The sequence below is a fragment of the Haematobia irritans genome, chromosome 2, assembly GCF_050003625.1.
Source record: "Haematobia irritans isolate KBUSLIRL chromosome 2, ASM5000362v1, whole genome shotgun sequence".
In the NCBI taxonomy this organism is placed as follows: Eukaryota; Metazoa; Arthropoda; class Insecta; order Diptera; family Muscidae; genus Haematobia; species Haematobia irritans.
The window spans coordinates 87,213,779-87,285,867 of record NC_134398.1 but is presented as its reverse complement, the minus strand read 5'-3'; positions in this window follow the sequence as shown (position 1 = coordinate 87,285,867).

Genomic DNA, 72,089 nt, shown 5'->3' with positions numbered 1-72,089 from the left:
TATTATGTTTGGGGCATCAATGTTTCATAAAAATCATATGTGTGAATACAAACATATATAAATTTACAAATTTCGACTAAACATACATATGTTGTGATATTTTATTCAAAGCGACAGAGAGAATATAGAGAGAAATAGAGATGGAAACCGGGAGAGTTGACGAAAGATATCAATATAACACAGCAAAAGAGTCAAAAGAGAACAATTTCTGTGAAACCGCTTGTATGTTGTTTCGGAAAACTGTTTTATGATAAGGCCAAAAATTTTATATGTTTAAGTCTAAATATTATTTAATTTGAATAAAGAGAATATACATTCTGAACCAAGAGAATAGACATTTGAAAAACAAACAGCTTATGTTTTCGCCTTGAGAGCAGCATTTTATGTATGTGTGGACATGTGTTTTGTTTATCATTTTGGCATTATGGGCACAATTTTTTTCTTGGTTCGTTAAAAGAAATCAGGGGTCTTCATAAAAATAACCAAAGGGCACTATACTCTTTTTAGAGTTGGGACAGTAAAATGAAATAAGGAGGAAATAGTGAAAAATTACACAGTAAAATGTAAAAAAACAAACTTTAGTTCCTCTTTATTAAAAAGTAGTCCACGAGGAGTTGACGGACACCATCAAATATAAAAGCGGGCATTAAGTTCGAGTTTTACAGCTAAAACAATTTAAAAAGTTTATTTTCTTTAAAATGAATTATTAAAGAAAAATAAAAGGAATTTTAGAGCGATGGTGTTAAATGCTAGTAAAAAACTGTTCACTCTTAAATAAATTTATGTTTATATTATAAAATTATGTATGTATGTTTATACTCGACTCCACGTTCTTCTTTTGTTAGTTTTTGAATTCCTTCCAAATTTTAAAGTTTTGTACAAAAACAGTTTTTTATTACAAGATTGTTATTTTTGCAATAAAAAATAATATGTTATCCAAAAATCAGTCAATTTCGTTTATATCAAGCACTGTTACTGACTATAAATCTTTAATAACACACATTTCGAAGTTTCATTTAAAAAAAATTAATATAGTATAAATATAAATGTGTAAATAAAAAAAAAACAAAAAAAAAATGTTCGGTCGGAGCAGGGATTGAACCCACGACCCTTTGCATGCAAGGCAGACATGCTAACCACTGCTCCACGTGGCAAACAAATGTATGTTTCTGTTAAATAATGTTATGTTTGCATGGGCTCGTGGGCGCTGCAAACTATGCTATATAAATGTAACTTAAAACGATAATTATCTACTGGTGACTATAACAGCTACGTAGCCCAGTGGATAGTGTGTTGGCTTACAAACTGTATGGTCCTCGGTTCGATTCTCCGTGCAGGCGAAAGGTAAAATTTAAAAAATTTATAAAAGTGAATAATTTCTTCAACATTATTTGTATTACAGAGAAAGGTTCCAATAACTAAAAAATTTCGTGGAAGTGAAAATTACGAGTATGTTAGGGAATGAGCACAATCGTGTTTGGGAAAAATTCTTCCAAGCATATAATATTTTTGGCTCAAAATGCTTCCAAACATATAATATGTTCACATAAAACAAACATATTAATGTTTCGGCAGTATGCAATAATATATGTGCTTCCTGCAAAATATGTTTGGAACATATGTTAAAGAAGCGATTTTTTTTTGAGGGTGTGGGAAAGCGGGTATTTTTTTCTAATTTCTGGGATCCCGGTCAAAGGGAAACCACCTTTGATGTGGTAAACATTTGAATAAATTAGAAATCGCCTAAAGCTACGGTTATATGGCGCTGTTTGGACAACTAACAATGTATATAATGTTAATTTCTTAAATCATCCATAAGTCATACGAAATATTTTGTAACACAAACATATTTTACAAGACTTAAGACAGTCTCTTCGGGTATAGATTTCGCAAGAATACTTTTAATATATTGGATTTTTTTTTTGTAACAGTAAAAAACTGGTTGGAAATGAAAGAAACTTATTTCGATTTCACCATCGTAAAATGGGGTCACTATATGCACATGTTCGGTCAATATTCCCAAAATTGAAACAATATCATCTAATACCCCATTCACATTAAACTTCCAAAATCCACTTCAAGAAGATTTCAACTGTAATTTGCCTTATAAATAAGGGATTTCAAATCCACTTTGAATGGATTTCGAGCCTAATGTGTATTATAACAATTAATTAATTTTAATTATAAAATAAAATCAAAAATGAATTCAACAGATATTTTTTTTTAATTTCACAAGTGTTAACAAACGTATGAAATATTATTGGTTGTGATTGCCAAATGGACTGTACAGTCGAGTTGTTCCAAAAAACATTTCGTTGCTTCAATAAATTTTGTCGGTTATATTCTGATATTGGTTGACATAACAAATTTGTTTTCTGAGTGTAAATACTATAAATTTTGAATGCAATCAAAATGGTGTATAAATGCAAGAAAGAAAAACAGTTTAGGCTCGACTTGCGATATAGAATTTATAATTTCAGTAAGAACCCATTCTTCTTTGGGAGAAAATCATATAGTATTTTGTGGATCAATGTGCTTCCAAACATATTATATGTTCACATAAAACAAACATCATAATATTTCGGCAACACCCAGAGAAGGAATATGATCATCTCAAACATGTTTCAAGAGCACTATGTTACTTTTTCACCGCGACCATGTAGCATTTTTGTCGCAAAAATATTCTCTTCTCGTCAAACATGACATGCTTTCCGAAATCAGATACATAATCTCCGAGAAAAGAACATGGTTTCGACAAACATGCTACATGTTTTCCGTGAAAAAGTAACATTTTGCTCTTGGAACATGGTTGGGGTGATCATATTCCTTCTCTGGGTGAATGTCCAAAAATATATATGCTTTCTACAAAATATGTTTGAGACATATGTTAGGGAAGATATTTTTTTTTTTGTTTTGAGGGTGGAAAGATATGCAATTTTAGTTTCTTTCTTAGAAAATACTAGAGTGTGGCAATTGCTCTAAAAAGCTATGTTAGTAAGGACTTTCCATATATTTCGTTGTTCAGATATTATCCATTTTCTAGACACTATTCCTCGCCTTTGAATCTATGGTTGGACTAGGAGGAATTGAGTGTGGTGAGAGTTGTTGATGGGTGCTCCACAAAAGTTATGACAAAGCGTTTTGGCTGAAAAGTTGCGATGCGTGACAAGTATTTGCAAATATCTCAATTTATTATTCCCGAATTTTTAGACTTGTTGATAGACAACTGGCTTGAACTTGGGTATAGGACAACCATCACCCCTCAACTATCCCATCCAGAGGTGTAATAGCATATACATAACCATCGGAGCATTGCAAAGGTGAAAGCAAAAATACCGCATGTTCATTGTCTGGATATTAACTAATAAAGTATTCACCAAAAATGTCTCCATATTGGCATGCACATACACACATATGCCATACAATTTATGAAACATGGAACAATCCCATTTTGAAACAAAGTTCCGCACGAGTACCTTTAACTCGTTCAAATAATACTGATGAATAACCTATCTTAAATGGAAACTTATTTTTTCAACAAAATGGCAAATCATTATAAAGTCTTCATGGAGGGGAAAAGGCGTTAATTATACGAAGAGAAGATAGCTGTTGAACAAGAAATCTTTATGGGTTTTTTTTTATGAAAACTTGTTCTTGAATGAGATACATATTTTTGCATTATATTGAAAAGCAGCTTCACAAAGCAATGTATGTGGCTATGTTTCAAAAGCAAACATGAAATCCATCAAATGCCAAAACTGCTCATTGAATTTCACTATTGCTGTCAATGATGCGGTAACGAATGGTGGAATTTTTGTGGTTAGAGCAACACAATTTGCACAGAAAAATGTCCATGGTAAGGTAAAAAATTATGATATTATTTTCTGTGTATGCTTATTGCAACAAAGTTATTTTGTATTCGTTTTTTAATTTTTTTAAATGCAATGAATTGGCATTAATAATTTTGTTGTTTATTATATCCTTCACAACTACTGTGGTACAGGATATAATAAGTTTGTGTATTTGTATGTAACGCCAAGAAGGAAAAGTCTGATCGTTTAGTATACCGATCGTCTTAGAATTGAATTTTTCGCTATGCCCGTCTGTCTGTCTGTATATGTAATTTTGTGCGCAAAGTACAGCTCGCAGTTTAAGTCCGATCGTTCTCAAATTTGGCACAGAGTTTTACTTTGGCTCAAAGACAATCGCTATTGATTGTGAAAAAAATCGGTTCAGATTTAGATATAGCTGCCATATATATTTATCACCGATCTGACCATAATTGGCGTATTTATCAACGTATTTTCTTAAAATTTCGAACAGCCAAATGTTTTGGAGCTGTCGTAAAATATGAAAAATATCAGCCCAATCCGTGGAGATTTAGATATAGCTCTGATATATATATATATATATATATATATATATATATATATATATATATATATATATATATATATATATATATATATATATATATATATATATATATATATATATATATATATATATATATATATATATATATATATATATATATATATATATATATATATATATATATATATATATATATATATATATATATATATATATATATATATATATACATATTTTGTCCGATTTGCACTTATATAGCCACAAAAGCGAGAGTTTTGCCTGATTTGCTTCAAATTTTGCACAAGGAGTACGGTTATGGTTAAAATAGGTTTAGATTTAGATAAAGCGTAAATCGGACGAAAGATATATACTTCGTCCAGATTTTTGCTCCGATTTGCTTAAAATTTTGCACAAGCTGTATGTTTGATAGTATCGTAATTGTGCTTAATTTGGTTGAAATCGGTTCAGATTTAGATATAGCTCCTATATATATCTTTCTATCGATTTACACTCTCTTTAGGTGAAATTTTTCAGAGATAGCAGAATTATTATTCTAACTATGCACGACAAATTTGGTCAAAATCGGTTCAGATTTAGATATAGCTCCCATAGATAGATATATACGCCAGAGTTGTGGGAAATATGGTAGAATGTTTCATATTTTAGACTAGAGGTCTGCACGTGAGTACTATTTTACTCACGCACACTCACGACGGAAAAATCTTACTCACGCACACTCACGCACGATATTGTTTGATAGCTCTCACGCTTACGCACACTCACGAAAAGAAAATTTGTATTCACGCACACTCACGCACGAAAATGTCTTTACTCACGAAAAATACACGACTCACGCGTGAGTCACGAACATTTTCGTGAGTCACGACAATTTCGTGTCACGTGCACACCTCTATTTTAGAAACATTTTCAATGGGATTTTCCTCCAATTGACTCGATAATTTCCACAGAGAATTTATTTAATATGCTATTTAAGTGTGTCACGTTTGATCAAATTTGTTTCAGCTTGAGATAAGGCTTCCATATATTTATTCTTCCGGTTTATAAAAATATGGCAAAAATGCCCACATTTTACACAGAATTCTTTGATGATTTACCCATATCGTAGTCATATCCTACACACTGTAATGCCAGACATTCCACAGAACGGTTGAGTTTTAAATAAGGCTCCGATTTAATATCGCCCGACTTGGTGAAATAATAATCACAATCCACAATTGACCACATATCTTGGCGAGATCCAACCAATATCCTTGTAAAATCGCCACTGTTAAGTAGCAAAAATTGTAAATATTACTCAAATTGTCCTTTTGTCTCGAATACATATGCATCGTCCAATAAATCATAAATGTTCTTTTGTACAATTGCTTTAAAATTGCTCTAGCTTTATATTTCCCATACTTTTTATTAACATTTCATCCCAGGGCGTAAGCCGATTTAAATTTTAATTCTAGAGACTTTGTAGAAGTACAAAAATTGTCTCTAAATCGGATAAGATATAAATTGAAGGAGTTGAGATGGTAACACAAATGTTTGTCTACAAAGTGGTGAAGGGTATAATATAGTCGGCACCGCCCGACTTTAGACTTTACTTACTTGTTTTTAGTTAATTTTTTCCATAAAATAATTTAGTTTTTTTTTCGGTGTAACATGTTTTTGTTTATGTCTCCTTTACTATTTATACAATGTAACTGCAATAGCCACCGTGGTGCAATGGTTAGCATACCTTGCTACACAAGGTCGTGGGTTCGATTCCTGTTTCGACCGAACAACAAAAAAAGTTTTTCAGCAGTGGATTATCCCACCTCAGTAATGCTAGTGACATTTCTGAGGGTATCAAAGCTTTTCTAAGTGGTTTCAGTCCAATGTGGAACGCCGTTCGGACTCGGTTATAAAAAGGAGGTCCCTTGTCATTGAGCTTAACATGGAATCGGGCAGCACTCAGTGATAAGAGAGAAGTTCACCAATGTGATATCACAATGGGCTGAATAGTCTAAGTGAGCTTGATACATCGGGCTGCCACCTAACCTAACCTAACCTAATTGCGATAGTGAATTTAAAATTGGAAGAAAAGAAAACAGTATATGCATTTTTTGTAGAGTTCCGAGCAGCGTTTAATAAAGTAACATATGCACAAGATAATTTATATACAAACTCTACATAAACAGAGTTTCATCCAAATTGGTTAATTTAATTGAAGGAACATACCAAAACACCAAATGCACAATCTGGAATGGAGAAGACCTCTCAGAAGACTTTGAATCCCACTCTGGAACAGAGAATGAAGCCGCCGAGTCGCGCCGCCGTCCATTTTTGCCGGTCGATGCCGCAACCCAATATGTTGACTCATCCCGACTCAAATGTAGCCGCCAATTAATTAAAAATATCGGTTTAAAACGGAAAATTTTCGTATTTTTTTCCAAAATATTGATGGCCTGTTCCTGTATATCGAACGAAAGGTTTCTTTCGTATTCCAAACGAAAGAAAATTGATGTTTGTTCTTCTATTTCGAAAGGCAAGTCACTTCATATTTTGTTGTCGATTAATAAACGAACATATACAATAAGTGTCAAGAAAAAAGTAAAAACATTGTTAACATTTGACTGAATTCTCAGGGCAAAAACTTGAAAATACTCATTTTGGATAATCAATGTATTCTCCTACAAACGAAACGAACTTTCAAAAATAGAAAAACCCAAATTCATACTGCCTTTCTTTCGAATGAGGCCATGAACCTTTCACCCACAATCAATATAAAGCTGCCATAATAATTTTGCAAAATGTTAGCTCCGAATAATTTGATGAAATGTTAATTTCATTGTAAGATAGTTGTACTTATCTCATTAGCGTTCGAGTACCTTCAAATTGATTTAATAATGATAATCCGCCGCCGAATAGACATATTTATATCGGCTTAGCCGTCAATCCGCCGCCGTTGGAGGCAAAAATGTAGTGTCAGCTGCCGACAAAAATGGGTCGGATTCATTCTTGCTCCGAAGGAAAAACTTGGAGTTCAAAATTGCAAGAATGTCTTTAGTGACATACGAAGTTCATGATGGGCGCATTTTTGGTAAAATTTACAAATTTAAAGAAATTCTGAACTATTTTGTGGAAGACACGAATTTAGTTAATCTTTATGCTTCATTTGAGTATATTTTTTTCCTCGGTTTTAGTTAATTTAACTAACGTAAACAAAAAAATTATTAGAGTAACTTTCTCCAAACATACTAATTCCATGAACTAAAGTGAAGTTAAATTAGCTTTAGTGAAATAGAGAGTTCACTTTTATTTAGTGCATATGTTACTTTATTAAACGCTGCTCGGAACTCTACAAAAAATGCATATACTGTTTTCTTTTCTTCAAATTTTAAATTCACTATCGCAGTTAGGTTAGGTTAGATTAGGTGGCAGCCCGATGTATCAGGCTCACTTAACATAAAATAGAATTAAATCGGCTTTAATTAAATATAGGGTTCATTTGTTGTTGAGTATATAAACCGACCGCCAGATTTGGCTTGCGGAGCCTCTTAGACCGGTAAAATTCATTCGATCCGGTTGCAATTTGGTACATGGTGTTAGTATATCCAGCAAAATCTTTCATTACCCGGTAATCTTGTTGGCAAGCCTAATTAAAAAATAATATTGACTTATTAATTGGCATCGCTCCGGATTCCATTTACATATGCCTGTCTTAGGAGGAAAGTATTTCTCCCCAGGCATACCTTCAGCTATGAAATAAGTAGTGCTTTTAAAGCATATAATCAGCTAATATATAATCACTTATTCGTAGATATACCAAAGCTTGCAAAATAGCCACTTATTGTCTCAGGCAACCAAATCTCGAAAATATTGACTTCTGTCGCCGATTACAATGGATCAAAATATGACGAGTAATGCTGTTATATAAACATTACTTGAACAGAAACGAACATTGTACAAATAAACAAAAATGTAACAAATAAAAGTATAAATAAATTATAAATAATTTGCGTATAATCTACATACAGAGTTGAATTCATAAATTACGTTATAGTACACCTAATAGCCCATTCACATTAGGTTCGAAATCTACTAAATGTGGATTTCAAATCCCTTTTCTGCATTAACAGTCAATAGCATACAAATTTGAGAATAACAATTTGAAAATAACCGAGAAGTATTTATTATTGTCACCAGTTAGCCATTATAACTCACCCCAATGTAATGCAACGTGTGGTAATGGCAATTGTAATGAGATATGGTTACCTAATTTTTGCTGGGTATGGTCTCTAATATTCAATTAGTCCATATCGGTCCATAATTATATATAGCACCCCTATAAACGATTCCCAGATTTGACCTCCGTAGCCTCTTGAAAGAGCAAATTTCATGCAATTAGGTTAAAATTTGGTACGTTATGTTAGTAAATGTCCGCTAACAACCATGCAAGAACCATGTGGTTCACTGAAAAAACAGTGAACCCTTTTCCATTGCAAAATGAACTAAACTGTAGTAATATTGACCATGATTTAGCCCTTAAGATTTTTTTCAACTTGTCTAGTTTATAATTTTCTTAAATTTTAGTTCATCTATAACATTGTAGTTTAGTTCATTTTTACTACACCATAAGATTTATATAATCCTACCAAGTTAAAAAGTCAGTATTATTTTGGTTTACTTGCTTATTTTGTGGGAAACCCGATAATAAAAATTGGTTAACAGTCTCTTTAAAATGTCGACGACTAAACTATTTTTAAATCAATCATTCGACAGTACAGAGAAATTAAATAATTAAAGGAACAACAAACCGTTTTACTATTATGAAAATGTTAATACAATAAAATTAAACTTTCTTTAAGCAAAAATACTTTATGCATTGTTGTTGTTTTTTATTTCAGCTTAAAACCATACATTGACTAAACTACAAGAGTAGCTTAACCAACAGAGGAAAAGAATGTTTGTCAAATTTATTTGGGCAAAGCCCTATAGACTGCAAGATGGTTGGATGGACGCACGTTTCGGAATTACCACATTCCTCATCAGCATCCTCTACTTGCAGCAAAACTATCAACCAATTATCAGAATAAATTCAGGCAGTTTATTAAACCCAACAAAAACCACACTTGAACCCTCCGAAAAAAGGTTTTACATTGATAGCCGGCTTATGCCGAAATAAATTCGAAACAAACATATCTCTTTTCCTTTGCCACTGTCAAATCATCGATTTGAATTCACATGGCTGGGTTTATTTTGAGCGTGCCTCCTCTTCTTGTAGTTTAGTCAATGTATGGTTTTAAGCTGAAATAAAAAACAACAACAATGCTTAAAGAACAAAACCAACAATAACAAAACAAAACAAATGGAAAAAGAAGAGGAGGCACGCTCAAAATAAACCCAGCCATGTGAATTCAAATCGATGATTTGACAGTGGCAAAGGAAAAGAGATATGTTTGTTTCGAATTTATTTCGGCATAAGCCGGCTATCAATGTAAAACCTTTTTTCGGAGGGTTCAAGTGTGGTTTTTGTTGGGTTTAATAAACTGCCTGAATTTATTCTGATAATTGGTTGATAGTTTTGCTGCAAGTAGAGGATGCTGATGAGGAATGTGGTAATTCCGAAACGTGCGTCCATCCAACCATCTTGCAGTCTATAGGGCTTTGCCCAAATAAATTTGACAAACATTCTTTTCCTCTGTTGGTTAAGCTACTCTTGTAGTTTAGTCAATGTATGGTTTTAAGCTGAAATAAAAAACAACAACAATGCTTAAAGAACAAAACCAACAATAACAAAACAAAACAAATGGAAAAAGTACTTTATTATAAAAACATATGATGAAAGTTCTTAATACAATGTTTTTGTGAATACAAATTATGACCACGTGGAACAGAAAGTAGTTCATTTGAACCCGCTGTTTGGACATTTTGACTTATCCTTGTTTTATTCATCGTAGGTAGTTTTTTCACATATCTTGCTGGAAAAAATGGAAACAAAAATGAAAATTGTTAAAAATTAACACCATGTAATGAAATATAATTTTTAATTCTTCATTTTAGCTTGTAACTTACCATATTTGGGGCATTTTATCAAATGGTGTAAAGAATTCAACCTTTCTTTGGAAAACGTATCTCATAAAATTTGTACCTGAAACAATTAGAGAAATAATGAAGTATTCTAAATAAACTCATAAAACTGTGTTTTTATCGATGTGAAGGATATAATATAATAAATATTCTAGTTGAAAGAAAGCCACACCCAGAAAAAAGTGCCTTCGAAACTAAAGGAAAAAATTTTCATCAATATAGTTTATCCATTTTATTTCCATTAAGGTAAATTTTTGTGAAAAATAATAAAATTTACTCGTTTCTGTAAAAAAATCCTAAACTGTAAGCAGTTAGGAATAGTTCATTAACTAGAATAAGGCATGGAATTTTACTCATACTATTTTCTTCGCTGGGTATAAGAATTTACTACTGAAAAAGACAATTTTATTCACCGATAAGAAAGCATTCGTAAAAATAAACAAAAACCGAACTAAAACCAAGTTTCCTCAAAATTAGTAAAATTTCTTATAAAATGATAATTGCGACTTCCTTTATAATAGAAAGTTTTTCATACATACGAACAACACTTGGCATAGAAAAATATTTTAGTTCATTCGTACTAAGAAGTATGAAATCCTTTCAAAACTTAAGGAAACACACTTGTTAGAATATAGGAAATTTTCCTAAATTTCTATTGTCTACCTGTAATCGATACCTGTCATCGTAATCGATGTGTTTGCGCGTGGGTGTAATCGATATATTTGCGCGTCGGTTGTTTTTTTAGTTGGAATCGCGTTGTTTCGGAGAGATTGTTAAAAAATAATATGGTAAAATAATATAATAAATAACAAATAAAATATATAAAATATTTGTTATTTTAAATTAGTGAGAAAAATTTTCGTTTTTTTAAATAAATCTATCAATGTTCGTGATAGTGTATAAAGAAAGAAAACACCAGCAGAGTAACAACCCTTTCATTTGTCTTCATTTTGGAATCTTCAATTATCAGGTAATATTCAGTGACGCTAACCTTTTGCAACAAAAATGTTTTATGATTTTTTATATTTGTAGGTATTGAAATTGTAAAAGGAGGACAAAATCATTAGGCAGCAACTTATTAGAAGTGAAAAGTACAAGAAGAAGAAAAAGTGCGTTTTACAGTTGATAATATCACACGGAAATTGGAAATAGTGGAATAATAAACTAGTATTTCAAAGAGATTCGATGCTGTTGATTCTTAATAAATATATTCAATATATTAATAAAACATGTCTTTTATTGAAGATAAAATTGCTTATAGAAATAAATAAAATTGTATTTAAAAACGAAGGTAAGCAGTTCTAATTATGAAGTAAAAGTTTTACCACAAATGTGTAAGATTTGTCGAAATGAATGAAAAAATTTCAATAAAATCATTCCATATATGAATTCAAATTAGTTAATTTTTTTCATTCTGTAGTATAGTGGTATATAAATATAGGAAAATGTTAACTAATATATGGAATGCATTATTCCTAATTTCTACGAAAATCACATCGTTCAAACAAATAAAAATGTCTTTGGCGCTATACGAAGTTCAACTTTCTTCACAATGAGTTCATTTTAACTTAAAGAAGGGGTCACTTTTTTCTGGGTGCAAAGTTTTAATATAAAACTTACCAATTCTCTATTAAATTGTACGCTGAGGGGAAATATAAAAAGTTGTCCAAATTTATTTGGGTTACTCTGAAATTAAATATTAAATAAAATTATTAAATAAGTTTTCAAAAAATAATAATATGCATTAAAAACCAAATATTCTTGATAACCCTAGACGGTCATCATTCGTCAAAATCACGACACGTAATTTCATTTTCGATTTAAAATGCATTTTAGTCTATTGGGAAATGTTGAATTTAAGTTATACTAATTCGACCGTTTTATGAATTTTTGTTTTATACTACTTAAAACCAAATTGAATAAGAAAATAAACTCAAGTTTGGTTCACTTTTTCGCTCACGATGAAAATTTTAACGTCTTGAAATGAGCCGTAGTCACAATGACGAAGGCTGACGTTAATGTACAAAAAATAAGGATGACTGTCCAGGGCTAAAAGAAAGTTAAAGAATCCTTACCAATTCACTATTAAATTACAGGCAAAGGAGTACTAAAAATTTGTCCAAATGTTTAAGGGGTTATTCTGAAATTAAATATTTGTTTTTACATTAAAAATATTACATTGGTTTCCAAAAAATTTGATTAAAGAAATACTAAAATAAGGCATTAAAAACCTGTAATTTTGATGATAAAAAGGTCACAAAAACGTAAATATTCTAGTTAAAATAAAGCCAATTTTTAAAAGAAAACTTACCAATTCTCTATTTTTTTAGTTGTTCGAATCCATCTGGAGTTGCTCTGAAATTAAATATTGTTTTCTAAATTCATCTGGAATTGAATATTAATTTTTTACATAGAATAATAAAAATTTCAATACACTTTCAACATATTTTCCTAAATATTCGTAATAACTTTTTTCTAAACTACCGATAAAATATTAATAACTTTCATTTAAAAGGTTTAATAAACAAACACCAATATATGTCTCAAAAATCCAAAATATTCCATGCCTTTATACTCCCTTGTTGCATAGCTACTTAAAAGATGCAACAGCCCACGCCAACGCCAACTATACAACTGAAACATGCCAAACAAAACCAAGCAAAGCCAAAACATTCCTACAACAACAAAAACACATGTGCCTTTATTGAAAACAACACCTCATCCAGCCAAATAAACCATCCGCGAATAACAAACACACACACACACAAACCACTAAATGGACAAAAATAAAAACAACCCCACGCTCATGTATACACAACAAAACTCAAGAAACATCATCTTTACATTAATCACATTCCACTATGCCGATAAAGATCTCTGTACTATGCATTAGTTCATCGCATCTGCTGACAATTTACTCTAAGAATAATATTCGTAAAGGCACACCAGTTTACGAACAATGAAACGTTTAACTTAAAATTTGCAAAATTTTCAAGAAATGTTATCTACCATTTTTGACGAAAATGTCTATAAATTTAATTACATGTGAACTAAAAATATTTCATTGGGTAATTTTTTACCAACAATTATTAACTATAGGAATTGTCAGTAAGAAATTGCTATCCACTTTCAAGTTCATTTTTCGTAAAAAAAATATTTTCTCATACAAAAAAATCTTATAGTAAATTGCACTTATTATTTACAAAATACTTTACATTTCACAAGTAGTTTTATAGCATGACAAACGAATTTTGAACTACCAGTTAAGAAATTTTTTAAGGAAATTTCCATCGTATTTTGTAGGCCATGAACTAAACGATTGCTACTTAGAATTTGTAAAATTTCCTTCCGTGTAGTTAATTTTCGTTTAAGATGCGAAAAATGAACTAAAATTCTGGAAAATTCTTGTAATAAATTATTGTAAAAATTTTCTTAAATTTACGAGACACTTTTTTTTTCTGTGTAGACAGTCATCATTCGTCAAAATGACGACACGTAATTTTATTTTCGATTTAAAATGCATTTTAGTTTATAGGGAAATGGTAAATTTAAGTTATACTAATTCGACCGTTTTATGAATTTTTGTTTTATACTAATTAAAACCAAATTGAATAAGAAAATAAATTCAAGTTTGGTTCACTTTTTCGCTCACGATAAAAATTATAGCGCCTTGAAATGAGCCGTAGTCAAAATGACGAAGGATGACGTTAATGTACAAAAAATAAGGATGACTGTCGAGGGTTAGAAGAAAGTTAAAGAATCCTTACCAATTCACTATTAAATTACAGGCAAAGGAGTACTAAAAATTTGTCCAAATTTTTAAAGGGTTATTCTGAAATTAAATATTTGTTTTTACATTAAAAATATTACATTGGTTTCCAAAAAATTTGATTAAAAAAATACTAAAATAAGGTATTAAAAACCTGTAATTTTGATAATAAAAAGGTCACAAAAACGTAAATATTCTAGTTGAAATAAAGCCAATTTTTAAAAGAAAACTTACAAATTCTCAATTTTTTAAATTTGTTTGAATCCATCTGGTGTTGCTCTGAAATTAAATATTGTTTTTACAACAAAGAAAACATTAAACTGATTTCCAAAAAAAATTAACAAATAATAATATACATAAAAAATATTATTTTTAAAAGAAAGTCATATTAAAAAAATACTTACCAATTTATGAATAAACTATACGCTGAGATATAACAAAAATTTTCCAAATTCATCTGGAAATGAATATTTATTTTTTTACATAGAATAATAAAAATTTCAATACACTTTCAATTTCAACATATTTTCCTAAATATTCTTAATAACTTTTTTCTAAACTACCGATTAAATATTAATAACTTTCATTTAAAAGGTTTAATAAACAAACACCAATATATGTCTCAAAAATCCAAAATATTTCCTTGTTGCATACCTACTTAAAAGATGCAACAGCCCACGCCAACGCCAACTATACAACTGAAGCATGCCAAACAAAACCAAGCAAAGCCAAAACATTCCTACAACAACAAAAACACATGTGCCTTTATTGAAAACAACACCTCATCCAGCCAAAAACCATCAACGAATAACAAACACACGCACACACAAACCACTAAATGAACAAAAATAAAAACAACCCCACGCTCATGTATACACAACAAAACTCAAGTAACTTTACATTAATCACATTCCACTATTCCGATAAAGATCTCTGTACTATACATTAGTTCATCGCATCTGCTGATAATTTACTCTAAGAATAATATTCGTAAAGGCACACCAGTTTATGAACGATGAAACGTTTAACTTAAAATTTGCAAAATTTTCATGAAATGTTATCTACCATTTTTGACGAAAATGTCTATAAATTTAATTACATGTGAACTAAAAATATTTCATTGTGTAATTTTTTACCAACAATTATTAACTATAGGAATTGTCAGTAAGAAATTGCTATCCACTTTCAAGTTCATTTTTCGTAAAAAAATATTTTCTCATACAAAAAAATCATATAGTAAATTGCACTTATTATTTAGAAAATACTTTACATTTCACAAGTAGTTTTATAGCATGACAAACGAATTTTGAACTACCAGTTAAGAAATTTTTTAAGGAAATTTCCATCGTATTTTGTAGGCCATGAACTAATCGATTGCTACTTAGAATTTGTAAAATTTCCTTTCGAGTAGTTAATTTTCGTTGAAGATACGAAAAATGAACTAAAATTCTGGAAAATTCTTGTAATAAATTATTGTAAAAATCTTCTTAAATTTACGAGACACTTTTTTTTCTGTCAATATTTATATATAGCCCCCATATTTTACTTCTGGCTCTCTAATTACCACGCAAAAACTGGTTCATGTCGGTTCGGAATTATTTATAGACTCCCCTGAACTGAATTTAATCTACCTTTCTTGTCTAATATATACCACGTATGGGCTATCTTACAATTTAGAAGACGATGTTAAGATGTTTTAAGATACCTTGCCATAGGTAGTATTACCAAGAAATTCGATTGTCGATAGAAGTTTCGACGCAATCCATGGAATGAACTACTGTATGTTTTCTATACTTTTTTTCTATACTTTTAGATCATTTTTTTCTTTTATAGGTGAGTATTAAGTTCGAGTTTAGCCGCTAAAGTGAAAACTAAATCAGTAAAATAGGCATACAATTATACATATTTGTTACAAATTTTATTATAACTTGATGGGGAATAGCCCAAAGTTTGTATTCCTTAAAATGGATTATTAAAGAAAAGTAATCGTGAAAAAGGACGATTTTAGCGGCTAAACTCGAACTTAATACCCACCTTATGATTGGATGTAATGTACACAGAAAAAAATTTCCGTAGTTAAACTAACACTATATTTAACTTATTTTTATTGTAAAAAAATTATTTGTTAGTTGTTGTTGTTGTAACAGTTTATTGTGATCTCATCCATTTCATGTTATACGCTTGGTACATCAGCTTGTTGCACAGAAAAAAAAGTGTCTTGTAAATTTAAGGACCATTTTAACTTTCACATAGTTCAACAAATTTACTGTAATATAGTTCATTTTTCGTAACCACAACGAAAATTAATTTAGCTAAAGGAAAACTTATAAAAATTCAGTAAATGTTTTTTAGTTCACTAACTACGAAATGGGAAGGATTTTTCCTTAAATAAATTTCCAACACAGTAGTTAATGCATCGTTGATTCTATTATAAAAATACATGGGCAATATAAAAATCTTACTACGAAATGTGGACAATTTACTAAGAAAAAATTTTGTATGGAAAAAAATTTTTGTAGTAAAATTTAACTTAACGACATTACCGATTCGTACGATGGCTACCTACAGATTATTTCCCTTTTTATTATATGTTGGAGTGTTTTTCCTCACATTGAAAATTTTAGATTAAGTAGAATAAAAAGTAGTTAATATAATCCTTGACGGGTGTATATAATTTTTTAGAGATTCCTCATAGATTTGGTATATATTTTACCTTAACTTATAGATAGAATTCCAACTAATCAATAAACGTGCTACTGGAAAATGTGAGTGCATCATGTGAGGGAGTTTTTAGAGACATTTTGTTATATCTCGTTTGATTGTTTGTGTTTGTTATTGCGTCATTTATGCTGTTGTTGGTTCTTTTGATTCTAGAGACAATGGAATGTTCCTTGTGTGTTGTTGGTATTTTTTGTGGTGAGATTTGTTTTCTTGCAATAGCGAGATCAGAAAGGGATCGTGTGTGTGTGGAGTTGTTTTTCTTTACGGCAGGTATGTATCCTATATGACTATTTGTGTCTTTGAGTTTTATTGTTGCATTCAGTTATGTTGATGCATTTATGAAGTGCACACGTGGATTTAATTTTGCACAATTGTACGTGCGGTATTGGTGTTTATTAATGAAAATACATTTATTCGGAACATTTTAGAAACTGAGAAGTGAATGATGTGATGTTAGAGTATTCAAAAACGCTATTTTTGATAAAAAAAAAACAAACAACAGATTAAGGAACTGTATATTTCTGTTAATAGTTTAAAATTAGTGCGGATTTTTAATTGATTTACATAAAAAATATACAACATGAGTGGTAATAGGATGATCTATATTTGTTATACATCTGGATCACAGGTTGGAGATGCAACCATTTTTTTTAATATATATTTTTTATGTTACAGCAATTCCTACAGGTGAGTACTAAATTACTAAGAAAAGTATAAAATTCTACGTCTTCGATACAAATTTAAATATAACTTGATGGAAAATAGCCCAAACCAAGTTTTTTATAAAGATTATTTTTTTATAATGGATTATTAAAGAAAACTTATCATGAAAATTGCGATTTTAGCCTCTAAACTCGAACTTAATATACACATTAAATACTAAATGCTATACTGACAAGTGGAAATTATGTCTAATTTTATAATGTTTTTTATTTCAAATATATTGTGAGAATAATTTCAAAAACGTCCATTAGTCCACGGATATGATTCCAATAATGTACCTACTGGATGGATTTTTCAATGTGGTAAGTTTTTCTATAAACGGTATTTTGTCCGTTTTTAATAAAACCAAAATTTCAATTTATTAAAAATAATTATTTTCACTTGCAGGTAGACAGGTCTTGTAATCGTAATTTTGGAATATTCTTACTGTTTAATGCTAACTAAGCTGATATCCTTATTGGCTCTAGGAAATACTCTTGAAAACCGTAAGTTAAAAATCAATATGAACGATAGAATTTGATAATATTTTTCTTATATTTTGTATAACTTTGCAATTTCAGATGCTTATAAGACAAATCCGCCCAACAAAAGATAGCCAAAATCGATGAAATTGGACAATTCAATTGAATATGGCAACTTATGCCACATATATCTTTCACATGGATATAAAACATGGAAATTTAAATTAATTAGTTTAGTCCTAATAACATAGAATATTACTCTTTTGAAGAAGCAATTACTAACTACCGACAAGTAACTGCATCCAACGTTCTAATCAAAATATTTCCTTTATTGTATATCATAACCCATAGTTTTGTGTAATTTAATAATAATTTTTTGATATAAAATACTGGTGGTAATAGAAAATTTACTTGTTTTGTACGAAAAATTTCTTAGTTTCTTTCTTAGTTATACCGACAAACAGTTTATTTCAAACCAATTTCTTTATACATGTTTCCCAAAAAATTGTTAATTTTTCCGAATAGCAGGAATATTTTGAATTTGTTTAACTATATTCTTCTCACAGCATAGTAATAATGAACTAAAATACGATGCAATACATGAACTAATTTATACGAAAATCATGAACTTATCTAGATGAAAAAAATCTTTGGCGCCAAATCATGGTCATTCTTACTATGGGTTAGTTCATTTTTCATAAAAAATAGTAAACTTTTTTTTCGGTGTGGCAGATCAAGGAACTCTGCGACTAAGATGGGGTGTGTCCAGAGTGATCTGGTGGTAAGTCGGGTTGGTTTGGCTGGGCAAGAGAAAAGATGACGCGTGTCGTGTGGCCCTTGGTTGCAAATTGGACAAACGTCAGCTACGCTGCTATCAATCACCGATAAGTAGGAATTGAGGCGGCTGCACTTGCCTGATCTTAATTGGGCCAAAACTACCCTAGTCTGCCGTGGGAGGTCTCTTTCCTCCGGTGCTATGGGCGGTGGTCGGACTCCAAGAACAGGATTAACCTTGTAGCTTCTCACCGCTTCAGCTACAGTATCCTCATGAATCCTGTTCAAACCTGCCTGGTACGCTGCTTGATCTAGAGGCTCTCTTTTATAGCGCTGGATCTCGCGCTCTAGATTATGTATATCAACCCTTACGTTCCTGGGTGGTGGTTGTGTATCCATAAGACGGTGGTTTGGATGATTACTGCGATAACAACCCAGGAGATACTGCTTTGACAACATGTAGTTGTGTCTTCGCACAGGGATGATCTTTGTCTCCACATAAAGGTGATCCAGGGGTGTGCTGCGGAGACACCCAGTCGCAGTTCTAAGGGCAGCGTTCTGACAGGTTTGTATGTTATTCCACTGCGTATCACTAGTCTGCGGTGTCCACACTGGCGCTGCATAGTTTACCACTGACCGGCCAATTGCCTTATAGGTAGCTAACAAGGTTTCTTTGTCCGCACCCCAAGTACTGCCGGCAAGTGACTTGAGGACCTTGTTTCTACCACGGAGCTTATTACAAATTGCAGTGGCATGGGCAGACGACCTGAAAAGGCTGTCGAATGTGACCCCAAGAATCTTGGGGTAATTTGTGGTCGGAATTATTTCGCCATCGACACTAATATTCAACTGCCTGCGCACTTCTGCCGTCCATGTAGTAAATAGTGTGGCTGAGGATTTGGTGGGGGATATCCTCAAGTTTCTCGCAGTGAAATAACTGGTAAGATTAGCTATGTAGACGTTCAACCGATCGCAAATGTCATCAACATTGGGCCCAGATGCCAAGATTGTACAGTCATCCGCATATGATACAATCTCGACGCCGTCAGGAGGGGGTGGAATCGAGGACATGTAGAGGTTAAACAGTGCCGGAGATATCACCCCACCTTGGGGAACTCCCTGTTTAACTCTACGCGGTCTTGACTTTCTGTCCCTGAATTCCACGTACGACTGGCGTCCACACATATAATTCAGCACCCAACGCTTCGCTCCTGCCGGTAGGGACGTATTCTCGATGTCCTCAAATAATGTGGCATGGTTGACAGTATCGAATGCTTTCGATAGGTCAAGCGCCACGAGGACCGTCCTGTGACACGGCCTGGGCTGGTTAAGTCCCTTATTAATATGTGTCGAAATGGCATGTAAGGCTGTTGTCGTACTATGTACCTTACGGAATCCATGTTGATGGTGGGCAGCTGGAAAATTCTCCACAAGGCTGGGGAGGAGTAATGCCTCAAGTGTCTTGGCTACTGGCGAAAGAAGGGATATCGGTCTGTACGATTCACCTTTGCTCGAATCTTTGCCCGGTTTCAGTAGTGGAATCACCCTTCCCATTTTCCAGACATCGGGTATAATGTGTGATTCCAAAGACAAATTGAGGAGTCTGGTCAGGTACTCAACTCCCAGTATTCCCAGATGCTTCAGCATTATCATTGAAATTCCGTCAGGGCCCAGCGCCTTAGATGGTTTCGCGCTGTTGATGACATTGGTAACTTCGGCTGCAGTAAATTGTGGTGTGTCATCGGCTCGGAGACCACGTACACGACGGGTGGCTCTCCTTTTCGCTCTATCACTCTCGGGATGCTCGACAAACTGTCGGTTGAAGTATTTGGCGCACCTCTTCGGATCAGTCACAGTCACGTCGCCAAATGTGACTGAAATCCCATCATCCCTTGTGGAGGGGTTCGAGAGGGCTCTAACTGTTGACCACAATTTACCAGTTCCTGTTCCTAAGTTACATTGCTTCAGGTGCTCTAACCAAGTGTTCCGCTTGTGCTCGTCGACTATCTTACTAATCTCTAGATTTAGTTCTCTGATTCTAGGATCAGCAGGGTTAGCACGACGGCGTTCATCACGCTCGTCTGCGAGTCCCGCCGCTTCGGCTGGGAAGTTGGGCCTCACCTGGGCAATTCGACCAGCGGGTATGAAGCGAGCGGCTGCTGCGTTGATGATGTCCCGGAACTCCCTCTGGGCAACATGAACATGTGAGGGGGACGGGAGCTCACTGAAGCGGCGATCGGTGTATTCTCTGAAGCCTTCCCAGTTGGCTTTCTTTTGATTAATAAACGTCCGGCGTTCAGAGGTTATGAAATCGGAGGGTCGGTTGATGGTGAGAATTATGGGGAGGTGGTCCGAACCCAATGAAATGACGGGTTGCCAGGAGACGTCATTTATCAGACCAGGCGATGCTAACGATAAATCTGGCGAACTGCTGCAGTCACCCATAATTCTCGTGGGGGCCTCTTCGTTCACCGTGCAAAATGTGGAGTCGTCTATCTGCTCTGCCAAAGCTATGCCCCTCTGGTCATTACCCAGGAGAGAATGCCAAAGTTCATGGTGGGCATTAAAATCTCCTAGAACCAATCGGTTATGCCCGCTCAACAACCACTCAATGTTTGGGCTATAACCAGGAGCACAGCTACCAACCGGCGGTATGTACACATTGTATAGCTCTATCTCGGCAGCCCCACACTTAACTGCTACCCCCATACATTCCATGTACGGGTCATTAGTGTCTAGCACAAGCGTGATAGGTCTATACTGCACGGAACGGTGTAATATGAAAGCCAGGCCACCACCTCCATTTCTTGTGCGATCCTTCCGTAGGACATTGTACCCATCACAATGTCGTAGGCTGCAGGTGGGATTCAGCTTTGTTTCCTGGATCGCCGCGACCCTTATCCTTTTCCGATTCATAAAGTCTACGATCTCACTAACCTTACCACGGAGCCCGTTGCAATTAAATTGCAAAAATGATGCACTCTCCGGAACTGGTACAACAATATTCGGTGTAAGATGCTGCGGCGGAGAATATTGTTGTGCGGGAGAAGTCGGTGGGGTCACATAATCAGATGACCCACTGCTGCTGTCATTGGCACAGCATCCTGCCACGAAGTCAGTTTGACTATACTCCCGCAGCGATGTTAGGCCGGAGCAGTTCCGGAAGTGCACCCATTCCATGCACCGGTTACACCTCACCGAAACCGAGCGATGGTGAATTCGATTTCGGCAGACGGCACAGTACCATGGTCCGGGGTTTTCCTCTATCCGGGCTCGGACCAAAAGCAGGCGGAGAAGGCTCCCCGGGATGCACCTTCTCCAACACGAAAAAACGGACGAGACAACACGTACACTGAGGTGGCAGCCGCTGGCCGATGGCTGGTATCCATCGGGTCAATCCGGTGCGTAGAACCCGCCGCCGTGGGATTTGTTAGTAGTTAAATTTTATTACTTTTTGCGGAATTTTCCACAGCCCAATGAAATTTTCGTTTTTTAAGTATGTCTCAAATATTTTATGAACTAAACGTGAGCATAAAGTTCGATGACCGTACACATAAGTTCAATATGAACTAAAGCAAATGAAACTTTTCGTACGATTCCCAAAAATAGTTAGAATGAACTACTGTATGGTTAAAATGGTCATGATTTGGCGCCAATGATTTTCTTCTTAACTTTTAGTTAATATTTTCTTCTATAAGAGGGTGTAATTTCGTGAACTGTAGTTAAAAAGTACAACAGGGCATTAAATTTTCCTGGTTTTAACAACGCTTTGGGAAATCTCAAAATGTGTACCAAAATTTAGTTCAATTTTCGTACGATTTAGTTTATTTTTCCTATAAAACACTTTACTTTTTTCGGTGTAATAGCGAAATAAATATCGAAAATCGACTTTTTGTCCAAAATAGTGGAAAATTCGACTTATTGTAATTTGCAAATTCGACTTAGAGAATTTAGAAGCACTTCCAAATATATCCTCTCAAGGATGTTCTTTATTCTAAGATATTTTGTCAAATAGGTTAAAAACAGAATAAGAACTAATAAAATGGTACAAATTATTTAAATTTAGTCGAAAAAATTCCAAGTCTATTCTAAAAGAATTGCGAATTTTTGAAAATATTTGAGTTCAAACGTCTTCAAAAAGTCTTAAAAATAGAAAATGTTTTTATTACCTTATTTTAAAGACGTTTGTTGTTTGAAACTTGGCCTAATTTTTATTTGTAGTCGAGTCTTAATTTGGAAGTTTTAGTTGTCATTAACACATTTTTAATAGACTCTGATAGCAGATGAAGAAAAAAACTGAAACATTTAGTTAAATAAAATTTGTTTCCTAGAATCAACTACATAAAACTCAAATTTAAAAGAGAATTTTGTCTTAAGTGTGTCCTTATTTCAATTCTCCGCTTCTTTGTAATCAGAACCAAAATCATTAGTGTAAAGGCAAAATCTTTGGAACGGGCCGTGTTTTTTTTTTCAGTGTGACTAAAGAAAAAATAGAAATCAAAATAATTTGAAATTTACGCAAAATGTTTTAAAGAGCCAAGGACTTATTGATTTGGAGTGTTCTTTATTTGGGCAAAGAATCCATAGCAAACAAGAATATCTCTGCTCTTTTTGGTTAAGTATACAGAAATGTCCCCATTTTGCAAAGCGATGAGTTTAAGGCTCATTTCAATGTGTATTCCTTAAATCAATCACATTGTCTCCACAATGTCAATGGAAATCTCTGCCAAGCCCATGCCCAAGGCCTAATTCAATTCAAATGGGAATTGGATGCGAGAGACGAGCATCCATACTCGTACATCATCTAATTAGAAATTCATATTCATCTTCAATGTGTTTACAGAGTTTGTTAGTTTTTATTGTTCTACGACGAAACTACTTAAGATATATCGCTTTTCATTGAGGGATTGTGGTTGGAATCCACAACTGTTTGTCTGACAAAAGATTAGTTGATATCAGTTGCCTCCAGGCAACCAGGCACTCACTCAACAACCTAATAACCTCACATTCGACATCATACTCGTAGCATGTAGACAGAGCCAGCACATGCACTCTCGGGCACATATTTGGAAACAATAAATTGTACATAAAGTACAATCATCAAATAATCCGGATTTCAAAGGAACAAGAACTACAACACACCCACACATTCACTCATCGAAAGTCATATGCAAAATTTCCATACTCCAAAAACAAAACAACAAAAAATAAGAGAGAATCCTCTGTGCCAAATTGTTATGTGTAAATTTCATTGATGGATATACACTCTCTCTCTCTCTCACTTTCGCATACCCCTTCATATCCACTTGTGGCAGCAGATATCTCATGTAGACCTCTATAACCTTCCAATAAACTTGGAATTGGCAGTAGGAGTGGAGGGATAGGGAGTGAAATGGCGGCAGTTTTAGCTGGCTGGCCCACGCCTGTGTTGTGTAGTTATGAAAGATAGATTGCTCATAGCTTTTCAGTCCTTTATTTGTCGAGGTTTATTGTGTTCGAAGATTATAATTATTTCGGATGAAGAATAGAAATTCACACACAGTCTGTGGTATAAGATTAATTCCATTCGCTCACTCAAAACCACAAAGCGAGCTGCACACACACACACACAGCACACATTAACATTGCATGGATTGTAAAGTTTAACTAAGATTTATCTTTTATTGAGACGGCTTCAATGAGTCTATCGTGTTTGTTTTTGTACAGAGAATAAATTAGCAAAGTTAAAAGATCTCCTATCATATAGTTTCCGAACAATAATTATGCAACAATCATCTTACATCCTTCGAAATTTTCTTCAAAGCATTGCTAAATTTCTAATGTTTCAGTGTAGTAGATGTTCCTCTTTTTTCAATGAGGCAAGCTTACTTTCGTTTAAATGACACAACCTAATGGCTTTCATGGTTTCACTTTTTATAGGGTTGCCAGATGATGGCAACTCCTTCATATTGAAACAGGTGTTCACGTCCAGGTGTTCAAAGACGCATCCGCAATTTTTTTACAATGGAAAAATTAGAAATGCGTGCTGTCATTAAATATTTACATAAAAAAGGTTTATCGGGACAAGAAATTCATAATGATATGGTGAATGTGTTAGGTGAAAGTGCTCCTTCATATGCAACAGTACAAAAATTGGGTTGCTGAATTTAAACGTGGTCGTACAAGCATTGAAGATGAACCACGTAGTGGACGTCCAAAAACAGCAACAACAACAGAAATTGTAGCCAAAGTGCATGATATGGCATTAAATGATCGACGAATAAATGTGCGTGAAATTGCTAATATCATGGGCATCTCAAATGATCGAGTCCATTTAATTTTGCATGAAGGACTACAGGTGAAACAGCTTTCTGCAAGATGGGTGCCGCATTTGTTAACAGTCGATCAAAAACGCATAAGAATGAACATTTCTCAAGCTTGTTTGGATCGTTTTAAGCAAAATAAAATGGATTTTAAGCGTCGTTTCATAACTGTTGATGAGACATGGATCCACAAAAGAACAATCCAAACAATGCACCGAAGCTGGAGGAAGTGCCCCAAAGAAGGCAAAAACAATTCAATCGGCTGGTAAGATTATGGCAACGGTTTTTTGGGACTTCAAAGGTATTTTATTGATTGACAATCTGCAAAAGGGTAAAACAATAAATTCAGAGTACTATTGCAACCTTTTGGATCAATTAAATGTACAAATTCGAGAAAAAGAGTCCTGGCTTACACACTGAAAAAACAGTGAACCCTTTTCCAATGCAAAATGAACTAAACTGTAGTAATATTGACCATGATTTAGCCCTTAAATTTTTTTCAACTTGTCTAGTTTATAATTTTCTTAAATTTTAGTTCATCTATAACATTGTAGTTTAGTTCATTTTTACAACACCATAAGATTTATATACCCCTACCAAGTTAAAAAGTCAGTATTATTTTGGTTTACTTGCTTATTTTGTGAGAAATCCGATAATAAAAATTGGTTAACAGTCTCTTTAAAATGTCGACGACTAAACTATTTTTAAATCAATACTCCCACGGTACAGAGAAATTAAATAATTAAAGGAACAACAAACCGTTTTACTATTATGAAAATTTTCATACATTAAAATTAAACTTTCTTTAAGCAAAAGTACTTTATTATAAAAACTTATGATGAAAGTTCTTAATACAATGTTTTTTGTGAATAAAAATTATGACCACGTGGAACAGAGAGTAGTTCATTTGAACTCGCTGTTTGGACATTTTGACTTATCCTTTTTTTTATTCATCGTAGGTAATTTTTTCACATATCTTGCTGAAAAAAAATGGAAACAATAATGGAAATTGTTAACAATTAACACCATGTAATGAAATATAATTTTTAATTCTTCATTTTAGCTTGTAACTTACCATATTTGGGAGCATTTTATCAAATGGTGTAAGGAATTCAACTTTTCTTTGGAAAACGTATCTCATAAAATTTGTACCTGAAACAATTAGAGAAATAATGAAGTATTCTAAATAAACTCATAAAACTGTGTTATTATCGATGTGAAGGATATAATAAAATAAATATTCTAGTTGAAAGAAAGCCAAAGTTCTAATATAAAACTTACCAATTCTCTATTAAATTGTGCGCTGAGGGGAAATATAAAAAGTTGTCCAAATTTATTTGGGTTACTCTGAAATTAAATATTTATTTTTTACATTAAATAAAATTATTAAATACACAGAAAAAAAAGTGTCTTGTAAATTTAAGGACCATTTTGACTTCCACATAGTTCAACAAATTTACTGTAATATAGTTCATTTTTCGTAACCACAACGAAAATTAACTTAGCTAAAGGAAAACTTATAAAAATTCAGTAAATGTTTTTTAGTTCACTAACTACGAAATGGGAAGGATTTTTCCTTAAATAAATTTCCAACACAGTAGTTAATGCATCGTTGATTCTATTATAAAAATACATGGGCAATATAAAAATCTTACTACGAAATGTGGACAATTTACTAAGAAAAAATTTTGTATGGACAAAAATTTTTGTAGTAAAAATTAACTTAACGACATTACCGATTGGTATGATGGCTACCTACAGATTATTTCCCTTTTTATTATAAGTTGGAGTGTTTTTCCTCACATTGAAAATTTTAGATAAAGTAGAATAAAAAGTAGTTAATATAATCCTTGCCAGGTGTATATCATTTTTTATAGATTCCTCATAGATTTGGTATATATTTTACCTTAACTTATAGATAGAATTCCAACTAATCAATAAACGTGCTACTGGCAAATGTGAGTGCATCATATGAGGGAGTTTTTAGAGACATTTTGTGTATATCTCGTATGATTGTTTGTGTTTTTTATTGCGTCATTTATGCTGTTGTTGTTTGTTTTGATTCTAGAGACAATGGAATGTTCCTTGTGTGTTGTTGGTATCTTTTGTGGTGAGAGTTGTTTTCTTGCAATAGCGAGATCAGAAAGGGATCGTGTGTGTGTGGAGTTGTTTTTCTTTACAGAGTTGTTTTTCTTTATGGCTATTTATGTCTTTGAGTTTTATTGTTGCATTCAGTTATGTTGATGCATTTATGAAGTGCACACGTGGTTTTAATTTTGCAAAATTGTACGTGAGGCATTGGTGATTATTAATGAAAATACATTTATTTCGAAACATTTTATAAACTGAGAAGTGAATGATGTGATGTTAGAGTAATCAAAAACGCTTTTTATTGATAAAAAAAAAAAAACAAATAACAGATTAAGGAACTGTATATTTCTGTTAATAGTTTAAAATTAGTGCGGATTTTTAATTGATTTACATAAAAAATATACAACATGAGTGGTAATAGGATGATCTATATTTATTCTACTTCTGGATCACAGGTTGGAGATGCAACCATGTTTTTGAATCTATATTTTTTATGTTACAGCAATTCCTACAGGTGAGTACTAAGTTCGAGTTTAGACGCTAAAAATAAAAATAAATTACTAAGAAAAGTGTAAAATTGTACGTCTTCCGATAAAAATTTAAATATAACTTGATGGAGAATAGCCCAAACCAAGTTTTTTATAAAGATTATTTTTTTTTTTATAATGGATTATTAAAGAAAACGTATCATGAAAATTGCGATTTTAGCCTCTAAACTCGAACTTAATATCCACCTTAAATACTAAATGCTATACTGACAATTGGAAATTATGTCTAATTTTTTTCGTTTTTTATTTCAAATATATTCTGAGAATAATTTCAAAAACGTCCCATTAGTCCATGGATATGATTTCAATAATGTACCAACTGGATGGATTTTTCAATGTGGTAAGTTTTCTATAAACGGTATTTTGTCCGTTTTTAATAAAACTAAAATTTCAATTTATTAAAAATTATTATTTTCACTTGCAGGTAAACAGGTCTTGTAATGGTAATTTTTTTGAATATTCTTACTGTTTAATGTTAATTATGCTGATATCCTTATTGGCTCTAGGAAATACTCTTGAAAACCGTAAGTTAAAAATCAATATGAACGATCGAATTTGATAATATTTTTCTTATATTTTGTATAACTTTGCAATTTCAGATGCTTATAAGACAAATCCGCCCAACAAAAGTTAGCCAAAATCGACGAAATTGCACAATTCTGGATAGAAAACATGGAAATTTAAATTAATTAGTCTAGTCCTAATAACGTAGAATATTACTCTTTTGAAGAAGCAATTACTAACTACCGACAAGTAACTGCATCCAACGTACTAATAAAAATATTTCCTTTATTGTATATCATAAACCATAGTTTTGTGTAATATAATAATAATTTTTTGGAATAAAATACTGGTGGTTATAGAAAATTGACTTGTTTTGTACGAAAAATGTATTAGTTGTATACAGGCTTGTTGTACCTTTGATTCCTCAATTTCTCTACTTTTTTGAAAATTATACCGACAAACAGTTTATTTCAAACCAATTTCTTAATACAGGTTTCCCAAAAAATTGTTCATTTTTCCGGATAGCAGGAATATTTTGAATGAGTTTAACTATATTCTTCCCACAGCATAGTAATAATGAACTAAAATACGATGCAATACATGAACTAATTTATAAGAAAATCATGAACTTATCTAGATGAAAAAAATCTTTGGCGCCAAATCATGGTCATTCTTACTATGGGTTAGTTCATTTTTCATAAAAAATAGTAAACTTTTTTTTCGGTGTAGGTTTTCAAAAAATCTAATGAAAACAAGTATATACGGCCGTAAGTTCGGCCAGGCCGAAGCTTATGTACCCTCCAACATGGATTGCGTAGAAACTTCTTCTAAACACTGCCATCCACAATCGAATTACTTAAGTTGCGGTAACGCTTGCCGATGGCAAGGTATCTTAAAACCTCCTAACACCATCTTCTAAATTGTATGTAAGTCCATACGTGGTATATATTAAATCAAAAAAGATCGATCCAATACGTATATAATTCAGTTTGAAAAAGTAGAAATAAAATTTTAACAAAATTTTCTATAGAAATAAAATTTTCACAAAATTTTCTATAGAAATGAAAATTTTGACAAAATTTTTTATAGAAAGAAAATTTTGACAAAAATTTCTACAGAAATAAAATTTAAAAAAAAAATCTATAGAAATAAAATATTGGTAGATTATTTTTGGCTCGAGTGGCAACCATGATTATGAACCGAATAAAATTTGAACAAAATTTTCTATATAACCATGATAGAAATAAAATTTTGACAAAATTTTCTATAGAAATAAAATTCTGACAATGATGAAAATTTTATTAGAACCGAATAAAATTTTAACAAAATTTTCTCTAGAAATAAAATTTTGACAAAATTTTCTATAGAAATAAAATTTTGGTAGATTATTTTTGGCTCTAGTGGCAACCATGATTATGAACCGATATGAACCAATTTTTGTGTGATTGGACCAATTTTGGTATGGTTGTTAGCGACCATATACTAACACCACGTTCCTAATTTGAACCGGATCGGATGAATTTTGCTCCTCCAAGAGGCTCCGGAGGTCAAATCTGGAGAACGTTTTATATGGGGGCTATATATAATTATGGACCGATATGGACCAATTCTGCCACGGTTGTTAAAGATCATATACTAACACCATGTTCCAAATTACAACCGGATTGGATGAAATTTGCTTCTCTTGGAGACTTCGCAAGCCAAATCTGGGGATCGGTTTATATGGGGGCTATATATAATTATGAACCGATGTGGACCAATTTTTGCATGGTTGTTAGAGACCATATACCAATATAATGTACCAAATTTCAGGCGGATCGGATGAAATTTGCTTCTCTTTGAGGCTCCGCAACCCAAATCTGGGGATCGGTTTATATGGGCGCTATATATAATTATGGACCGATGTGGACCAATTTTTTCATGGTTGTTAGAGACCATATACCAACACCATGTACCAAATTTCAGCCGGATCGGATGAAATATGCTTCTCTTAGAGGCTCCACAAACCAAATCTGGGGATCGGTTTATATGGGGGCTATATATAATTAAGGACCGATATGGACCAATTTTTGCATGGTTGTTAGAGACCATATACCAACATCATGTACCAAATTTCAGCCGGATCGGATGAAATTTTCTTCTCTTTGAGGCTCGGCAAGCCAAATCTGGGGATCGGTTTATATGGGGGCTATATATAATTATGGACCGATGAGAACCAATTTTTGCGCGGGTGTTAGCGACCATATACCAACACCATGTACCAAATTTCAGCCGGATCGGATGAAATTTGCTTCTCTTTTAGACTCCGCAAGATAAATCTGGGGATCGGTTTATATGGGGGCTATATATAATTATGGACCGATGTGGACCAATTTTTCCATGGTTTTTAGAGAACATATACCAACACCATATACCAAATTTCAGCCGGCTCGAATGAAATATGCTTCTTTTAGAGGCTCCACAAGCCAAATCTGAGGGTCCCTTTATATGGGGGCTATACGTAAAAGTGGACCGATATGGCCCATTTTCAATACCATCCGACCTACATCGATAGCAACTACTTGTGCCAAGTTTCAAGTCGATAGCTTGTTTCGTTCGGAAGTTAGCGTGATTTCAACAGACGGACGGACATGCTTAGATCGACTCAGAATTTCACCACGACCCAGAATATATATACTTTATGGGGTCTTAGAGCAATATTTCGATGTGTTGCAAACGGAATGACAAAGTTAATATACCCCCATCCTATGATGGAGGGTATAAAAATAATAATATGCATAAAAAACCAAATATTCTTGTTAAAAGAAAGTACACTGAAAAAACAGTGAACCCATTTCCATTGCAAAATGAACTAAACTGTAGTAATATTGACCATGATTTAGCCCTTAAGATTTTTTTCAACTTGTCTAGTTTATAATTCTCTTAAATTTTAGTTCATCTATAACATTGTATTTTAGTTCATTTTTACAACACCATAAGATTTATATACCCTTACCAAGTTAAAAAGTCAATATTCTTTTGGTTTACTTGCTTATTTTGTGGGAAACCCGATAATAAAAATTGGTTTACAGTCTCTTTAAAATGTCGACAACTAAACTATTTTTAAATCAATCCTTCCACAGTACAGAGAAATTAAATAATTAAAGGAACAACAAATCGTTTCACTATTATGAAAATGTTCATACATTAAAATTAAACTTTCTTTGAGCAAAAGTACTTTATTATAAAAACTTATGATGAAAGTTCTTAATACAATGTTTTTTGTGAATAAAAATTATGACCACGTGGAACAGAGAGTAGTTCATTTAAACCCGCTGTTTGGACATTTTGACTTATCCTTTTTTTATTCATCGTAGGTAATTTTTTCACATATCTTGCTGGAAAAAAATGGAAGCAATAATGAAAATTGTTAAAAATTAACACCATGTAATGAAATATAAGTTTTTAATTCTTTATATTAGCTTGTAACTTACCATATTTGGGGGCATTTTATCAAATGGTGTAAGGAATTCAACTTTCCTTTGGAAAACGTATCTCATAAAATTTGTACCTGAAACAATTAGAGAAATAATGAAGTATTCTAAATAAACTCATAAAACTGTGTTGTTATCTTTGTGAAGGATATAATAAAATAAATATTCTAGTTGAAAGAAATCCAAAGTTTTAATATAAAACTTACCAATTCTCTATTAAATTGTACGCTGAGGGGAAATATAATAAGTTGTCCTAATTTATTTGGGTTACTCTGAAATTAAATATTTATTTTTTACATTAAATAAAATTATTAAATAGGTTTTCAAAAAATCTAATGAAAAAATAATAATATGCATAAAAAAACGAAATATTCTTGATAGCCCTAGACAGTCATCATTCGTCAAAATGACGACACGTAATTTAATTTTCGATTTAAAATGCATTTTAGTCTATTGAGAAATGGTACATTTAAGTTATACTAATTCGACCGTTTTATGAATTTTTGTTTTATACTACGTAAAACCAAATTGAATAAGAAAAAAAAATCAAGTTTGGTTCACTTTTTCGCTCACGATGAAAATTATAGCGTCTTGAAATCAGCCGTAGTCAAAATGACGAAGGATGAAGTTAATGTACAAAAAATATGTATGACTGTCCAGGGTTGAAAGAAAGTTAAATAATCCTTACCAATTCACTATTAAATTACAGGCAAAGGAGTACTAAAAATTTGTCCAAATTTTTAAGGAGTTATTCTGAAATTAAATATTTGTTTTTACATTAAAAATATTATATTGGTTTCCAAAAAATTTGATTGAAGAAATACTAAAATAAGCTATTAAAAACCTGTAATTTTGATGATAAAATGGTCACAAAAACGTAAATATTCTAGATGAAATAAAGCCAATTTCTAAAAGAAATCTTACCAATTCTCTATTTTTTAAATTTGTTCGAATCCATCTGGAGTTGCTCTGAAATTAAATGTTGTTTTTAAAATTTGCAAAATTTTCGTGAAAGAAAAACATTAAACTGGTTTCCAAAAAAATAATTAACAAATAATAATATACATAAAAAATATTCTTTTTAAAAGAAAGCCATTTAAAAAATATATACTTACCAATTTAAAACTAAACTATACGCTGAGATATAACAAACGTTTTCCAAATTCATCTGGAATTGAATATTAATTTTTTATATTGAATAATAAAAATTTCAATACACTTTTAATTTCAACATCATATTTTCCTAAATATTCTTAATAACTTTTTTCTAAACTACCAATAAAATATTAATAACTTTCATTTAAAAGGTTTAATAAACAAACACCAATATATGTCTCAAAAATCCAAAATATTCCACGCCTTTATATTCCCTTGTTGCATACCTGCTTAAAAGATGCAACACTCCACGCCAACGCCAACTACACAACTGAAGCATGCCAAACAAAACCAAGCAAAGCCAAAACATTCCTACAACAACAAAAACACATGTGCCTTTATTGAAAACAACACCTCATCCAGCCAAATAAACCATCCGCGAATAAAAAACACACACACACAAACCACTAAATGAACAAAAATAAAAACAACCCCACGCTCATGTATACACAACAAAACTCAAGTAACATCATCTTTACATTAATCACATTCCACTATGCCGATAAAGATCTCTGTACTATGCATTAGTTCATCGCATCTGCTGACAATTTACTCTAAGAATAATATTCGTAAAGGCACACCAGTTTATGAACGATGAAACATTTAACTTAAAATTTGCAAAATTTTCATGAAATGTTATCTACCATTTTTGACGAAAATGTCTATAAATTTAATTACGTGTGAACTAAAAATATTTCATTGGGTAATTTTTTACCAACAATTATTAACTATAGGAATTGTCAGTAAGAAATTGCTATCCACTTTCAAGTTAATTTTTCGTAAAAAAATATTTTCTCATACAAAAAAACTTATAGTAAATTGCACTTATTATTTAGAAAATACTTTACATTTCACAAGTAGTTTTATAGCATGACAAACGAATTTTTAACTACCAGTTAAGAAATTTTTTAAGGAAATTTCCATCGTATTTTGTAGGCCATGAACTAAACGTTTGCTACTTAGAATTTGTAAAATTTCCTTTCGAGTAGTTAATTTTCGTTGAAAATACGAAAAATGAACTAAAATTCTGGAAAATTCTTGTAATAAATTATTGTAAAAATCTTCTTAAATTTACGAGACACTTTTTTTTCTGTGTAAAAGAATCTTTACCAATTCACTATTAAATTACAAGCAAAGGAGTACTAACAATGTTTTCAAATTTTTAATGGGTTACTCTGAAATTAAATATTTGTCTTTTACATTAAAAATATTACATTGCTTTCCAAAAAAAAAAAAATTGATTGAAGAAATACTAAAATAAGGTATTAAAAACTTGTAATTTTGATGATAAAAAGGTCACAAAAAACGTAAATATTCTAGTTGAAATAAAGCCAATTTTTAAAAGAAAACTTACCAATTCTCTATTTTTTAAATTTGTTCGAACCCATCTGGAGTTGCTCTGAAATTAAACATTGCTTTTACAACAAAGAAAAACATTAAACTGGTTTCCAAAAAAATTAATTAACAAATAATAATATACATAAAAAATATTCTTTTTAAAAGAAAGTCATATTAAAAAAATACTTACCACTTTATGAATAAACTATACGCTGAGATATAACAAAAATTTTCCAAATTCATCTGGAATTGAATATTATTTTTTTACATACACACAAAAAATTATCACCAACATTTTTTCAATTAAACACTTAATTGAATTTGGAAACGGATTCAATTAATATGTTAATTGATTCAATTAATTATTTAATCAAATCCGAACAAAAACCAATTAAAAAAATGATTGATATTTGTTACGTTTCCAATTAAAATATTAATTGATTCAATCAATTTGTTAATCAATTCGGAAATAATTTTCAATTACAAACGTGATTCAAATTTTTTCCGTTTCCAATTACACATGTGATTGATCCAATCACCTTTGTGATTGAAATTGAATAATTTTGAGTAATGGAAAGAGCGAAAAGAGACAAGAGAATTTATTCAACAATGTATGATGGAGAGATAAGTCTGTGGAAGTAACTCGTAACGAACGGTTGGGTTTTTGTTTTTCGCGTAAATTGAAAAACATGATTGCCGACATTCTGTCTGCTGCATTCAAAATGTGTGCATAAATATTTTGAACGCAACAACAAATCATAGCAAAGGGTTGAAATAAATAAAGTGTGCAACAACAAACGACCACGTGGTAAAGGTTTGAAAAAAATATATGAGAGAACGCATTTGAAATTACCTGTGTTTGTGTTTTGTGGTGTTGTAAAAATGGAAAACAATCTACGTTTATTGAAGGTAAGAAATTGTGAAATGTGAATACCGTTTTCCATTGAAGCCTGTTTACATTAAACGGACTAAAATAATATATTTTTTATTCATTTCTTTTAGTGACCAATTTTATTTCGTGAAATTGTCCAATCAATCCCATCAACTCCATCATTTTATCAAATATATAAGAATATGTTTGCAATAAAAAAGTGGGTACCGTATTGATCTTTTAAAATTATAAATGTTGTTCACTCCTAGTTTTCTTAAAACCAAGAGCGGTATGGGTTTGTTGTAAGATTCACCTTGAAGTTGCGAAGTGGCGTTGGCACTAAATTGCATTTTTGTTTTACCTGCCTTTTTCGATATATAAACTAATGAGCTGAATTATGTAATGGTAAAAAAGTTCTTTCTTTTGGATTTAAAAGTATGAAAAATATCCAAAAATAATAAAAATATGTATTTTCCATTTATATTTTTTTCTTTTTCCAGAATTTGCAAAGTATCATCAATATAATACCAAATATTACATTGCTTTCCCATTATTTTTGTCTTTGATTGGTTCAAATTTTAATAGACGATTTCAATGTGTGGAAATTTTGGAAAGGACTTGTTAGTCAAATTAAATTACCGAGCTCCTAAATACACCTTTTTATGCTAAACGACTACAACTGCAAAAGAAGATTATAAATCTACAACCTGGAACTAAGAATTGAACTTGATATTCTATGCAGGTAATGTTTAACAAAATTAACTTTTCATTGAACAAAATTAAAATCGAATTATTCTGTTTACTTTCAGAAAAACTAATTTAGCTTACAGGCTGCTGATTTATTGGAAATCTAGGCGCATCTACATATTAGAAGGAACATGCTAACATGGTTATTATTATAAGGAAGATAATGATTTATATAATTTATTTTTTCACCCTATAGTTGTTATTGATAGTAATTGTATTTGTAAGTTATGTTAGAACAAAACACAAATGACAAGAACCAAATTTATTTGTCTATTGCATAATTCAAAAAATAATAAAATATTAAATATGTTTTATAAGAAACACATATTTTCTTTAATTTTAAATAAAACTAAATACGATTTTGGGGTCGCAATATATTAATTTTTTGATCGAAATTTATAGCCAATTTCAATTAATTATTTAATTGAATCAATCAAATAGTTGATTGATTTTTGTCGCGAAATTAATTAAAATTTTAATTGATTCAATTAAAACTGTGATTGAATTTTATGTTAAAAATCAATCACGTTTTTCATTGATTCAATCACACAATTAATTGATTCCGTGACAAAAGTCAATTAAATTTTTAATTGAAAATCGTGTTGGTTTTCAATCAAAATGGGTGATTGATACTATCATTTTCGTGATTGAAGACATTTCAATTAAAAAAATGATTGAATCCCCGATTTTCGTGATTGAAATCAAAAATTTTTTTTTTTGTGTGTAGAATAATAAAAATTTCAATACACTTTCAACATATTTTCCTAAATATTCTTAATAACTTTTTTCTAAACTACCGATAAAATATTAATAACTTTCATTTAAAAGGTTTAATAAACAAACACCAATATATTCCATGTCTTTATATTCCCTTGTTGCATACCAGCTAAAAAGATGCAACAGCCCACGCCAACGCCAACTATACAACTGAAGCATGCCAAACAAAACCAACCAAAGCCAAAACATTCCTACAACAACAAAAACACATGTGCCTTTATTGAAAACAACACCTCATCCAGCCAAATAAACCATCCGCGAATAACAAACACACACACACACAAACCACTAAATGGACAAAAATAAAAACAACCCCACGCTCATGTATACACAACAAAACTCAAGTAACATCATCTTTACATTAATCACATTCCACTATGCCGATAAAGATCTCTGTACTATGCATTAGTTCATCGCATCTGCTGACAATTTACTCTAAGAATAATATTCGTAAAGGCACACCAGTTTACGATCAATGAAACGTTTAACTTAAAATTTGCAAAATTTTCATGAAATGTTATCTACCATTTTTGACGAAAATGTCTATCATTGGGTAATTTTTTACCAACAATTATTAACTATAGGAATTGTCAGTAAGAAATTCCTATCCACTTTCAAGTTCATTTTTCGTAAAAAAATATTTTCTCATACAAAAAAATCTTATAGTAAATTGCACTTATTATTTAGAAAATACTTTACATTTCACAAGTAGTTTTATAGCATGACAAACGAATTTTTAACTACCAGTTAAGAAATTTTTTAAGGAAATTTCCATCGTATTGTGTAGGCCATGAACTAAACGATTGCTACTTAGAATTTGTAAAATTTCCTTTCGAGTAGTTAATTTTCGTTGAAGATACGAAAAATGAACTAAAATTCTGGAAAATTCTTGTAATAAATTATTGTAAAAATCTTCTTAAATTTACGAGACACTGTTTTTTCTGTGCAACACAAAAAAATAATGTTTCATCAAGACAACGCACCAGCGCACAAGAGTGTTTTAACAATGGCTAAAATCAACTAAATTAAAGTACGAGTTGCTTGACCACCCACCTTATTCTCCTGTTTTCGCTCCCAGTGATTTTTACTTGTTCCCAAACCTAAAAAAATGCCTTGCTGGCAAGCGTTTTACCTCAAATGAAGATGCAATTACAGTTGTAAACCACTATTTTGAAGACCTGTAGGAAAACTATTTTAATCAAGGGATAGAATTGCTAAAAAAGCGTTGGACTAAGTGTATTGAAGTTTCAGGAGATTATATTGAAAAATAAAAATGTTTTTGAAAAACTAACAATTCTCTTTCATTGATAGGCTAAGAAGTTTCCGAACCCCCCTCGTATGTTCAGTTTTTGAGTTGAAAATCGCTTTATTTTCGCGATTACTTTTTCTGAAACAATCAAAATTATAAATGAAAACAAATATATTCCCGTTAAATCTTAATCAAATCTAGATGAAAATACAATGCGTACACGCTCACAAAAAATCGCTTCTGTAACATATACTCCCAAACATATTTTGCTTCAAGCATATACATTTTTGGGTATTGCCCAAACATTTATATGTTTGATCTCTTCCAATATATAATATGTTTGAAAGCATATTGGTCTAAACAATATATGTTTGGGTAGTCTAAGTTCCAAACATTTTGTATTTTTGCATCCAAATTCAATAATGTTGTCTTCCAAAAAACAATATGTTATTATGTGAACATATAATATGTTTGGAAGCATTTTGCACCCAAAAATATTATATGCTTAAAAAAAATTCTCCCAAACAATATTGTGCTTAAAATTTTATTTATTTATTTATATATTTACAATCATAATGAATTATGAAAATAAACAGGTAATATAGGTGCTAACAACATAGGTTTTCGACCTGAATGCTCAAAATTTTGTTTCTGCCCAATTGTATATTCCCCCACATCTTTCTCACTTCCACGAGATTTTTTAGTTCTTAGCACCTTTTTCTGTAATACAAACATTGTAGAAGAAATTATTCAATTGTATGATTTTTTATACCCTCCACCATAGGATGGGGGTATATTAACTTTGTCATTCCGTTTGTAACACATCGAAATATTGCTCTAAGACCCCATAAAGTATATATATTCTGGGTCGTGGTGAAATTCTGAGTCGATCTAAGCATGTCCGTCCGTCCGTCCGTCTGTCCGTCTGTCCGGCTGTCCGGCTGTCCGTCCGTCTGTGGAAATCACGCTAACTTCCGAACGAAACAAGCTATCGACTTGAAACTTGGCACAAGTAGTTGTTATTGATGTAGGTCGGATGGTATTGAAAATCGGCCATATCGGACCACGTTTACGTATAGCCCCCATATAAACCGATCCCCAAATTTGGCTTGGGGAGCCTCCCGGAGCAGCAAAATTCATCCGATCCGGTTGAAATTTGGTACCTGATGTTAGTATACCACATCTAACAACCATGCAAAAATTGGTCCATATCGGTCCATAATTATATATAGCTCCCATATAAACCGATCCCCAGATTTGACCTCCGGACCCTCTTGGAGGAGCAAAATTCATCCGATCCGGTTGAAATTTAGTACGTGGTCTTAGTATATGGTCTCTAACACCCATGCAAAAATTGGTCCATGTCGGTCCATAATTATATATAGCCCCCATATAAACCGATCCCCAGATTTGACCTCCGGAGCCTCTTGGAGGGGAAAAATTCATCCGATCCGGTTGAAATGTGGTACCTGATGTTAGTATACGGTCTCTAACAACCATGCAAAAATTAGTCCATATCGGTCCATAATTATATATAGCCCCCATATAAACCGATCCCCAGATTTGACCTCCGGAGCCTCTTGGAGGGGCAAAATTCATCCGATCCTGCTGAAATTTGGTACCTGATGTTAGTATACGGCCTCTAACAACCATGCAAAAATTGGTCCATATCGGTTCATAATTATATATAGCTCCCATATAAACCGATCCCCAGATTTGAACTCCGGAGCCTCTTGGAGGAGCAAAATTCATCCGATCCAATTGAAATTTAGTACGTGGTGTTAGTATATAGTCTCTAACAACCATGCAAAAATTGGTCCATATCGGTTCATAATTATATATAGCTCCCATATAAACCGATCCCCAGATTTGACCTCAGGAGCCTCTTGGAGGAGCGAAATTCATCCGATCCAGTTGAAATTTGGTACATGGTGTTAGTATATGGTATCTAACAACCATGCAAAAATTGGTCCATATCGGTCCATAATTATATATAGCAAAAGTCATCCGATGCGGTTGAAATTTGGTACATTTTGTCAATATATGGCCTCTAACAGCCATGTAAAAATTGGTCAATATCGGTCTTTAGTTATATATAGCCGATGACTTATTACACAAAAATTGGTCCATATCGCCAAAAATAATCTACCAAAACTTTATTTCCATAGAAAATTTTGTCAAATTTTATTACTATAGAAAGTTGTGTCAAAATTTCATTTCTATAGAAAGTTTTGTCAAACGTTTATTTCTATAGAAATGTTTGTCAAAATTTTATTTCCATAGAAAGTTTTGTTAAAATTTTATTTTTATAGAAAATTTTGTAAAAAATTTATTTCTGTAGAAAATTTTGTCAACATTTTATTTCTATACAAAAATTTTTCAACATTTTACTTCCATAGAAAATTTTGTCAACATTTTATTTCTATAGAAAATTTTGTCAAGTTTTTATTTCTATAGAAAATTTTGTCAAAATTTTATTTCTATAGAAAATTTTGTCAAGTTTTCATTTCTATAGAAAATTTTGTCAAACTATATTATATACGTATTTAATCGGCCTTTTTATACCCTCCACCATAGGATGGGGGTATATTAACTTTGTCATTCCGTTTGTAACACATCGAAATATTGCTCTAAGACCCCATAAAGTATATATATTCTGGGTCGTGGTGAAATTCTGAGTCGATCTAAGCATGTCCGTCCGTCCGTCCGTCTGTCCGTCTGTCCGTCTGTCCGTCCGTCCGTCTGTCCGTCTGTCCGTCCGTCTGTGGAAATCACGCTAACTTCCGAACGAAACAAGCTATCGACTTGAAACTTGGCACAAGTAGTTGTTATTGATGTAGGTCGGATGGTATTGAAAATGGGCCATATCGGACCACGTTTACGTATAGCCCCCATATAAACCGACCCCCAAATTTGGCTTGGGGAGCCTCCCGGAGCAGCAAAATTCATCCGATCCCGTTGAAATTTGGTATGTGGTCTTAGTATACGGTCTCTAACAACCATGCAAAAATTGGTCCATATCGGTCCATAATTATATATAGCCCCCATATAAACCGATCCCCATATTTGACCTCCGGAGACTTTTGGAGGAGCAAAATTAATCCGATCCGATTGAAATTTGGTACCTGATGTTAGTATACGGCCTCTAACAACCATGCAAAAATTGGTCCATATCGGTCCATAATTATATATAGCTCCCATATAAACCGATCCCCAGATTTGACCACCGGAGCCTCTTGGAGGAGCAAAATTCATCCGATACGGTTGAAATTTGGTACATTTTGTCAATATATGGCCTCTAACAGCCATGTAAAAATTGGTCCATATCGGTCTTTAGTTATATATAGCTGATGACTTATTACACAAAAATTGGTCCATATCGCCAAAAATAATCTACCAAAACTTTATTTCCATAGAAAATTTTGTCAAATTTTATTACTATAGAAAGTTTTGTCAAAAGTTTATTTCTATACAAATGTTTGTCAAAATTTTATTTCCATAGAAAATTTTGTCAAAATTTTATTTCTATAGAAAATTTTGTAATCTACCAAAACTTTCTTTCCATAAAAAATTTTGTCAAATTTTATTACTATAGAAAGTTTTGTTAAAATTTCATTTCTATAGAAAGTTTTGTCAAAAGTTTATTTCTATAGAAATGTTTGTCAAAATTTTATTTCTATAGAAAATTTTGTAAAAAATTTATTTCTGTAGAAAATTTTGTCAACATTTTATTTCTATACAAAATTTTGTCAAAATTTTATTTCTATACAAAATTTTGTCAACATTTTATTTCTATAGAAATTTTTGTCAAAATTGTATTGCTATAGAAAATCTTGTCAACATTTTACTTCCATAGAAAATTTTGTCAACATTTTATTTCTATAGAAAATTTTGTCAAGTTTTTATTTCTATAGAAAATTTTGTCAAATTTTTATTTCTATAGAAAATTTTGTCAAAATTTTATTTCTATAGAAAATTTTGTCAAGGTTTCATTTCTATAGAAAATTTTGTCAAACTAGATTATATACGTATTTAATCGGCCTTTTTATACCCTCCACCATAGGATGGGGGTATATTAACTTTGTCATTCCGTTTGTAACACATCGAAATATTGCTCTAAGACCCCATAAAGAATATATATTCTGGGTCGTGGTGAAATTCTGAGTCGATCTAAGCATGTCCGTCCGTCCGTCCGTCTGTCCGTCCGTCTGTCCGTCTGTCCGGCTGTCCGTCCGTCTGTGGAAATCACGCTAACTTCCGAACGAAACAAGCTATCGACTTGAAACTTGGCACAAGTAGTTGTTATTGATGTAGGTCGGATGGTATTGAAAATGGGCCATATCGGACCACGTTTACGTATAGCCCCCATATAAACCGACCCCCAAATTTGGCTTGGGGAGCCTCCCGGAGCAGCAAAATTCATCCGATCCCGTTGAAATTTGGTATGTGGTCTTAGTATACGGTCTCTAACAACCATGCAAAAATTGGTCCATATCGGTCCATAATTATATATAGCCCCCATATAAACCGATCCCCAGATTTGACCTCCGGAGCCTCTTGGAGGGGCAAAATTCATCCGATCCGATTGAAATTTGGTACCTGATGTAAGTATATGGTCTCTAACAACCATGCAAAAATTGGTCCATATCGGTCCATAATTATATATAGCCCCCATATAAACCGATCCCCATATTTGACCTCCGGAGACTTTTGGAGGAGCAAAATTAATCCGATCCGGTTGAAATTTGGTACCTGATGTTAGTATACGGCCTCTAACAACCATGCAAAAATTGGTCCATATCGGTCCATAATTATATATAGCTCCCATATAAACCGATCCCCAGATTTGACCACCGGAGCCTCTTGGAGGAGCAAAATTCATCCGATACGGTTGAAATTTGGTACATTTTGTCAATATATGGCCTCTAACAGCCATGTAAAAATTGGTCCATATCGGTCTTTAGTTATATATAGCCGATGACTTATTACACAAAAATTGGTCCATATCGCCAAAAATAATCTACCAAAACTTTATTTCCATAGAAAATTTTGTCAAATTTTATTGCTATAGAAAGTTTTGTCAAAAGTTTATTTCTATACAAATGTTTGTCAAAATTTTATTTCCATAGAAAATTTTGTCAAAATTTTATTTCTATAGAAAATTTTGTAATCTACCAAAACTTTCTCTCCATAGAAAATTTTGTCAAATTTTATTACTATAGAAAGTTTTGTTAAAATTTCATTTCTATAGAAAGTTTTGTCAAAAGTTTATTTCTATAGAAATGTTTGTCAAAATTTTATTTCTATAGAAAATTTTGTAAAAAATTTATTTCTGTAGAAAATTTTGTCAACATTTTATTTCTATACAAAATTTTGTCAAAATTTTATTTCTATACAAAATTTTGTCAACATTTTATTTCTATAGAAATTTTTGTCAAAATTGTATTGCTATAGAAAATCTTGTCAACATTTTACTTCCATAGAAAATTTTGTCAACATTTTATTTCTATAGAAAATTTTGTCAAGTTTTTATTTCTATAGAAAATTTTGTCAAATTTTTATTTCTATAGAAAATTTTGTCAAAATTTTATTTCTATAGAAAATTTTGTCAAGGTTTCATTTCTATAGAAAATTTTGTCAAACTAGATTATATACGTATTTAATCGGCCTTTTTTAGTTTAATATATACCCCGTATGGGCTAACTTACAATTTAGAAGACAGTGTTAAAAAGTTTTACGATACCTTGCCATCGGCAAGTGTTATCGCAACCCAAGTAATTCGATTGTGGATGACAGCCTTTAGTAGAAGTTCCTACGCAATCCATGGTGGAGGGTACATAAGATTCGGCCTGGCCGAACTTACGGCCGTATATACTTGTTTTATTTTAATTTTACCTTTTGCCGGACGGGGATTCGAACAGCGGACCACACAGTTTGTAAGGATCAAAGAAGTAGCTGATCAATTGCCCAAGGAAAAATAAAATGTTAATTTTGTAATAACAAGCAACAACAACCAACTTAATTCAATATCGCTCCCTGTTAAATAGCGCTCCAAGCTAATAAACACATATATGTTTATAGGCTATTTCTAAATTAATATATGTTTGCATCCAAGCATATTATATTTACAAACATTTTATGTCCCAAACATAATATGTTCTAACATATATGTCCCAAACATGTTATGCTAGTTTATGAACATTATATGTTTGCACTCAAAAATATTGTGTTTAAAAATTTGTGTTCCAAACATATAATGTTTATAGCCAAACATATGAAAAACAGTCTTTTTCATCCGTGTATCAATTGAGTTTACATATTTGCTTTTGTGTTGGAGTTTCTGAAATTTCTCCGACAATGACAGCGATGATTTTATATAAATCGGCGATAGCTTATCAAATTTTGTTTCTTAAAGTCATATTATTATTATTTTTCTTGTTTTACAGATTCTTGTTTTTTTTTGGGTCCATTTCATATAAAGTTTGTATTAATTTATTTGTTTAATTTAACGACCAAAATGTTGTCCCAATTTTCAACAGAAAGCAGGACGCTCAGTACCAATTAAAGAGCAGAGAATGCTCTTTCCACGCTTACTTGGGTTTCAGGACGAAAAAGACTATTTTTCATATCTTTGGGTTTAAAAATTATACGTTTGGAATTCAATTTTTTTAACAGAATATTTTTTAGCTTGCATATAATGCTCATAAACTAACACAACATGTTGGGGACATATATGTTAATATGTTAGAACATATTATGTTTGGGACATAAAATGTTTGTAAATATAATATGGTTGGATGCAAACATATATTAATTTAGAAATAGCTTATAAACATACATGTGTTTATAAAGAGAGATCTAGAGAATATGCTGCAAGTAAAAGAACGAAAGTAACCAATTGGCGCCTTAAAAACATATATACACAGATAAATTTTCATTACAATTTGTTCTACCAGTGTATGCCTAAGTTGAAACATAATATGTTTGAACAATACAAACAATATTTTGTTTGCACTAATCCTGGAAATATATATGCTTGAAGCAAAATGTGTTTGGGGTATATGTTACAGAAGCATTTTTTTTTTTTTTTTGAGGGTGTCCAAGACAGATTTTATATTAGAACGAGGAAATGCTCAAGATTTGGTTATTTAAATAATTTTTTAAGGTAAATTTGTATGATGAAAATACTGCAGTTTTCACTGATAATGTTACTTTCCTCTCCAGGCTGGAAAATTAGTAGAACAAAAAAATTAGGGACGTTAATTTAAAATGCAAGAAATATTCTTAATGCTTCGTTAATTAATATTTTTTCAAAAGCCTTTTACATTTAAATTGAAGTTTGGATTCTCGTGCGCTGAACATGGTCGGTATAGATAAATCCTTGGACGTGAGTAAAATTTTACGTTCGTATGCGTTGACGACCCGTAAACCCTATAATGTCCACAAATGGTTTCTGGATACCCAATTTCACGAGTCAGTTCAAAAAATACGGATCCTGAACTGTTAAAGATTTTAATGCAGATTTATTGTGCGAGTTAAAGGGCACGTAAGAAATTTAAAGCGGCTCTGATGTAAAATGCTTCAACACGATGCCTTATCTATATGAAACCCAAGTGAAAAAGGACATGTATGGTAGGTTCTTATTTACATTTACAAACTCCATACTATTTTTTACGTTTTCTACATGCGAAACGGGCAATTATTGCTACATCTTCATGGTATTCCACAATATACACGGAAAAAATATTGTCGTGAGGTCAAAGATTTCATGTCTTTAAAATACGAATACAAATTTTGCTTAGCATAGAAGACGCATTTCTCTAAAATAAAGTTATTTTCCTTGTCCAAAAGTCGATAAACTTTTCAATGAAGTCGTATTGTCCTTATAATTAAGTGATTTGACTTAAAAATGGGTATCTTAAAATGAAAGAAAAAATGTATAGGCTAAGGTCAACTTGACTTTAATAATTCAGAAAAATTCTTTAAATTTAATGAAATTGTCTTTAAATTTGCTGTCTTTTTGCATCTTGACTACAAAGCAAAAAATCATTCAAATATAGGACATGTTTTTCAAAACTTTATTTTAAAGACGTTTTTTACTTGAAACATATCATAATTTCTACTGGAAGTCGAGTCCTAATTTGGAAAATAAAGTCGCCGTTAACTCGTTTTTAAAGGACTTTGATAGCATATGAAGAAAAAAAGCTGAGAAAGCGAAAAATTAAAATTTGCTTCCTAGAAGCAAGTACACAAAACCTAAATTTAAAAGAGAATTGTGTCTTAAAAGTATCCTTACTTGTATTCTCCGCTTCTTTGGCTCGGAATCAATACCAAATTTTTTAAAGTAAAGACAAAACCTTTGGAACCGAGTATGCTTTTTTTCAGTGTACATACACTGATGGATTCAAAGTTACCAGTGATTCAATCCGCGTTGCCCGTTCAGTCTACAATCAATAATGTATGCTGCAGGAGCTTCATCTTAAACCATCGTGGATACATAAATATTTAAATGAATCGTTTATTTTGATTGATATTAATGTATTGTAAAAACAACGTCGCCAAAAAAGTAGTGAAAGCGTTCTTTTTGGATCCGGCAGTTGTGCCAAATTGACGCAGAAGCGATGAATTCAACATGGGCTAGTCATAGGACGGAAGTCCTCCATTTCAACAGCCGGTGCACTGAATTTGCATAACTTCTTAAGGTGTGAGGCGAATTCAGTGTTTTGGATGTGAATTAAGAAATTTTGTGACATTTTGGCAAATAAATAATTTTTAATTTTTAACGCTTGTCAGGAACTTTTGTGATCAAATATTTTTTTCGGCTAAATTTAAATAATGTGTACTATTTTATTAATTCTTAATCTGTTTTAACCTATTTGATTCTCTATTCAACCGTCGAACGGAACGGACGTGTTTTTCAATAGCGGATAAACTCATCGTAATAGGTACCTACTAAGAATTTCAAGTGTGGTGGGATATTAACCCACCATGCAGCGAAATTCCAAGTCATACACTGGGTTGCTAACTTCAGGGCCCAGTGGACGGGTATCGACTGAAGTTATAAATCTGGCCAATGACCAAGCGAGCTCAACTTGTTTCGGCTTCCTTCAATGTGCAATACAGACACTGTCGTTGCCAGTTTAGAAATAGCCAAATGCAAATATTGGATATCTTCGGTCTACATGGGACATGACAGGGAGATGCCTCCATATGCCGTTAAGACCTTAGTGGAGGAGTCACTGAAAACAAAGACGAAACTCATTATGGGATGCGATGCGAATGCACATCATAGTATGTGGGGAAGTAGTGATACTAATGCAAGGGGAGAGTCGCTAATAGAGTTTATTTTGCGTACTTATCTGGTAGTTTGCAACAAGGGAGATGCCCCAACCTTTGTCACTAAAAACAGGCAAGAGGTTTTGGACATCACCTTGGCTTCGCAAGAACTGAATGAAATGATATCTGAGTGGCAGGTTTTAAGTGAACACAGCTTCTCAGATCATCGCTACATCACTTTCAAATTTGATGTTCATATCACCAAGACCATATTTCCGCCAAATGTTAGGAAAGCTGACTGGAATAGGTATAGGGAATCGTTCAATATGATGATACAGGAAATAACAGAGACAAATATGAGAAATGTGCAAGATATCGAACACGCAGTGGAGAGGATTACTAAGGCCTTCAACATCTCACTGAAAGCTGCATGCCATGCCCACTAGAGCCCCTGAGGATTGCGACGCTTACAAGAAGAATCTGAGAGGATACAAGCGAGAACTGAGAAATGCTCAGCATAACTCTTGGAATGATTACTGCAGCAGTACAGAGAATACGTCCGAGGCTTCCAGACTACGGAAGGTTCTAGCATCCACCAACTCCGCTCCAGGTTTCATTAAAACATCGGAGGGCAATTGGACAACGCCCAGTGAGGAGACGCTGGAGGTACTATTGGACACACATTTTCCTGGAAATCTGGCGGTGCCACAGTGGCTCAGCGGTCGTTTCCTATCGATGAAATTGTATCGGAATCTAGAATAAGATGGGCGTTAAATAGCTTTGGACCATTCAAATCCCCCGGACCTGATGGAATTACTCCGGCGGAGTTGCAAGCAGTGACTGACAAAATTATCCCCTGGTTATCGGCGATATATAAAGGATGTATGAACTTATCATATATCCCAGGAAAGTGGAGGGAAACAAAAGTCTTTTTCATACCTAAAGTGGGAAAAGCCTCTCACTCGAGGGCGAAGGATTTCCGACCAATCAGCTTATCCTCATTCCTAGAGGATGATAGATATTTATCTTAGAACTAGCATCGATTCAAGTTTGTTCTCGAAACGATAGCATGCATACTCGAAGGGCAGGTCTACTGAGACCGCATTACATGAACTAGTCAGTTTTATTGAAAGCTCACTATCTGTCAAAGAATACACAATCGTGGCATTTCTAGACATCGAAGGGGCGTTCAATAATGTCCATCCGAGCTTGATATTAAATGGACTGACAACTCTGAATGTTGATCCATGTATACTTAGGCTATTAGACGAACTTCTAATGAAGAAACGTATTTCAGCCACACTAGGACAAGCAAACATACAAAGGTATGTGAACAGAGGCACTCCCCAAGGAGGAGTTCTATCATCTTAGGGATCTATAGTACAAACCAATAATCGATTTTTCGACTTTTCGATTTTTGACTTTTATTCAAAAATCGATTTTCGACCTCAGACCTCATTTCTAAACTGATATACTACGTTAGGTTAGGTTATGTGGCAGCCCGATGTATCAGGCTCACTTAGACTACTCAGTCCATTGTGATACCACAGTGGACTTCTCTCTTATCACTGAGTGCTGCCCGATTCCATGTTAAACTCAATGACAAGGGACCTCCTTTTTATAGCCGAGTCCGAACGGCGTTCCACATTCCAGTGAAACCACTTAGAGAAGCTTTGAAACCCTCAGAAATGTCACCAGCATTACTGAGGTGGGATAATCCACCGCTGAAAAACTTTTTGGTGTTCGGTCGTAGCAGGAATCGAACCCACGACCTTGTGTATGCAAGGCGGGCATGCTATAGAAAATTTTGTCAAAATTTTATTTCTATAGAAAATTTTGTCAAAATTTTATTTCTATATGGTTATTAGGGATCTATAGTACAAACCAATAATCGATTTTTCGACATTTCGATTATTGACTTTTAATCAAAAATCGATTTTCGATTATTTTTACCAATGAAAATTCGAATATTCGATTTTTCATAATCGATTTTCATAGAAATAATGATTCAAAAAATATACGATTTTATGAAATCTATTTGTCTTTTTGTGAGTATTATTAACAATAGTTGTTAATAAAAGCAAAAAATTAGTTCCAGTCAAACATGTTAATTTTTAAATTTGTTTAAAAATTAAAATGTTCAACATAAAATGTTTAACATGTGCCAATCATTAATTTTTATTTCCCCAAATAATTACACTATAAATTCAAGGAAATTGAAAACACAAAGGATTCATTTCCACCAATTTGATATTTTATTTAATAAAATCAGAATTTTTATTTTTCTAGTTCAAAATTTAAACTAAATTTTTGGTGATCAAAACTAAAAATTAGTTGAAAATCTAAAATCGATTTTGCGATTATTTTTAGCTTAATAATCGATTTCGAATTTTTTAGATTTTCATGCCAAAATTCGAATAATCGATTTTCGATTTAAAGATCCCTAATGGTTATATTTTGGTATGACCATATAGTAACACCACGTTCCAAATTTGAACCAGATCGGATGAAATTTGCTCCTCCAAGAGGCTACGGAGGTCAAATCTGGTGAACGGTTTATATGGGGGTTATATATAATTATGGAACGATATGGACCAATTCTCGCACGGTTGTTAGAGATCATATACTAACACCATGTTCCAAATTTCAACCGGATCGGATGAGCATATTGCTTCTGTTAGAGGCTCTGCAAGCCAAATCTGAGGGACCGTTTATATGGGGACTATACGTAAAAGTGGACCGATATGGGCAATTTGTAATACCATCCGACCTACATCAATAACAACTACTTGTGCCAAGTTTCAAGTCGATAGCTTGTTTCGTTCGGAAGTTAGCGTGATTTCAACAGACGGACGGACGGACATTCTCAGATCGACTCAGAATTTCACCACGACCCAGAATATATATATATATATATATATATATATATATATATATATATATATATATATATATATATATATATATATATATATATATATATATATATATATATATATATATATATATATATATATATATATATATATATATATATATATATATATATATGTATATATATATATATATATATATATATACTTTATGGGGTCTTACAGCAATATTCGATGTGTTACAAACGGAATGACAAAGTTAATATACCCCGCATCCTACCTACATTGACATCTAGCTACATTTCAATTTAATTGAAACCAATGACTGACACATTAAAATCGATTTTTGATAGTCAAAATTAAAAAGATAGTTCAAAATCTATAATCGATTGTTGATAGGCAAAATTAAAAATTGGTTAAAAATCTAAAATCGATTTTGCGATTATTTTTAGGTTAATAATCGATTTCGACTTTTTTAGATTTTCATGCTAAAATTCGAATAATCGATTAATTCATTTTCGATTTATAGATCCCTATATCATCTCTTCTTTGGAATGTTGGTATAAATAACCTTCTGGTTACCCTAGAAAAAGAAAGGATAAAAGTGGTGGCATACGCAGATGATGTGGCTCTACACGCAAAAAAATAATTCTTTCCTCCCAAACGAAATTTTAGACAAACAAAGTTCGTTTCTCATTTGCTTTTCGCTGTAAGGAAGTGTATTTGGGAGAAAAGTATATACTTTTAGTGATAAACGTTTATTCTTTTCCAGGATGTAAAAACAATTTCATAAGGACAAACTCAAAAAAAATTGAATTTCCCTCTAATTGCATTTTCCCTCACATCTTTCTCACATCCACGATGTTTTTTAGTTCTTAACACCTTTTCCTATAATACCAACAATGTAGAAGAAATTATACGATTTTATAAATTTTTAAATTTTTTTTTACCTTTCGCCTGGACGGAGAATCGAACCGCGGACCATGCACTTTGTAAGCCAACACACTAACCACTGAGCTATGTACCTGTTATGGTCATCAATAGATAAATATCCATATAAGTTATATTTATATAACATAGCTTGCGGCGCCCACGAACCGAATAAACAAAGTTTATTTAACAGAAACAAACATTTAGTTTGGCACCGTGGTGCAGTGGTTACTACGTCCGACTTGCATGCCAATGGTCGTGGGTTCAATCCCTGCTTCGACCAAAGTTTTTTTTTGTTTTTTTTTTTTACATATATTCCAGATATGTTCGGAAGATTCCGAAAAAATGTTCAACATTACATTGTAGTATATTAAATTTTGAACTGTAAAATGTGTCTTATTAAAGACCTAAAGTCAGAAAAGAACAGTGTTTGATATAAACGAAATGGACTGCGTTGTTGTTTCAAAACTAACTTTTTTTATTGAAAAAATAAAAATTTTGTAACAAACGAATTTTTTTGGTGATAAAAGTTTAAAATTTTCGAAGCAATTCAAAAAACTCTAACAAAAGAAAAACGTTTTCGGTACACGTTTTCCAAACGTTTTTTTTCTTTGCGTGTAGCAGTCAGGGGAAAATTCCCATCCACAATCAGAGATATTATTCAGAGGGCCCTCCGGATGACTGAGAAATGGGCGAAAGACAATGGTCTTGGGGTAAATCCTGCAAAGATCGCAAAACTTCCATGGTTAGACCAATTTCCTTAGGGGGTATTGAAATTCCCTTTGGTGAGTGTGCAAAATACCTTGGCGTTATTTTGGACAGGAAGCTGAACTTTAAGCTTAATATTGAAGAAAGGGCGAGAAAGGTAACTGTATTGGCTATACACGGCAGTGGTTAGACCTATAATGCTATATGGTGTTGTAGTCTGGTGGTCGGCACTTCACCAGCCAACAAGTTTAGACAAGGTCAGGGGTATGGCGTGTTTGTGTATCTCAGGCGCATTCAGCAAGACAGGAACAAATTCCCTTAATGTCATGCTGCATCTATTGCCTTTAGACATTTTGGCCAAACAGTCAGCTGCAACGGCCATCGACTGCCGCAAATCTCTCAATGAGATGGCTGTGCAGTACAATATTCACCTAATATGGGTGCCTGGCCATAGGAACATACCGGGGAACTGCGAAGCTGATGAGTTGGCAAGGTTAGGGACTAGCTTACATATTCCAGGGGAACTAGAATCTGTTGGTATGCCCCTGGCTACCTGCAAGCTCATGCTGCGTGAGAAGACTGTTATGATGGCAAATGTTCGATGGGAGAATTGCAAGGGCTGTAACGACACCAAGCAAATATGGCCCCATTTAAACTTAAACCGCACACTAGATATCCTAGTGTTCTCGAGACGTCAGATATCACTCCTGATATCTGCTATAACGGGTCGCTGCCTGATAGGCGATTTTGCAAAAACTATTGGCGCGAAGTATAATGACTATTGTATGAGCTGTCATGATGCGGAGGAAAAAGAATCAATTAAACACCTCTTGTGTGAGTGTCCTGCATTTTGTGTAAAGTGCAAGCAACTTTTAGGAGCATATAGCTTCAGATTACTGGCGGATCTGGAAAACGTTAACTTAAGCAGTCTGTTAATGTTTTTGGAACAATCTGGTTGGTTCAACAAAGAAAAATAATCAAAAAGGTTCAGCGGTTAAAACTAGAAGTGCCCATATGTAATAGGTACTTTTAGTTAATGTGGTATCACAATGGACTGATTAGTCTAAGTGAGCCTGAATCTTAATCGGGCTGCCACTTTAACCTAACCTAACTTAACCTATTTGATTCCATAGGTTGGTACAACCGATTCCATATGGAGTATTAGTTGCATCTCCCATAATTCGATTGAGTTGACCGAATTAGTCAGGTGACACAACTGCACTGCTAGAAAATTATGTTTTTCATATGTTCCGATATAAACAAAATGTGTTTCGAGCACAATTTTTAAACACAATATATTTAAGTGCAAACATGTAATGTTCCGAAACTAACACTAAATGTTTACGACAGGTATGTTAATATGTTAGAATATATTATATTGGGGGCATGAATGTTTCATTAAAATTATATGTGTGAATGTAAACATATATAAATTTACAAATTTCGAGTAAACATATATATGTTGTGATATTTTATTCAGAGAGCGATAAAGAGAGAGAGTATAGAGAAAGAAATAGAGATGGAAACCGGAGGGTTGACCAAAGATATCAACATAACACAGCGAGAGAATCAAAAGAGAGCAATTTCTGTGAAACCGCTTGAATGTTGTTTCGGAAAACTGTTTTATGATAAGGCCAAAAATTTAATATGCTTAAGTCTAAATATTATTTAATTTGAATATTAGAATGAGTAAGCGGAGTAAAGGGAATATACATTCGGAACCAAGAGAATAGACATTTGAAAAAAACAGCATGTGTTTTCGCCTTGACAGCATGTGTTTTATGTATGTGTGGACAGGTGTTTTGTTTATCAAGTTGGCATTATGGGCACAATTTTTTTTTTTTTTTTGGTTCGTTAAAGGAAATAAAAATAATGAAAGGGCACTATACTCTTATTAGATTTGGGAAAGTAAAATGAAACAAGTATAAACGGCCGTAAGTTCGGCCAGGCCGAATCTTATGTACCCTCCACCATGGATTGCGTAGAAACTTCTACGAAAGACTGTTATACACAATCGAATTACTTGGGTTGTGGTATCTTAAATCGTTTTCTAAATTGTGATTTAGTCCACACGTGGTATACATTAGACAAAAATGTATGTAAGTCTACAAATAATTACGAATCGATATGGACTTTTGCACAGTACGTAGGGAGCCAGAATTGAAATATGGGAGTCGCTTATATGGGAGCTATATACAATTATGAAGTTGATATGGACCAATTTTTGTATGATTGGGGATCGATTTATCTGAGGGCTATATATACAGTATGTCAAGAAAGTGTTTTGACAATAGGTTAAAAATTATGTTTTGTTTCAAAATTAAATAGAATGAAATTAAAAAAATATTTTATTATGTATTTTGCAAAGTATACATACGTACACAGCATTGCTGCAAAAAAATAAAATATTTAATATTTCAATAATTTCTGGAATTTGAAATATTTGGCAATGTCAAAAGACTTTCTTGACATACTGTAACTATAGACCGATATGGACCTAGTTAGGCATGGTTGTTATCGGCCATATACTAGCACAATGTACCAAATTTCAACTGACTCGGATGAAATTTGCTCCTCCAAGAGGCTCCAAAACCAAATCTCGGGATCGGTTTATGATTATGGACTGATATGGACAACTTTTGGCATGGTTGTTAAATATCATATAGTAAAACCGCGTACCAAATTTCAATCAGATCGGATGAATGGTGCTTCTCCAAAAGGCACCGGAGGTCAAATTTGGGGATCGGTTTATATGGGGGGTATATATAATTATGGACTGATATGAATCAATTCATGCATTGTTGTTGGATACCATATACTAACATCAAGTACCAAATTTCAACCGAATCGGATGAATTTTGGTCTTCCAAGGGCTCCGGAGGTCAAATCTGGGGATCGGTTTATATGGAGGCTATGTATAATTATGGACCGATGTAGACCAATTTTTGTATGGGTGTTTGAGGCAATATACTAACATCATGTACCAAATTTTAGCCGGATCGGATGAAATTTGCTTCTCTTAGAGGCTCCGCAAGCCAAATCGGGGGATCGGTTTATATGGGGGCTATATATAATTATTGACCGATGTAGACTAATTTTTGTATAGTTGTTAGAGACCATATACTAACACCATGTACACAATTACAGCCGGATCGAATGAAATTTTCTTCTCTTAGAAGCTCCACAAGCCAAATCTGGGGATCGGTTTATATGGGGGCTATATATAATTATAGACCGATTTGGACCAATTTTTGCATGGTTGTTAAAGACCATATACTAACACAATATACCAAATTTCAGCCGGATCGGATGAAATTTGCTTCTCTTAGAGGCTCCGAAAGCCAAATCTGGGGATCGGTTTATATGGGGGCTATATATAATGATGGACCGATGTGGACCAATTTTTGCATGGTTGTTAGAGACCATATACTAACACCATGTACCAAATTTCAGCCGGATCGGATGAAATTTGCTTCTGTTAGAGGGTCTGCAAGCCAAATTTGGGGGTCCGTTTATACGGGGGCTATACGTAAAAGTGGACCGATATGGCCCATTTGCAATACCATCTGACCTACATCAATAACAACTACTTGTGCCAAGTTTCAAGTCGATAGCTTGTTTCGTTCGGAAGTTAGCGTGATTTCAACAGACGGACGGACGGACAGACATGCTCAGATCGACTCAGAATTTCACCACGACCCAGAATATATATACTTTATGGGGTCTTAGAGCAATATTTCGATGTGTTACAAACGGAATGACAAAGTTAATATACCCCCATCCTATGGTGGAGGGTATAAAAAGGAGGAAATAATGAAAAATTAAACAGTAAAATGTATAAAAACAATGTTTATTTCCTCTTTTTCTAAGAGGAGTTGACGGACACCTTCAAATATAAGAGTGGGCATTAAGTTCGAGGTTTGCAGCTAAAACTATTGAAAAAGTTTATTTTCTTTAAAATGAATTATTAAAGAAAAGTATATATATATATATATATATATATATATATATATATATATATATATATATATATATATATATATATATATATATATATATATATATATATATATATATATATATATATATATATATATATATATATATATATATATATATATAAAATTTAAAATAACAAGTATTTTATACATTTTATTTGTTATTTATTATATTATTTTACTAAATTATTTTTGACAATCTCTCCGTATATCATAACCACACGATTCCAACTAAAAAACCTCCCACGCGCAAAAAATATAGGAAATCTTCTTATATTCTTACAAGTGTGTTTCCTTAAGTTTTAAAAGGATTGAATACTTCTTAGTACGAATGAACTAAAATATTTTTCTATGCCAAGTGTTATTCGTATGTATGATAAGTTTTCTATAATAAAGGAAGTCAGAATTATCATTTTGTAAGAAATTTTACTAAATTTGAGGAAACTTGGTTTTAGTTCGGTGTTTGTTTATTTTTACGAATGCTTTGTTATCAGTGAATAAAATTTTCTTTTTCAGTAGAAAATTCTTATACCCAGCGAAGAAAGCAGTATTAGTAAAATTCCATGCCTCACTCTAGATAATGAACTATTCCAAACTGCTTTCAGTTTAGGATTTTTTTAGTGAAACAAGAATTTTATTATTTCACACAAAAATTTACCTTAATGGAAATAAAATGGCTAAACTAAATTGAAGACCATGTTTTCCTTTAGTTTCGAGGGCACTTTTTCCTGGATGTATGAGCAATTTTTAATTCGGTTTACGTCGTTTCGCTTAACGTCGTCAAATTCCGGAACCAATCACGATGTAAATCGAGGGATTACTGTACTAACACCACGTATCAAATTTTAACCGGATCGGATGAAATCTATATATGGGGGCTATACATAAACGTGGCCCGATATGGCCTATTTGCAATACCATACGATCTACATCAATAGCAACTACTCGTGCCAAGTTTCAAGTCGATAGTTTGTTCCCTTCGGAAGTTAGCGTGATTTCCACAGACGGACGGACAGCCGTACATACGGACGGACATAGCTAGATCGACTCAGAATTTCATCACGACTCAGAATATATATACTTTATGGGGTTTTAGACCAACATTTCGATGTGTTACAAACGGAGTGACAAAGCAATATACTCCCCATCCTATGGTGGAGGGTATAAAAATATTTATACAAAATATATGCTGAAAAAAAAAAAAACAAAATAAAAACGATGTATAACATAAAAAAATAACTTTTTTGAAAAATATTTAATAAAAAATCTCTGTTAGTGAGATTTCAACCAGCGTTCTTTATTTTTTCATTCATATTAATAAAGAAATTCTCAGGAAGTAGCTAGAACGTCATGCGGTGGTGTCATATTAGATTCATGTCACAAGCATTTGAATAGATTTTTTGATGCATCATGTTCAATGGCGTTTGTGGCTGAGTGTGCTAAGGCGTTCTGTTATGGTGCCAACAGACCCAGATTCAACTCCCGGTGGAAGCGGAAAAGTTTTTCAATTGTTAAAAATTAGATAATAAAAGTTAAAAGAAACAAGTATATACGGCCGTAAGTTCGGCCAGGCCGAATCTTATGTACCCTCCACCATGGATTGCGTAGAAACTTCTACGAAAGACTGTCATCCACAAATTTCAACTCACTCAGATGAAATGTGCTCCTCCAAGAGGCTCCAAAACCAAATCTCGGGATCGGTTTATATGGGGGCTATAAATGATTATGGACTGATATGGACCACTTTTGGCATGGTTGTTAAATATCATATACTACCACCACGTACCAAATTTCTACCAGATTGGATGAATTTTGCTTCTCCACAAGGCACCGGAGGTCAAATCTGGCGATCGGTTTATATGGGAGCTATATATAATTATGGACTGATAGGAACCAATTCCTACATGGTTGTTGGATACCATATACTAACATCACGTACCAAATTTCAACCGAATGGGAAGAATTTTGCTCTTTCAAGATGCTCCGGAGGTCAAATCTGGGGATCGGTTTATATGGTGCCTATATATAATTATGGACCGATATCGACCAATTTTTGCATGGGTGTTTGAGGCCATATATTAACATCAGCCGGATCGGATGAAATTTGTTTCTCTTAGAGGCTCTGCAAGCCAAATCAGGGGATCGGTTTATATGGGGCTATATATAATTATGGACCGATGTGGACCAATTTTTGCATGGTTGTTAGAGACCACACGAATGAAAAAGACTGTTTTTCATATGTTTGGCTATAAACATTATATGTTTGGAACACAAATTTTTAAACACAATATTTTTGAGTGCAAGCATATAATGTTCATAAACTAGCATAACATGTTTGGGACATATATGTTAATATGTTAGAACATATTATGTTTGGGACATAAAATGTTTGTAAATATAATATGCTTAGATGCAAACATATATTAATTTAGAAATAGCCTATAAACATATATGTGTTTAGTAGCTTGGAGCGCTATTTAACAGCGAGCGATATTGAATTAAGTTGGTGGTTGTTGCTTGTTATTACAAAATTAACATTTTATTTTTCCTTGGGCAATTGATCTGCTACTTCTTTGATCCATACAAACTGTGTGGTCCGCTGTTCGAATCCCCGTCCGGCAAAAGGTAAAATTAAAATAAAAAAAATCATAAAATTGAATAATTTCTTCTACAATGTTTGTATTACAGAAAAAGGTGCTAAGAACTAAAAAATCTCGTGGAAGTGAGAAAGATGTGGGGGAATATACAATTGGGCAGAAACAAAATTTTGAGCATTCAGGTCGAAAACCTATGTTGTTAGCACCTATATTACCTGTTTATTTTCATAATTCATTATGATTGTAAATATATAAATAAATAAATAAAATTTTGAGCACAATATTGTTTGGGAGAATGTTTTTTAAGCATATAATATTTTTGGGTGCAAAATGCTTCCAAACATATTATATGTTCACATAATAACATATTGTTTTTTGGAAGACAACAGTATTGAATTTGGATGCAAAAATACAAAATGTTTGGAACTTAGACTACCCAAACATATATTGTTTAGAACAATATGCTTTCAAACATATTATATATTGGAAGAGATCAAACATATAAATGTTTCGGCAATACCCAAAAATGTATATGCTTGAAGCAAAATATGTTTGGGAGTATATGTTACAGAAGCGATTTTTTGTAAGGGTGCATATACTAACACCATGTACCAAATTTCGGATCGGATGATATTTGCTTCTCTTAGAGGCCTCGCAAGCCAAATTTGGGGGTCCGTTTATATGGGGTCTATACGTAAAAGTGGAGCGATATGCCCCATTTGCAATACCATCCGACCTACATCAATAACAACTACTTGTGCCAAGTTTCAAGTCGATAGCTTGTTTCGTTCGGAAGTTAGCGTGATTTCAACAGACGGACGGACGGACATGCTCAGATCGACTCAGAATTTCTCCACGACCCAGAATATATATGCTTTATGGGGTCTTAGATCAATATTTCGATGTGTTACAAACGGAATGACAAAGTTAATATACCCCCCATCCTATGGTGGAGGGTATAAAAATTATACAGAAACGGTTTAAAAGTTCTAAGTCAGAAAAATTTGTTTATATACCAACAATTCGTCTTTGGAACAATCTCCCACCAGACTTACAGTTAATAAGCAATATCCTGCATTTTAAAAGACAACTTTGCAATCATTTAAAATAAATGGAATATCTGTATTAAAACATCTTTACAAAATTACAATAAGTTTAAACTTTTGCCATACGAAATTGAAAAAAACATATTATACAAATTTAAATATTATGTTATCTAGTAAAGTAAATAATTTGTAAATGCAAAACAAAATTATATACTACAAGTTAAATTGTGTTGAACCACTAACACCAACATTATAAGAATTTAGTTTCTTAAGGTTTTAGACTTTACAAATAAATAAATAAAATCAATTACTTTTTGAAATTGGCCAAATTTATTAAGTTAGCAAAATTAAATATGTATCAAACTTATTTAGAACGAACTTGGCCAAAAACTTTGATCCGAAAAAAATGTGAGTGTAGTTTCATGAGCGTGAGTACTTTTATGATCGTTCACGTTCGTGTACATGATTCTTTCTATCATGTGTAATGATCCCTCCTGCGATTATACCTCTAGTTGGCCTTGGCTACCTTATGGCCCCGGCCGTGCTCAGTCTTGGGGCAGTTCTTTGCCATTAGAGATTGTTTCGGGCTCATTGTCATAAAGTAAAAGTGTAGAAAGGTAGCTCTTTATGTATGTGTGAGATATGTATGTAGAGTGTCGATTATATGCGATTTTTTGAGTGTCAATATATGCACTCAGAAAAAAGTGCCTTCGAAACTAAAGGAAAAAATTTTCATCAATATAGTTTATCCATTTTATTTCCATTAAGGTAAATTTTTGTGAAAAATAATAAAATTTACTCGTTTCAGTAAAAAAATCCTAAACTGTAAGCAGTTAGGAATAGTTCATTAACTAGAATAAGGCATGGAATTTTACTCATACTATTTTCTTCGCTGGGTATAAGAATTTACTACTGAAAAAGAAAATTTTATTCACCGATAACAAAGCATTCGTAAAAATAAACAAAAACCGAACTAAAACCAAGTTTCCTCAAAATTAATAAAATTTCTTATAAAATGATAATTGCGACTTCCTTTATAATAGAAAGTTTTTCATACATACGAACAACACTTGGCATAGAAAAATATTTTAGTTCATTCGTACTAAGAAGTATGCAATCCTTTCAAAACTTAAGGAAACACACTTGTTAGAATATAGGAAATTTTCCTAAATTTCTATTGTCTACCTGTAATCGATACCTGTCATCGTAATCGATGTGTTTGCGCGTGGGTGTAATCGATATATTTGCGCGTCGGTTGTTTTTTTAGTTGGAATCGCGTTGTTTTGGTATACGGAGAGATTGTTAAAAAATAATATGGTAAAATAATATAATAAATAACAAATAAAATATATGAAATATTTGTTATTTTAAATTAGTGAGAAAAATTTTCGTTTTTTTAAATAAATCTATCAATGTTCGTGATAGTGTATAAAGAAAGAAAACACCAGCAGAATAACAACCCTTTCATTTGTCTTCATTTTGGAATCTTCAATTATCAGGCATGATACAATGATTGTAAGGTAGCCTCTGTAGAACAAAAATAACAACAAAAACATAAAAGCAGCTCATCATAACGTCAAACTAAATGTCGGTAAAAAGTAAATAAACAAATACAAAAATGTTTGTTTTGATTTTGTGTTGCTCATGAGAAATGTTTTTTTTGTTTGGTATGGAAATACATTGTGAGTGAAAATATTCAAACGCGAATTTTGTGTTTTACCGAGTTCCGGGGTTTTTTAAAAAAAAATTAAATAAAGGTATACGTTGTGTTTCGATCAAATGCCCAGATCAGACTCATTCTTTATTTGTTTTCATTAAATGAGCTTACTTCTTAATTTTACAATTTTGCTTACTATGCTAACGTTTGACTTAAATATAAATTCTGCTTATTATTTGAATTAAATGGAAATATTATGGTTTGCCCAATACCGGATACGGTATTGGGTTACTGTCTGGCTTTTGAATTTCTTTAAGCAATTCATCAATTTTATCAGGTAACTCATTTTTTATGTAGGTCTGGGGGTTTGCATATGTAACTACCCTCCCCTTTAGACCAGAATTCTCCTGAATTCTATTATTCAAGTTAATTTTAATTTTATTAAATTTTGTTTTCCACAAAATGATTATTAAGACAATTATAACTATGAGAAAAATATTACATGTGTATATGATTTTATTATATTTTTTGTTATATTATTTTGAAAATTAATTTTATTTTCTTCGTTTATTTGTTCAAATGTTAATTTTTCTGTAAAATTTTGTATATCATCGTATCGCAAACTCATAATATTTCCTTGTACATTTTCAATTAAGTTTGAATAATAATAATCATTTATTTTTATTGAACAATTATTAAATTGAATGATATAATTTCCACTTAAAATAGTATTATTTTTATTACATGTATTGTTTACAAATAAATTTACTGAATTTTTAACCATTATTGTTTTTTCATCTAAAAGTATAATTTCCAAGTCTTTATTTGTAACAAGTTTACAATTTTGTGTTATTATACAGTGAGTGCTCGGTTTTAATTGTCTAAAATGTTTATTTTCTTCAAATCTCATAGTTTTATTTTTATATGTAAAAACTTCTTCTATTTGAGCATCTATTTCTTTTTGTTCTTTATTTGGTAATGGTATAATTTTTCTTATTTTAGCTTGTATAAATATTTTTGGAATTTTTATACCCAAAATTAAATAAGTATTATGAAAAGTTGCTATACCGAGTTGTAAATATTTTAATTTATTAAAATCAATATTGTATTTGGTTATTTCATTATTTGTTAAAATATTTGGGTGTATTAATCCGTATTTAACAGAAACTACATTATCTTGTATTTGTTCTATTTTACTTTTTATCAATTGAATTTTTGTAATTTGTTGTAAATACATATGCTCTTGATATTCTTGATTTTCAAATTTATTTATTGCATTAAAATTTTTTTCAATTTCCATTCGATCATTTTTTACAATATTTTTAATTTGTTCTATAGCTATATTAAAATGATTATTTATAGATATTTGTTTATTTACTGTGTCGTCCGTCTGTAGAAAATGTTTTTGTATAGTCTGTCTGTCGTAATCGTCCATTGTACCAAATGTCCATTTTGATAATGTTCCTATAGCATTTATTAGTCCTCGTTTTTGTCTAATTTGTCTAGGTATAAGCGTCATTAGTTTATTACTAGCTTCTAATAATTCTGATTGTAATACGTCTTTGTTACTAGCCTTCATTAATATAATATCGTCTGTCATTTCATTAATGATATTTTCTATTTCTTTAACGTCAATTATGTGTAGTACTATGTCACTGTCCAAAACTATATCCTGATTTTTCAATTCCAAGTCAATAAATCCTGTTTGGTCCACTAATTCTGTCAATGTCATTGCTGTTTCAGTCTGTCGAGTCATTATCATCATTAGTATCATTATTAATATCTGAAAATTTTAAAGGTTTTTTAATATTAATAGGGTGAATATTTTGTAATTTCCCTTTTCTAAATTTTGGCTGTTCTTTATGCCTAACTGCTTTGTAATTTTTAATAAAACCTTCAGATCTGGTTTCTTCATAATCCTCTCTGTTTTTATTTAATTTGCTTATGATTTTATATTTTGTTGTCTCTATATTATTTTTTAATATTGCCGGGTCCACTTTATTGTTATGCACTTCATTTGGAGTATATTTGATTGTGGAGTGAAATCTTTCATTGTAATTTCTAATAGCTTTCTGGATTAATTGTCTGATTGGTAAACCTTTTTCAGTTTTATATAAAATCCTAAATTTTTCCGCAATTGTATTATGGAATCTTTCAATGTCTCCGTTACCTGTATGGCTATTTGTTTTAGTCAAATGTAATTCAATGTTTTGAGCATCCAAAAATTCTTTTATCCTTGCAGCTTTAAATTCGTTATCTGCTACTATTTTATTTGGTATTCCTAATTTAGTAAAATGATCTTCTAACTGTTCTATAATTGTGACATGATTTCTGTCATTTAACGGATAAGCTGCACCAAATTTCGAAAATTTGTCAATAATTGTTAAGAAATGGTGTCCTTTCATGACATATGTGTCTATATGTATAATTTCATTTTTCCTAGAGGGAGTTTCTGTAAAATTAAATTTTGGTTTAATAGGCCTTCTATCATATTTAGATTCTTGACAAATTTCACATTGATTAATTACGATTTGAATCAATTCCAGTAATTTTGGATAATATATTTTATTTTTTATTTGATTATACGTTTCTAATATACCTGAATGCATGCTTTCTCTTACGTGATACAACGAAATTTGTTTAACGGCTTCGACTTCTGTTTCAATGTCCTGTGCCCTCATTGTACACTTTATAAATTCAATTTGCGTATCATTTGAAAACATTGCAATAAGTTTTTCTTGGACTATGTTATAACTATGTTCCGAAATTTCCGAATAAATGCCAATTTTTCCTTTTATAATATACCTTCTGAATATGTCTCCCATTTCTTGGAAATCACATTCGGCTATAAATATTATTCTTTTTCCATGTACTGTTTTAAATTCTTCGACTTTATTATTTGTTAAAATTATTTGTGTTTTATATTTATTAACTATTTCTTCTTTAATTGGAAAATGATCATTTAAATTTTCTTCCGCTGAGTGTACTGTTTGTAAGGATTCATTGTCTTCTATGTTATTAACTGCAAGATTTAATATATCGCTATTGTCACTGTCTATTTCTTCCACATTGTTATCGTCGTTGTTTTGTATCCTGCTTAGAAAATCTGCTACCCTATTTTCTTTGCCTTTCAAATATTCTATGTCAAATTGATATTCCCCTAATTTTAGTAACCATCTTTGATGTCTAGGTGACATATCTTTTCCTTTATATTTCGAATGCAAAAATTTAATTGGCTGGTGGTCTGTTAGAATTTTGAATTTTCTTCCATAAACATAAGGTCTGAAATAATTTACACTCCATAAAATTGCCAAAAATTCTTTATCTGTTGCCGAATAATTTCTTTCGTGATTATTTAACGTTCTCGAAGCAAAACATACAGGATGTCCTTCCTGAGATAATACGGCACCTATAGCGTAATTTGATGCGTCAGTTGTGACTGTAAATTGTTTATCATAATTCGGATAACGTAAAATTGGATGTGAGCTTATTAATATTTTTAATTTTTCAAACGCTTCTATATAAGTGGGGTCTTTTAGATTAATTTTAACACCTTTTTTCAAATATTTAGTGATTGGTTGTGCTACTTTAGCATAATTTTTTACAAATTTACGATAATAACCTGTTAGTCCTAAGAAGCTTTTTATCTGTTTCTCTGTTTTTGGTAACTCTAAATTTTGAATAACTTTAATTTTGTTGGGATTTGGTTTCATTCCGTCTTTCGTTAAAATGTGTCCTAAAAATTCCGTTTCTTTCCGCATAAAATTACATTTGTCAATTTGGATTTTTAAATTTTTACTTTCTAAAACCTTGAATATATTTCTAATAGCTTTTACATGTTCTTGCAATGTGGTGCTAAAAATAAGAATATCGTCTAAATAAACTACGCATGTTTTATTTATAAAATCCCTCAAAATTTCGTTCATGAGCCGTTGAAATGTTGCGGGCGCATTCTTTAATCCAAACGGCATTCTTACGAATTCATATAAACCATGAGGTGTTACAAACGCAGTTTTTTCTCTATCTTCCTGTTTTACTAAAATTTGGTGATAACCTTTTGCTAAATCTAATGTTGTAAAATACTGAGCTCGTCCTAATTTATCCAGGATTGAATCAATATTCGGGAGAGGATATTTGTCATCGATTGTAACTTCGTTTAATTTTCTATAGTCTACTACCAACCGGAATTTCTTTTGTCCAGAATTATCTATTTTCTTCGGCACTACAATTAATGGGCTTGAGTATCTAGAATAGCTTTTTTGAATAATCCCTTGTTCTTCCATTTCTTGTATTTGTTTTCTTACTTCCATTTCATGTTGAGGCGGATATCTGTATAATTTTGAATTAATTTGTTGTTGTGTTGTTGTTTTAATTTCATGTTGAATTTCAGTAGTATTTGTTAATTGGTCACCTTCTTTATAGAGTAGATTTTTGAATTGTTTTATTTAAAGTGAGATTTCCTTGTATTCTTCCTCGTTTAGATGATCTAGCTTTAATCTTTCTAAATCTGATCCCTCTAGCGTATAAATTTGCTCAAAATTAAAAGGTTTATTCATAAATTGAATTTCATTGTCATTTAAAATAATTTTTCTTTCTTCAATATTTATTTTCGCGTTCAAAAATTTTAATATATCCATTCCGATGATGAAATCATAATTTCGTCCAATGAGTGGAGCTGATTTCCATCTCACTCTGGCATTGTTTGGCAAATTAAATTCTTGTGGTGCTTTTGTAATGACTTCGTATTTTATTGAATCTTCATTTGTAATTGTACTAAATATTATTGGATTTCTTAGTTTTGTTTTAGGAAAATTATTAACTTCATTATTTATTAGACTAAAGCTTGCTCCGGTATCTATAAGAGCATTATATTTTTTACCGTCAATTATCATAATTATTTTAGGCAACCACTCCGATGTGGTTTCGTAAAAAAAACGCAATTATTTATTTCCCTTCCTTCATTATTTTGAAAAGTTCTTTCCTGGCTTTGCCTGACTGAGACTAAGCGATTTTGGCCAGTCTGCGGGTCAGGGTGTCCTGCCTGTTGGAAATTACTTCTACTACTCTGAATATTATCAACTTCCATTGGTTCAACCTGACCTTGCCTGAACGCATTCTGGCGATATTGGCCAGAATTCTGCCCAGGGTTTCCTGTCATTGGTCTATGGAAATTTCCAGAATTATTGGGCCTATGATTGTATAAATTTCCTTTATAATTATTATTATCCCTATAGTTGTTATACCAATTATTATTTTTATTTCCTTTGTAGTAATTTTGGCCATGGTTATTATTATTATATTCGCGATAATTATTTTGCCTATATTGTCCTGATTCATTGTTATACCGTTGATACTGGTTTCTGTTTCTATAATCTTCATGAAATTGATTTTTTCTATTCCCTGCAAATTCTAATCTATTTTCTTTTGTTTTAAATTTCCTATATTCTGTCCTAATACAACTGTCTTCAAATCGCCTACTTGTCATGATTTTCAATATATTATTCAAATTAACTTCATTGTAAATTTTATCCAACAATATTCCCTGCGTCATTTCTTTTATTGTGTTTACTAATATACTGTCCATATTTGATAGGTCAAGATAGTGGTCGTCCGCATAGTATACAGTCAGTTCGTCCGCCTTATATTTAATGTCTTGAATTTCAATCATGAGTTCACTCACCGTATTTACTTTAAGATTTGCTACTTTTTTGTAAAGTTGATGGGGCTCTACATCTGGTCGGTACCTCAGCTTCAGGGTTTCCTTGATCAGCAACCAGTTATCCGGTTCGGAGATGTTGATTATTACATTTTTTGCTGGTCCTTGAATAACTCTGTAGAATATAGTCCTGACTGCCTCTTTTCTAGTTTCATGGTTGGTGATTGTTGACAGCAAGTACTCTATGTTGCTAAAGAATGAATTTATGGTGATTTCTCCAACTCCGGTAAATGTGGGAAGGCTATTTATCATTTTTAGGATGCTTTCCCTTTGGCCTCCATCTACGTTGTTACGAAGTTCTAGATATGCCTGTCGCATTTGCTCCAGTTGTTGATCCTTCCTGGCTAGCTCCTCCACTAGCTCTACTGGTGGTAATTGAGTCTGTCCTTCGGTCATCCTGTTTTGATCGAAAGCTCGTTGCCTTTTATTTTTGTGAAAATTTTGTTTGTTTTCTAACAATTTAGTGTTCACTGCACAGAAAATTTGTTTTCTGTGACTTTAGTTTCTTTGGTGGTACTGCACAGAGATCTTTTTCTTCTGTGGCTTCAGTTGATATTCTTAAGTTTTCACTTCACCAATTTTATTTTCTTTTTAGCGTTCTCTTTAATTATAAATGTTCACTGCACTTCTTTTTCGAGTGGTGTTCACTTTAATTATTTAGTAGAGTTCACTGTAAAAAGCTTTCTTTCTTTATTTTCTTTTTAGTGTTCTCTTAATTATAAATGTTCACTGCACTTCTTTTTGAGTGGTGTCCACTTTAATTATTTTTTAGAGTTCACTGTAAAAAGTTTTATATATATTTTTTTCACAATTTATTTATTTTTTTATTAACCCGATTCGTATCACTGGATCCTTAAATACGTTTTATTAAGGATCCTACCGACTGCGCCAATTTTGTGTTTTACCGAGTTCCGGGGTTTTTTAAAAAAAAATTAAATAAAGGTATACGTTGTGTTTCGATCAAATGCCCAGATCAGACTCATTCTTTATTTGTTTTCATTAAATGAGCTTACTTCTTAATTTTACAATTTTGCTTACTATGCTAACGTTTGACTTAAATATAAATTCTGCTTATTATTTGAATTAAATGGAAATATTATGGTTTGCCCAATACCGGATACGGTATTGGGTTACTGTCTGGCTTTTGAATTTCTTTAAGCAATTCATCAATTTTATCAGGTAACTCATTTTTTATGTAGGTCTGGGGGTTTGCATATGTAACTCGCGTGCAATAATTTTGGAATTTCTGTATCCAGTTATGCCCACAGTTTGGGACATGTACTCGCCCAGTAACGCTGTTGTTGAACTAACTCCTTCCAATTTTGATCGGCTTGTGGATCAAGGTGATGCCATTTGGATTGTTGAATTGTATGCAAACTGGCGTGGCCATTGTCAGAGTCTAGCAAAAAATTGGCCAACAGACAACACTTTCGCATTTTTCGTTGAATTTTGTTTTTCCGAATTTCAAATACAATTTAAATTTAAGACGTTAATTACAACAACATAATTGTCAACAACATTTTTGATATTATGATGAGCCGTTCAAAGTCACCTGACGGAATAAGGCTACCTTATAATCATTGTATCATGTTATCAGGTAATATTCAGTGACGCTAACCTTTTGCAACAAAAATGTTTTATGATTTTTTATATTTGTAGGTATTGAAATTGTAAAAGGAGGACAAAATCGTTAGGCAGCAACTTATTAAAAGTGAAAAGTACAAGAAGAAGAAAAAGTGCGTTTTAGAGTTGATAATATCACACGGAAATTGGAAATAGTGGAATAATAAACTAATATTTCAAAGAGATTCGATGCTGTTGATTCTTAATAAATATATTCAATATATTAATAAAACATGTCTTTTATTGAAGATAAAATTGCTTATAGAAATAAATAAAATTGCATTTAAAAACGAAGGTAAGCAGTTCTAGTTATGAAGTAAAAGTTTTACCACAAATGTGTAAGATTTGTCGAAATGAATGAAAAAATTTCAATAAAATCATTCCATATATGAATTCAAATTAGTTAAATTTCTTCAATCTGTAGTATAGTGGTATATAAATATAGGAAAATGTTAACTAATATATGGAATGCATTATTCCTAATTTCTACGAAAATCACATCGTTCAAACAAATAAAAATGTCTTTGGCGCTATACGAAGTTCAACTTTCTTCACAATGAGTTCATTTTAACTTAAAGAAGGGGTCACTTTTTTCTGGGTGTGGTGGAAAATGTTATGGAATGATATTCACGGCAGATGGTTCAACCTCGTATAATTCCGATAATGTTACATTATGTCGTTTAAGGTTCCCCTTTCCTTTCACGGTCGCCAAAAAAATCTAGTTCATCATTTTAATTAAGATATGTATTTACAAATAACTGGTTATTTCCTCGAATAAGACTATGATATAATATTTAGAGTAAAATGGAATTAATAAGTAAATGAACAGGATTAATAGAGTTAAATTATGTAAAATATAGTGTAAACAGATTAAGGGTTGAGTATTGGAATAAATGCAATGAAAAGGCTAGTTAACTCAAACGATATATTACTAATTAAATCTGTAAAGACTTACCAAAATAATCCCACGTTGTCCTCAGGCCTGATGACGATGGATTTTTCATTTAAAGGATATATATAGCGTTTGTTTAACTAGCGTGATGTAAAATGAATCTTAGAACTATGAAAATTGTAAGTGATTTAATAGTGGCTTAAAACGATGAATTGAACGATGGATAAAGGTGGTAGCCAAGACGGTCGATATATGGAATCTTGTGTAATACTTGGTTATTTATTTTTAAAGGCTCCTTTTTAGGTCATACTAATAATCCCCCTGAGTATTTATTAATTTATTTGGTCCTTCTTGGTCTGATATGGAGATTTTGGACAGCCTTCAAAATCTAAACTTAGATTTTCGATATGTATGAGTTAATTTCCTTTTATCTGCCAGTCTTTATATAATTCATAAAGATTTTAACGAATCCTCACTTAGCGGCTATCCGGTTCACTGGCCCGATATAAAATCAGAGACGAACAATTTGAAAAGCGACTCCCTTTGGCAACTTCTTCCTCCTTTGGACTAGGATAAGATTGATTGTTTCGTGCCTCAGATCTAATCTCTTCTGTTCGCTATTGTAATTTGATTCCATTTTTATTTTAGTTATTTAAATTTAAAATAAATTTTTGTCTTGACTGAACTTTTTCTTCGTATCTCTCCTTTTTTTTTCTTTTTTTTCCAAAAAATCCCAAATTTGTTTCCTTTGACAAATTCAAATTCCTACGACTCCTATGCAAAAGTTCGATTTTTAGTTTTTTTTTGTAATCTACTTAGAAAATTTCAAAGTAGGTCTCACAAGAGAACTTACACATGAGTATAATTTCCAAAATGATAAATTTCCAAATTTGACCCCAAAATTCCCAAAAATGTTCACTCTGCTCTGTTCATTTCGTTAGTTAATCAAACTTGGCCTTTTTTCGTTTAACAATCCTGGCAACACTACTTTACTCTTTAATTTCGAGCTTGCATTAGTATTTTCTGTGGCCTATGGTCAAGCAAATTGTTCCTCTAAGCAAGGTTCATATCTTTATAGCAAATTCTGATGAAGCATTCAACTGCTTCAATTGTCCATTCAATTTGAGCCCTAAAGGGCTAATTTATTGAATGCTCTTGGCTTTCATCGCCAGTTAAAGGCCAGGTAAACCCAAGGTGGTATTGAGGTGACGGGGCTGTGGGGCGACCATGTCAACCGCAATTATTGGCATTGTTATCGGTTCTGTTGTTGTGTGGGGACCCCCTGCCCTCTGCTCTGCTATTTGTATCCATTTTATTAAACAAACAATCACTGTTTTATGCACTCAACCAAAAAGTCAAACAAATTGATACTCGTTCAAATGTCCGAACATTTTTATGGTTGTGTGAGCATAAATATCAGCACTGGCCAATCGAGAGAGAGAAAGGACAAACGTACACACACACCAGCACACATTCACAATGACACCCATATACGCCCAATTTCGATCAAAATCTTATGGATATGAACGTTTTCGATTAGTATGAGGTAGGGTGACACGGTGGTGTGGGTGGGTGCTACGGTAGATTGCAGTGGCTTGAGTCCTGTAAACAGTTGCAGACATTCTAGTGAAACATCACATTGCTGTTGGCATAATAACAAATTGACATTTTATTGATTGAAAAATAATATTTTTATAGTTATTATAACTACATGCCCATACATGTTCGTGTGTGTGTGTGTGTGTGGGCAGCATACAATTGAGTACTGCTGTGGGAACATTTGTATGGGTGCGGAAGACGTATCCTTTTATTCACCCACAGAAAGGAACAAACAATATCGATGCCAACAACAATATTTGTGCATTTAATGGACTGTTGTAGCATCAGCGTTCGAAGGGAGCTGAGCGGATATTCTGGTGAAAATACCAAATGGCATTACATCGCTAATGAAATTTGATATCGCAACTAATGACATGGGCGGTCATTTGGGGCGGCTGGGAACCAGTAACTACGTTTGTCCATTTTCTATTCTTGAACCAATGTAAGTGACACTACAAATTCGTTTAACAAATATTTCATAGCATTGAAATGTACACAGAGTGCGAACATTTATTTCTTGGGGATAAGAAATAATCGTGTTTTTGTAATTGCCAATTTAATCGTATCAATTTTTGAAAAACTCCCAATTTGGTGTTGTGTTATCTTAGTGTGAAAAAGGATTCATCGAGGTTTCAGAATCAATCAAAAAAAAAAATATTGAATTTTGTAACAACCCTCCATTACTCGGAGATAGGGATTGGAAATTTGGAAAAGTCGGCTTTTGGCGTACAAGAATTTTTATAATTTTTTTAATTTTCTGTCTAATATATTTCTCACTCCTATACACACAAAGAAAATTTCATTAAAAGTCAGCCAACGAAAAATGTTCATTGATATAACGAAACATGTTCATTAATACAATGAAAATATTCGTTGTATTAACGAATTTGTTTCATTGGCTGACTTTTAACGACACATTTCATTAATATAACGAAACTTTTTCTATTAGTGTATGGCTTATTTACTTTTCTGCACTTTTTTCTGTAATACACACAATGTAGAAGAATGATTCGATTTAATAAACTTTTCCAAATTTTACCTTTCGTTCAGACTGAGAATCGAACTGCATACCAACGCAAACAAGTAACCCATACAATCAAGGATTTCTATTTATGGACCGTAGTGTTGAGCACGCAAAGCCCAAGTTAAAGAACATTATTTTAAGGAAACAAATCACTTTACTCGGTTCCTTTCTTAAGGCCGGTACTCTGTTCGG